Source organism: Aquarana catesbeiana, linkage group LG01 (assembly GCF_042186555.1).
Source record: "Aquarana catesbeiana isolate 2022-GZ linkage group LG01, ASM4218655v1, whole genome shotgun sequence".
Classification (NCBI taxonomy): Eukaryota; Metazoa; Chordata; class Amphibia; order Anura; family Ranidae; genus Aquarana; species Aquarana catesbeiana.
The window spans coordinates 413,820,975-413,893,063 of record NC_133324.1 but is presented as its reverse complement, the minus strand read 5'-3'; positions in this window follow the sequence as shown (position 1 = coordinate 413,893,063).

Genomic DNA, 72,089 nt, shown 5'->3' with positions numbered 1-72,089 from the left:
AAAAGTGTATCTTCTGACTGCTAATAAAAAGACACTCACCTGTCCCACAATCCAGCGACGTGGCCACCCAAACTCTCCCTTCTTTCCCTTGCCTGTCCATGGCGCTGGCAATACTGCTGTGGGCATCCAGCTGTGACAGCTTGTAGCTTCACAGCCGAGTGCGCATGTCTCACTGTGCTGTCCTGCATAGCTGGGCAATCTTCTGGAACCTGTGATGTGTCCCAGAATATTGCAGGGAGGAAGGGCCAAGCAGAAATGGGAGCTCGTCGGTAATCCTGATGCATCACGGAATCGAATCGAATTGTTGACCAGATAATCGTAATGAATCAAATCATGAGACCAGTGAAGATGCGCACCTCTAGTGTCTAGGTTATGTTATTTTTATTATCTTGTTATTTAATAACAGCTGTGGCCATAATGCTCCATCAAAAATAATCTGTTTCATATTATATTATTTATAATGGTCGATACCTTCCCGGGGATGCACAGAACCTGATGCTGCTGATGCCAGTCTAAATACACCTATGGAGTCCATTTAGCCTTATCTGTTTGGAATAGATATAGGGGAATTCGTTAAACTTGTTGCTAAGGGGACATTTACGTGTCCAGGAGGACAAATATTTAGGTCCCTGATATTGTGAACTTAATTTAGCTGAAAAGGTTCTATTTTTACCTTGTCCTTCCTCTTTCCCCTCTTCTGTTTCCGGTATCTATGGTTTACCCTCGGGTAAGTGTTATCAGCCTAATATATGGTTGCTAGCATTGGCAAAATTCGCCCCCCTATCTACATGTTGCTACTTTGATGATCATTTGGGAGATCTCCATGTGGGGATAATCTTTTGCTGACAAGTTACCTGTTACTTTCAACTCCCCCAAGTGTGTCCTGATAAAGCAAAATAGCAAAACGCATTGATGCACAAGGGCTCACTGCTGTCTATTTGGTGTCAATTTTTTGTGTGCATCATATACTTACAGCCATCATTTGTTTATTGTATGTTTTTAATCCTTTTTCTACTTGACTTGTCTGCTATGATTCATTGTTAATAAAGTATTCATTTTACTATACTCTCATCCATTTTGCCTATAAAGTCCGATCTAGAGCCATCTTGGCTCTCAACCAATTTTTCCTAACTGTGTTATTTATAATGTTTAATGTGTTTATTTTTTATGTTCAATTTCACTCTGCCCTCTCAGCTCTACCCCAGTCAGGGAGGCCCTGAGTACATCTGAGAAAGGGCACATGATATGGTGCACTGAAAGGCAGCAGAAGGGTTAAGAATGGGTGGAGAATGGTTTAAGGATCTGAGGTAGGGAGCAGGGAGGAGGTGGTCATAGCTGTGTGGGGAGCAATTTGGGCCACCCACCCTCTTGGTAGATGTGTGAATATAGATATTATTAGCTGTGCATAAGTTTAGGGAATGTTGTACATTTGTCACAGCATTGGCAGGTCCTTGATGGTACAAAAAAGTAAGATCATTGGTAATGTTTGGGTGGCTGGTTTAACCTTAATGGTCACAATTATGTATGATTGTTGTTGTTGATGTAGTGTTCATGAATGAAGTACTTACTAAGGTTTATTCCAGGTGAATAATAGTAAAAAAATTACTAATGTGTGTACCCACCGAGCTGGTTGTAAATGGCTGGTGGCTCGTATGGGTTTTCAGCGGAACATGACATTTGTTGGGACTGTCAATTATATTATTATTATTGTTATTATTATTATTATTATTATTATTATTATCTTGTTACAGTGCCTTGAAAAAGTATTCATGCCCCTTGAAATTTTCCACATTTTGTCACGTTACAACCAAAAACGTAAATGTATTTTAGTGGGTTTTTATGTGATAGACAACACAAAGTGGCACATAATTGTGAAGTGGAAGGAAAATGATAAATGGTTCTCCACATTTTTTTCAAATAAATATGTGAAAAGTGTGATGTGCATTTGTATTCAGCCCCCTTTACTCTAATACCACTAACTAAAATCTAGTGGAAGTAATTGCCCTTTAGAAGTAACCTAATTAGTAAATAGAGTCCACCTGTGTGTAATTTAATCTCTGTATAAATACAGCTGTTCTGTGGAGCCTCCAGAGGTTTTGTTAGAGAACCTTGGTGAACAAACAGCATTATGAAGGCCAAGGAACACACCAAACAGGTCAGTGATGAAGTTGTAGCAAAAGAGGGGATTTCAACATGTCAGAAAAGTGTGTTGTTGCCACATCCCTGTTATATAGAAAAAATGACGACCCCCCCTTCATTGGGACTTTGTAGGCAACAACTACACATGAATAGATTCAGGAATATATTTAATGTAGTGCATAAAATCGTTTGATCATTCAAACATGAAATGATCATTAAAAGAACATATCAAAAAACACATATTTCGAAAAAAAAAAGGAAAGACAGAGAACATGACAGATTATATAATTTGTATGATGTATTATTAAAAGAAATACTCTCCGGTACAAAGTACATTTGTGCGTGCGTTTCTGGTTCAAGCACCTTCGTCAGGGGTATTGGTAAGAGTATGTGCAGTCATAAATTTGTCTTACTAGAAGATAATAGAAAAAACATATCATAGCAACAAAACATGGATACTTGACATCCATAGGAGTCTAATGGACAACGAATGCTGTATGTGACACCTACCATGCAAAATGTTCTACTATGCAGCTTGAAAGAACGAAGCACTACCAATTGTGGTGTCGACAGATGCCCACCAAGATCATCCAATGTCGTAAGATGTTTTCCAAAGAGGAAAGCTCAATAATGTAATTTGCCTGGTGGTCACAGGGGATCATATGTAACGAAAAAATTGCAGACTACTGTATAAACAGAAGAAAAGAAAAAAAATGAATAACAAGAAAAAAAAGGAAAATAAATAGGGGATAGGGGGTAAAGAAGGGGGCCAGAAAAAAAGAGAAAAAGGAGAAATAAAGAGGGAGAAAAGGGAGGAAAAGGAAAAAGGAACAAGAGAAAAAGGAGAAAGATAAGGGCCAAAATCAAAAAAAAAAAAAAAAAAAAAAGATGAATAATCCAAAAAAAAATATATATATATACACATGAAAAGATTTATAAAAATAAAAAAATAAAAATATATATCTATACTATTCCAATAATATCAGATCCAATAAGATTTAGACGCAGTATATTTCAAGAAGAAAAGAGAGATATTTACCAATGTCTGTGGACTGCAGAGTGCAGCTATCCGAATCCTCAATATGGCTTTTTATCCATGTATAGCATACTCTAAGTCATTTGGCAATAGCTCTTCCTAAGAAAGATCATTGCAAAGGAAAAACTTAGATATCTTCCAGAACAGCCATCTATCAATGTCTATAAACAAAAGGATCAAAGAAAAAATGGAATGCTTAAAAAGCTCAGCGTGTTGACAGAGGATCTTCTATCTAGCGTCCACCCCGCTCTGCAGTGCTCATAAGACTGCATAGCACAGGGATCTATTTAAGTAATGGCGCTGGATGCTCGCTCACTACGCTTGCAAGTGTGCGGTCACGCAAGTGCGGTAAGCACTGTCAGCAGTACAAAGTGGAATGCAAGGTGCAGCCCCTGTATCTAAAGAGGGCGACACCATGCGCTCCAAACCCAATAGGTCAGTGGGCATAGCTCCGTCCAATGGGAGAAGCATGGATGGAGCCAAATACAGGGCAATCTTAGAAGAAAACCTGTTAGAGTCTGCAAAAGACTTGAGACTAGGGCGGAGATCACCTTCCAGCAGGACAACAACCCTAAACATACAGCCAGAGCTACAGTGGAATGGTTTAGATCAAAGCATAGTCATGTGTTAGAAGTCAAAGTCCAGACCTAAATCCAATTGAGTATCTGTGGCAAGACTTGAAAATTGCTGTTCACAGATGCTCTCCATCCAATCTGACAGAGCTTGAGCTATTTTGCAAAGAAGAATGGGCAAAAATTTCACTTTCTAGATGTGTAAAGCTGGTAGACATCCCCAAAAAGACTTGTAGCTGTAATTGCAGTGAAAGGGGGTTTACAAATTATTAACTCAGGAGGGTTGAATACAAATGCATGCCACACTCTCACATATTTATTTGTAAAAAATGTTGAAAACCATTTGTCATTTTCCTTCCACTTCACAATTATGTGCCACTTTGTGTTGGTCTATCACATAAAATTCCTATAAAATATTTACGTTTTTTGTTGTACTTGACAAAATGTGGAAAATGTTAAGGGGTGTGAATACTTTTTCAAGGCACTGTATTTAAGCTGTGGCCATAATACTCCAACAAAAATAATTTGTGTCAAAATTTATTGATGTTTAATGTGTTTGGTTTTGATGTTCAATATCACTCTGCCCTCTTAGCTCTACCCAGGTCATGCAATGAGAAAGAGATAGAAATGTTCAGGGCACATGCAAATTTCCCACTTGACAAAAAATTGCTGATGTATGACCTTGTAGGCTGAAGAAAACATTTACCAGACTGATGAATGCATAGTGACCAGAGTGGGTACTGCTTGCTTTTCTAGTGTATTGACTGGAAGAGTTTAGTATGACAGATTTCATTGTTATCCTAAAACATGTAAAACTATGATATAAAAGGAGCAAGGAAAATGGGATTATTACAGTGCCATGAATGGATTAGAACACGTTTTTATAAAATTATATTTTTATTAGTATATAAATCTAAAAAGTATACATAATTAATACATATACATTCTGAACAGTTGAATTCAATCATGTACAATCAATGATTATAATATTGACCGACACCAGAAAGGTAGTCGATAGTCAATTCATCCCAACTAGTTTTGCCAATACATTGGCTTCATCAGGGGAATAAACAGTTAATACAGACGAATAAAAATGACACTAGGAAAAAAAGAAAACAAAAGCAAAGGCCAATGTTGATAGTAAGGTGCACAATGCACTTGGGTCCAACCGTCAAAGAAACTAGACAAGGGAACCCCTCAAAGAAAGCCAAGCCTCCAGATGGATCCAAGGGACATTATTATCTAGATACAAATTCATTGTATTTCTAATCAATACACAGGTTACCAGATACCATGAGGCTGAAAAAGGGCTCATTTCTATATTTATAACAGAGTTAGACTTACCTTGATGGAACACAACCAAACAGCGCATACCCAACAGCAAGTGAATGAAAGGATGAGCCCCCCACCCGATCAGCATAGGCAATTATCCAATCAGGAGCGGACAAAAAATGGCCCGGGCGCATGCGCAGTGACCAGATCCTAGAGCCTACAATGCCCAGGGTGCCGTGCTCTGATCACATCACATGGTATGCTACCACGGATGGTGATCAGAGAAGCGCAGTACAGGCATCGGCCCTGACAGTGAATGGGAGGAGGGAGACACTCCGCCCATTCAAAGAGGAAGGAAAAAGAGGCGGATGTAATGACGAATCGGATACACTACGAGGGCCCCGGCCGAAGGGGCGGGCTGACGAATAGGTCAGCCCTTGGGTGTCCATGCAGCCAAAGGATGTGGTTGGACAGAGTCCCCAGTTAGCAAGACAGCGCAACCCCAAAAGAACCGGGGTTGGCAGGGCAGACCAGAGATGGGAACAACAGATGGGGGGGGAGAAACAGAAGGCGCAGGGTGGACAAACAATGCAGCGGCTGAATGTTAGTTCAACCGCCAGAGGGCGATTGCAGGAACATGACGCTCACGAAGGGACAAGAAGGTGTAAAGTAGAAAGAAACAAACAATGTAACAATAAATAGTATGACATCTTGCTTCAAAATCCTTCCAGATCTATATATGAATAACACATATTTTGATGGGAATATTGCATTCAATAATATTATATATAGAATATCAACAGCAGCATTAAAAAACTTGACAAAATTAATAATAAAAAGACACTACATCCTAAATTCATATGGCATACATCCATTAGTTAAAGAGACAGGACAGCAGTGGTAACTGAATGGAGGCAAAGGGTGAGGACAAGATGATAACCAAGTTGAGAGCCTGAATAACAAAAGACAGTCAGACAATTATAGAGGCAAAAGATAGGCACACTAGTAGAGACGCAGAAGAGTCAAAACAATATGTGTATTTCAAACTCCAATTCATAGAAAGGATTTGAAACTGATGTATTCATTTAATTTAGGAAATTTTACAGCGTCTAACAAGTGTATCCATCTTGTCTCCATTTGGAGCAAGGAGGTATCAATATTGCCCCCTCGAGCATGTAAAGGTACATGCTCAAGAGCTGCAAAGCGAGGGGGCGTTGTGACCGGACTCCAAGATGGTAGCTTAATCTAGGAACTCCGCTCGTCCACCGGAGATAATCCGAAGCCATCAGAGCACACCGGTGCCATCTAAGACCCCAAACACTACCAACCAGCCGGCGAAACCTAGGCGATCGAAACAAGATGCCCAGAAACCGCAAGAACCCGCAGCAGCCACAGAAAACGACCAGCTACTATGCCGCGCAGCAAAATGGCGGTGGCGCTCGGGAGAACAGGCCAGAGCATGGAGCCTGCAGTGGCATCAAAGGGCTCTCGTCTGCCTCCACCAACGCACCTGACCCACCCAGCGAATCATCCTCGGGCACATCTAGCACCTCAACGAGGAATCCGGCGAAATATAAACAGCTGAGGCACTCTCCACCCAGGCCGCCGGCAGATCCTGTAATGGAGGTAAGCGGGCCTCACTGCACCACCACAACACAGAACACTCAGGACCGGGATCCCATCACAGACTTCCCCACAGCAGACAGGCCAGTGTCAGACACCATGATGAAGGACATGCTGCTGTCCCTGAGATCGTCCCTGCAAGCTGGCACGATCAGAGGGATAAATGACTGCAAGAGGGAGGTGCAAGCCTTAGGCAACAGAGTACATCAGGTAGAGCACAAAATGGAGGAATACACCCCATCCTATAATGTAATGGTGGAGGCCAACACAGCTCAGGGGGAAGACATTGCGTGGATAAAGGACAAGCTGGCAGACCTCGAGGACAGGTCCAGGAGGAACAACCTCAAACTGAGGGGGATACCTGAAGCAGTTCCCCCCTATTGCTATTGCTATTGCAATTCGCCCAGACCCTATTCTCCACTTTAGTGCCAACAGCAACTGCACAAGATCTTCTTGTGGATAGGATACACAGGGTCCCCAAACCATCCTTTCTCCCTGCTGACAAACCCAGGGATGTACTGCTGAGAGTACATTATTATCACATAAAAGGATCAAATATTGCAAGCCTCACGTAAACCAGAAAACATTTCACAACAATATGTGCACATCAGGTTGCTCCCTGACCTGTCCAGGCACACCCTACAATGCCGCCGCAACCTGATGACAATCATAAAGGCACTGAGGAACCATAAAATCCTTCACAAATGGAAATACCCAGCAACACTTTCCATTACCCACAATGGGGCCACCATTACAGTATCCACATTAGAAGAGGGACTTGCTGCCCTGCGGAGTTGGAATATACTCCCTGATCAAGTCACCCCTCATACACTCCCTGCAGGGCTGCCTATCATACAAAATGAATGGTAAATTGTAACCCACAAGCGCTCTTCAAAGAAGAACATCGGTGAAAGCTCATAGCAATGACCCGTAAGCACAACACTCTATCTCCGGAGAAGAGCTTCTCTATTGAACACTCTTCAACACCCCTACACCATCTTTAGCAGTTACGTCTGCACTAGGATCATTTTTTTTCTGATCCATTTATTATGATACCTTTGTTGACTTTTCTTGTTTTTTTTTTCTTGTTATTCTTCTTTTTATTGTTTGCCTTGAAATACGCAGTTCAGTTCACCTCAACCTCTCTACTGACATGGAAGATCCATATCTGCTCTCTCCCAGACGCACATCAGCTGTATCCTACCAAATACGTGGTCACAATGAGTATCCACACCACAATGCCTTACCAAACATACTACGTTCCTTACAATGACGATTAAATGCTTGTCGATTAACGCCCGTGGTCTAAACCACCCGGCAAAAAGATTTTCTCTATGGAAGGAAACTAACAAACAAAAGGCGGACATTCTCTGTGTCCAAGAAACGCACTTTCAAACCGATAACAACCCATACTGTAAGCATAAGGATTATCCGTTCATATACCTGGCCTGCACATCAAACCATAAGAAAGGAGATGTCATGCTAGCCATTAAAAACTCCCTCTCCTACCAACCCAAGAATATTGTTCTTGATGACGGGGGCAGATACATCATTGTAACTGGGGATATAAATTCTAAACCATATACCATAGTCATGATATATGCACGGAACTCACACCAAATTCGGTTCATAAAGAAGATTATCCACAAAGTGAACTCAATGAAATATGGCAATGTCCTGATCTGCGGAGATTTCAATGTGACGTCTGATCCAGTACTGGACACCTCATCAGGTAAACCCAAGGGTACCCCACCACTTCAAACGCTTCTTCATAAGGAGGAACTGTTCGACGCATGGAGATGCCTCCATGCCAATGAAAAAGACTACACCTTTTTGTCCAATGGGTATTGTTCATTTTCCCGTATAGATATGTTCTTGATGGACAAGTGGCTTCTACAAAATGTGGAGACCACAAATATACATGACATAACGTGGTCAGACCACGCTGCCATATCTATGTCTATAATAGAACGAGGAGTCTCCTCACCCCCCATCTGGCACTGTAACATTAGACTACTCCAGGAATCACACGCTTCTAAGTCAATCTCCCAGCACCTACACAATTTTTTTTCAGACAATGTAGGCTAAGTAAACGATCCATACATTTTATGGAACTCCCATAAGGCCTACATGAGAGGCATTCTCATACAGTTAGGGGCTAATGAAAAAAAAAGGCGGACTCAGCAGCTTAATGACATTCTAAAATCAATTCATGATTTAGAATCCAAAAACAAGATAGCACCTTCATTGCCACTATCTGACACTCTGAATGGCCTCAGAGAGAAACTCAGAGAATTACTGTCACAACAATACCATAAACATCTTAGGCGCCTACGACTAACCCACTACCCAAACGCCAACAGAGCAGGCAAATACCTAGCAAACAGACTTAAGGCGATCAGTTCAAAGACAAGGATTACATACCTTAAACACCCTACGTTATCCCACAAAATTACAAATACACAAGATATAGCAAATCAATTTGCTGATTACTACAGTTCATTATATAACCTAAATAATGACCCCAAAACACCCCAACCGACCACAGGACAAATCCAAACATTCTTGCAGAACATAAACCTACCTATTCTCACCGAGCACCAACTTGAAGCCTTAAATGCACCAATTACATCCCAGGAAATAGAACTAACTATTAACACACTTCCAAATGGGAAATCTCCTGGACCTGATGGGTTTTCTAATGAATATTTCAAACTATTTAAATGCACCCTCTCTCCACATCTATCCACAGTAGGGATGAGCTTCGAGTTTGAGTCGAACTCATGTTCGACTCGAACATCGGCTGTTCGCAAGTTCGCCGAACAGCGAACAATTTGGGGTGTTTGCGGCAAATTCGAATGCCGCGGAACACCCTTTAAAAGTCTATGGGAGAAATCAAAAGTGCTAATTTTAAAGGCTTATATGCAAATTATTGTCATAAAAAGTGTTTGGGGACCTGGGTCCTGCCTCAGGGGACATGGATCAATGCAAAAAAAAGTTTTAAAAACGGCTGTTTTTTCAGAAGCAGTGATTTTAATAATGCTTAAAGTCAAACAATAAAAGTGTAATATCCCTTTAAATTTCGTAGCTGGGGGGTGTCTATGGTATGCCTGTAAAGGGGCGCATGTTTCCCATGTTTGGAACAGTCTGACAGCAAAATGACATTTCAAAGGAAAAAAGTCATTAAAAACTACTCACAGCTATTGCATTGCCGGTCCGACAATACACATTAAAGTTCATTGATAAAAACGGCATGGGAATTCCCCACAGGGGAACCCCGAACCAAAATTAAAAAAAAAAAATGACGTGGGGGTCCCCCTAAATTTCATACCAGACCCTTCAGGTCTGGTATGAATTTTAAGGGGAACCCCGCGCCAAAATTAAAAAAAAAAACGGCGTGGGGTCCCCCCAAAAATCCATACCAGACCCTTATCCGAGCACGCAACCTGGCAGGCCGCAGGAAAAGAGGGGGGACGAGAGAGCACCCCCCCTCCTGAACCGTACCAGACCACATGCCCTCAACATTGGGAGGGTGCATTGGGGTAGCCCCCCAAAACACCTTGTCCCCATGTTGATGAGGACAAGGGCCTCATCCCCACAACCCTGGCCGGTGGTTGTGGGGGTCTGCGGGCTGGGTGCTTATCGGAATCTGGAAGGGGACCCCCAGATTCCGGGCCCCCCCTTGTGTGAAATGGTAAGGGGGTAAAAAAGTACCCCTACCATTTCACTAAAAAAGTGTCAAAAATGTTAAAAATGACAAGAGACAGTTTTTGACAATTCCTTTATTTAAATGCTTCTTCTTTCTTCTTTCTTCTATCTTCCTTCATCTTCTTCTTCTGGTTCTTCTGGCTCTTCTGGTTCTTCCTCTGGTGTTCTCGTCCAGCATCTCCTCTGCGGCGTCTTCTATCTTCTTCTCCTTGGGCCGCTCCGCACCCATGGAATGGGGGGAGGCTCCTGTTCTTCTCTTCATCTTTTTCTCTTCTTCTCTTCTTCATCTTCTTCTCCGGCCCGTTCCGCATCCATGCTGGCATGGAGGGAGGCTCCCGCTGTGTGACGTGTCTCCTCTTCTGATGGTTCTTAAATAACTGGGGGCGGGGCCACCCGGTGACCCCGCCCCCCTCTGATGCACAGTGACTTGACGAGACTTCCCTGTGACATCACGGGGAATGCCACAGGGAAGTCCCGTCATGGCCTGTGCGTCAGAGGGGGGCGGGGTCAACCATCGGCCAGGGTTGTGGGGATGAGGCCCTTGTCCTCATCAACATGGGGACAAGGTGTTTTGGGGGGCTACCCCAAAGCACCCTCCCAATGTTGAGGGCATGTGGCCTGGTACGGTTCAGGAGGTGGGGCGCTCTCTCGCCCCCCCTCTTTTTCTGCAGCCTGCCAGGTTGCGTGCTCAGATAAGGGTCTGGTATGGATTTTTGGAGGGACCCCACGCCGTTTTTTTTTTTTAATTTTGGCGCGGGGTTCCCCTTAAAATCCATACAAGACCTGAAGGGCCTGGTATGGAATTTAGGGGGACCCCCACGTCATTTTTTTTTTACATTTTGGTTCGGGGTTCCCCTGTGGGGAATTCCCATGCCGTTTTTATCAATGAACTTTAATGTTTATTGTCGGACCGGCAATGCAATAGCCGCGAGTAGTTTTAAATGACTTTTTTCCTTTGAAATGTCATTTTGCTGTCAGACTGTTCTAAACATGGGAAACATGCACCCCTTTACAGGCATACTATAGACACCCCCCAGCTATGAAATTTAAAGGGATATTACACTTTTATTGTTTGACTTTCAGCATTATTAAAATCACTGCTCCTGAAAAAACGTCCGTTTTTAAAACTTTTTTTTGCATTGATCCATGTCCCCTGGGGTAGGACCCAGGTCCCCAAACAGTTTTTATGACAATAACTTGCATATAAGCCTTTAAAATTAGCACTTTTGATTATTCATGTTCGTGTCCCATAGACTTTAACGGTGTTCGCGTGTTCGAACGAACTTTTTTCCTGTTCGCATGTTCTGGTGTGAACCGAACAGGAGGGTGTTCGGCTCATCCCTAATCCACAGTATATAGCAAAGCTGTTGAGTCTGCCACCTTACCTCAAGAAATGCTGAAGGAACACATAGTCACAATACCGAAACCAGGCAAAGAATCCAACACGCCGGCCAACTTTAGACCCATTTCCCTTCTCAACTCAGGTACCAAAATTTATGCCAAACTCTTAGCCAAAAGGCTAACAAATATTATTCCCACAATTATACAGCACGACCAGATGGGTTTTGTGAGGGGGAGACAAACCTCTGATGCAACCAGGAGAATTGTTAATGTGATACATTGTGCTGAGAAAACTTGAACACCTTCTCTGCTGCTATCTATTGACGCAGAGAAGGCGTTCGACAAATTCCACTGGACCTACATGAAAATGACCCTGAACAAATTTGGCTTCAGAGGCCCCATATTACAGGCCATTATGGCCCTATATTCCTGTCCCTCAGCACAGGTTTACTCAGCTGGCTTTCTATCTACACCATTCAATATTACCAATGGTACTAGACAGGGGTGCCCCCTATCTCCGACCATATTCAACCTAATGAGTGAACCCTTAGCAGAAGCGATAAGAACACACTCCTCGATTACAGGTTTCCAGCTTGATACTAGCACACATATCAATAATCTTTTTGCGGACGATGTAATCCTACTTCTGACCAATCCGCTCACGTACTTAAAACAAACCCACAAAATACTGACTTTGGGAACATTTCTTATTATAAGATTATTTTTCTAAATCACTGATACTGGATGTAGGTATAACACCCTCAACACGTGCTGCTCTACAGTCACAGCAACCCTATACATGGAGCAAAGGCAGTATTACGTATTTAGGAATCATTATCACAAGTAAAACTTCGGCACTTGTCAAAGCTAATGTAGTTCCGCTGATAACCAAGCTGGAAACACAACTCAGGGATATGTCAAAGACTGAAATAACATGGTTGGGCAGAATAGCAGCCTATAAAATGCTCATATTACCGCAAATATTATATTTGTTTCGCTCTTTACCCATACACATACCTCACCACCACATTAACAACATAGCAACCCTCGGCTGGAAGTACATATGGAACAGTAAAAAAGCCGGATGTTCTAGAAATAACCTCACCCTCCATAAAAAGGCAGGGGGGGCGGGACTGGCAGACATATTTTACTATTATTGGGCAGTACGCTTGGACCAACTCAAACACTGGTTCCAAAAACCTGATGCACCATTGTGGGTGGACATAGAAACAACATTAGCACCGACCAACAATCTGACATGCCTAACTATGAGCTACAGGTGGATACCTTGGGATACAAAACAAATGTCACCCCCTATGCAGATATCCTTAAAAGCCTGGAGATTTCTACTAGAACACGACCACACAGACAAGATTGACACAAAACATGACCTACCTTTAACTCTACTAAACTCTATGATACCCATGATGAACGTCAAAGACCTAGTGCATAAAGGTATAACACATATCTCTGACTTCTACACAGGAACCAAAATCAAGTCTGTAGAACAAGTTATGACACAATTCAACCTTTCTAACAATAGCCTATTCACATGCTTAAGAATAATACACTTCCTAAAATCACACTCTCACCCGACAATTTCCCTTCCATACAAAATATGGCAATTCTACTCTAAGAGCAAACAAGACACGAAAGGAATATCTTTCTTCTACAACATCATTAAAGACAAACATACATTTACTAAAAATACAGCTATGACAAAATGGGAAAAAGATCTAAACACTACCTTCACGGAAGAACAATGGCAACGCACATTTAAAAAAACGTATAAAGCGTCTCACTGTGTTAAACACTGGGAACTAACAATTAAATTAGCAAACAGATGGCATTACACGCCATACAGAATCTCAAACTACTTCCCAGGGTCATCACCACACTGCTGGAGGGCTTGTGGTCAAATTGGAAACCTTCTTCATATGCTTTGGCATTGCCCTACAATTAAAAGTCTATGGAACCAGGTATTCCAATTGATATCATCCTTAACAGGAATACTTATGGTCCCAGATCCAGCTATAGCAATTCTTCACTTAAATATAGACAAATTCCACGTAAATTTCAGACCAGTCATAACCCACATACTATTAGAGACGAGATTACTAATACTACGCAACTGGAAGTCCACAACGGCCATAAACCTATCAGACATTAACAAAAATGTGCACAGAAACTACACCTTTGAATGCCTTATTGCAATAAATTCCCTACACTGCACAACATTCGACAACTATTGGTCCATATGGCTCAAATGATCTTGACGAAACTAGAGGTTACCTCACTAGGTTAAGTTACTTCTTTAAGTTGACTTTAACTATTCCTAATTATTGAGTTTTGTTTAACTAAGATTATAATGAACCACTTATTGCTTTTTCTACTGTATCTCAGATGACTGTGTATACTGTATTACCCCCTTTTTCCTTTGTTTTGTAACATGTTTATTTCTGCAAAACTTAATAAAACATATTGAAAGAGAAGAGCTGCATGCGAACAACATCAGGATCGTAATTATTTTCTCTAGCAATATGTCTATTCAAAGCCATAGTGGTTAGATGTTTGTATAGGGGTACAATATGGTCCTTAATGCATTTAAAAAACGGACTCTTGGTTTTTCCCACATAAAAACAACCACATGAACATAGGGCCAAATATACTACTCCAATTGTCTTGCAGGTAACTCTATGTCTGGCAAGATGAACATTACCATTGGGAAGAACAATATCTCTAGAGTTGAGGATAAAGGGACAAATGTCACAGAACCCACATGGAAAAGTGCCAACACTGGAAAAATCCACCGGGCGTCGAACCATGTGGTGACTGTGAACCAAACGATCCCTCATAGATGGAGCACGTCTGTAAGTGATTTCTGGATATGGTTTCAAGAATTTTTTAATGGTATTATCGGCCATCAGGAGTGGCCAATATTATTTGAAAAATACCTCTCATTTGACTGTGTTGTTTTGAAAACTGGGTGATAATTCTCACTGAGGAATTCGACTTCACAGGTTTAGTAGAATGGATAAGATCATATCTATTTCGTTTAATGACCCTGTTGAAGGCCCTCTTCAGCAAGGAACGGCTGTATCCCTGCTGGAGAAGTCTTCCAAATAAATCATCAGCTGCCAGGTGAAAATCCAAATCCAGAGTACAGTTTCTCCTAAGTCTTAAAAATTGACTATAGGGTATGCTATATCCAATAGGGGCTGGGGATGTGCACTAGTGGCATGTAGAATTGTGTTGCCAGCAGAGGACTTACGGTACAGGGATGAGTGCAATAGGCCATCTTCGCCCACATGTATTTGCAAATCCAAAAGGCTTATTTTGAATTGGCTACATTCCATTGTAAAGCTTAAGTTATAAATATTTGGGGCCAGTGAGTCTATCAGCCGGGAGAGCTCATCTCGACTACCCGACCATAGAATGAAGACATCATCAATGTACCTATACCAGGCTACTATATGTTTAAGCAGTTCCGATAGGGACTATTGAGAAAATAGGTCCCTATCCCACCCCCCCCCAGGTACAGGTTGGCATATGAGGGGGCACACTTGATCCCCATAGCCACACCCTGCACCTGGAAGAAGTGGGAGGAACCAAACATGAAAATATTTCTAGTCAAGATGAACTCCAATAGCCAAAGGACAAACTGGCTGTAACTATCAAAAGAAGGTCCCCGTTCTTGAAGATGAGTGCGGATAACTTCAATACCCTTTGTGTGTGGGATAGAATTATATAGACTTTCAACGTCTAAGGCAACCAACCATGTATTGGGAGGCACCTGTTTCCCGTCTATATGACGAAGTAAATCAATTGTATCCTGAACGTAGGAAAAGAGGGCAGTTACGTGAGGTGTCAAATACTTGTCTACAAGAGCAATCGCATTTTCTGTTAAGCTTTGACAGCCAGAGACGATTGGTCATCCAGGTGGCTTTTGCAATGACTTGTGCACTTTTGGTAAGGAATAAAACGTTGGAATTTTTGGATCCTTTACATTTAAATAGCTCCATGTACTAGAGTCAATGGTACCAGGTTGGTAAGCTTCAAAGATTAAGCTGTAATATTCATTATTGAAGTTTGTTATCAATGTTTTCGAGATAGGGCGGTACCAACCATAATTGCCAAGGAAGTCCAAGCACATGCATTCATATGTGAGGACGTCCATGACAACTACATTGCCGCCCTTATAGCCCAGACAGTCCTTTATCTACCCCACTTCAAATCATACTACGAGGGGGCCAATTTAATAGGAAAAGACCAAACGTTAATGATGGGGTACTCAACCATCACCAACGAATATGGGGATTAGTCCAGAAAAAACTTAAAATAGGGAGCATTCACTCTCACACTCCATTATGGGCTAACAACCAACTAGCGGAGCTTAAAAAAATACCAGACCCTAATCTATGGGCCAGATATGGAATTATTTACCTGCACCAGGTAATGGCGGGTGCTAGGCCTAAAGCATTTCAAACCCTCAAGGAAGAATACTCTATACCACAACAATTAATGTTCAAATACATGCAACTCAGACATGCCCTGCGTTCTCAATTCAGGAACGATAACTGCATCCTGGAACATCCCCAAATTTTGGACATAGTAATGGGAGCCGATTCACAAAAATTGATATCTAATCTCTACTACTCCATAAGATTACCCAGAATCAAAGAAGTGACGCAAAAAGCCAAAACAAGATGGGAAAGAGACGTAGGTGCAGTTAGTGATTCGGATTGGGAGGAAATTTTAGAAAACGTAAAGGTGGCATCTCCAAAACTGTCTGATAGGCTAACACAGATATACATCATTCATCAAGCGTATCTAACACCTAACATAATAAGGAAGTTTCAACCTACACATAATATAGCATGTCCTCACTGTCAGGCAGAGATGAGTAGTTTTTTTCACTTAATTTGGGAATGCTCTATTCTTCAAACATACTGGAGTCAAGTGATTAAGTTCTTACACGACCAGATGGGCTCCCCTGTGGTATTAGATCCAAAACTTTGTATATTAGGTCTTCTCCCAGATGTGGACATTGATAAATACATTGCCGCCTTTATCTGCAGGTTTGATGACCAGGCCAGGATGGCATTGTAATTCTCGAAGAGCTTTTCGGTGTCGAGAAGATAACTTTTGTGTGTGGACTCTTGACAGGTCCATGTCTTCAATCTCAAAAGTTGTTTGTTGGACAAATGCCCAAATATTGGGATTCATTTGAAGTGACGGAAAAGTGCGAGATTTAGGTTTGAAGGACATAGGTGGAGGGAAATGGAGGGAAAGAAACACCAGGGACGACTAAACCACTGAAGGAAAGAGGTGGTTCATCATCATCAGTGTGTCCCTCCTCCCAGAGTTGCATAAGATCCTCCAGGGCCTGGAGTTCAGGCCCTGAGTGTACAGGGAGAACAGGTTCTATAGATCTAGAAGAGGGCGTTTTATCATAAATCACCTTAAATGAAAGATGTCTAGCAAATAAATGTACGTCTTTTTTGAGTTGAAAACGATCCAGATCGATAGAGGGACAGAAAGTGAGACCCAATTTTAATCTGATCGTCTGTAAGATTTACAGACGAAAGATTAACAATTTCCAGTCCTGAAGAGCCCCGATTTAAAGGGGATGGGATGAGTTTGTTAAGTCTGGTGTCTTTCCTAAAAAAATAGGTGCCATTTTGGGGTCAGAGGGGTGAGTATTGATGGGAAAAAGTGAAGACAAAGTGGGTTCACTGGCTCGACGGCCACTGACCGACAGGACCGAGGTAGAAGATGTAGGGGTGGTGGTGCGTAGGGGAAGGTGTGATGGTATGTTGGAAGATACAGATGTAGAAGAAGGTCTACCAATGGACGGAAATGGGGTAGACGGTAGTGCTTGAGAAGAGAGTGTACGAACCGTGGAGGGTTGACGTGTAGAAATAGGACCGGATTTCCAGTGAAGAGGGGCAGTAGAAGTGGTAGTGGTGCAATCCCCTTTTCTTTTTTTGGGTAATCTTTCTTGAGAAAGTTCGTGATAAGTAGTGGAAGAGCTAGGAGCGAAAGTCACAGATTTCACGTTAGATACTACATTATCTGGTTTGGGAACTTCAGTGGTATGAGGTTTAGAAAAAGGCTTATTATTATTAGTTTGGCTCCATTTATAGGCGAAGCCATTTTCGTGTGCGGATTTGTCACGAAGAAATTTGCCCTCTTTGATGTTTATAATCCCTAAGGTGTATTCTTCCAGATGTATCCGTAAATCTTTGTCACGTTTTATAAATCTGGGAGAGGGTGTCACCAGGCAATGTTCATCATACCAATTACCAATCTGAATATCCAATTGACTGAGTTCGGATTCATATTGTTTACATAGTATTGAGATCATTTCGAAGGAGCACATTTGGAGATTGTGCTCCCATGATTGTTTAAGGGAATCATTGATTTTCCTAAGGTTAGGGAAAATTTGGATCCTCAAACCCCAAGGAACTATACTATTCTGAGAATATTTTTTAAAATAGGCCTTTTGCCAATAAGTGCGTACCTTTTTTTCAAGGAGACGCTGCAGTCTCATAAACGCACGGTCAAGGTCATCATCGGAAATGTTGGCCTCCGTCTTGGATGACCACATTTTTGTCATCAGGTCCTCAAAAGCCTCACCACAAAAGCCTGCCATCCTGTCCCACTGCTAATGGGTAGAAATCCAATATATAAAAATGTATTTTAGTTTCTCTCAACAATAAAGAAGAAAAAAAGAAAAAAAAAAAGGGAAAAACGAGAAAAATCCTAGAAAGATCAAGTAATCTTATATATGCAAAATAAACAAATATTAATTCATTAGTAACTAGAGGGACATGCCACCCGAATAATGGTGTATTCAAACACCTGATCAAAAATAGTAAGTGGTGGGTGGTATGTCCTAATAGATACGGCACCTCATCCCTAAATAGTATTATATAAAAGGAGCAAAGAAAATGGGATTATTACGGTGCCATGAATGGATTAGAACACGTTTTTATAAAATTATATTTTTATTAGTGTATAAATCTAAAAAGTATACATAATTAATACATATACATTCTGAACAATTGAATTCAATTAATGATTATAATATTGACCGACACCAGAGATGATAAAAGGTAGTCGATAGTCAATTCATCCGAACTAGTTTCGCCAAAAAAAAGGAAAAAAAGAAAAAGAAAAAAAAAGGTTAAATATGATGACAAGTTTCAAGTGAGCGTCATGTTACGGAAAATCACACTATTGTCCAACCTGGACCCCCAGCCCCCAGGTCCCAGGTCAAAGACATACCGTGCCAAGCTCCCGGGACCCAGAAAAAGCAACACCAAGCAAGCGGGGACAATAGTCGAACCCAACCCTGTCTTTGATCTAGGACCTGGGGGCTGGGGGTCCAGGTTGGACAATAGTGTGATTTTCCGTAACATGACGCTCACTTGAAACTTGTCATCATATTTAACCTTTTTTTTTCTTTTTTTTCCTAGTGTCATTTTTATTCGTCTGTATTAACTGTTTATTCCCCTGATGAAGCCAATGTATTGGCGAAACTAGTTGGGATGAATTGACTATCGACTACCTTTTATCATCTCTGGTGTCGGTCAATATTATAATCATTAATTGTACATGATTGAATTCAACTGTTCAGAATGTATATGTATTAATTATGTATACTTTTTAGATTTATATACTAATAAAAATATAATTTTATAAAAATGTGTTCTAATCCATTCATGGCACCGTAATAATCCCATTTTCCTTGCTCCTTTTATATAATACTATTTAGGGATGAGGTGCCGTATCTATTAGGACATACCACCTACCACTTACTATGTAAAACTATGAATTTCAAGTGGGTAAACTTTTGCCAAAATGAATTAATGATACAATAATAACAGTTTTAGTCAACTTTCCCTGGTAGAACTAAATAGGGATAACTTTAAGCATCTTTAAAAGTTAATTTTTTAAATGTTTGATAGAGTGGGGAAGGATTAGAACCTCGGTCATGTTATAATACAGTCTGTTTCCCCATTGGGGAAATTCACCCACTTCATTTGTCCTGATGACCTTTGTTACTAGAACAGAAAATTGAAATTCATAACAGGAATGGAGGGGAAATTTTTAAATAGGCACACGTATTCTGGTGACAACAGTCTAATGCTCTGTACACACAATCGGACATTGATCGGACATTCCGACAACAAAATCCATGGATTTTTTCCGACGGATGTTGGCTCAAACTTGTTTTGCGTACACACAGTCGCACAAAGTTGTCAGAATTTCCGATCGCCAAGAACGCGGTGACATACACCATATACGACGAGACTAGAAAAGGCCAGTTCAGAACCAAGCGCGACACCCTTTGGGCTCCTTTTGATAATCTAGGGTTAGTAAAAGTTTGGTGAGAGACGATTCGCGCTTTTTCAGACTCGTGGTTTTCAGATCATTTTCTGCTGTTCAGTTTGTGCTTGTGGGTTTGTATCTGCTCTTCAGTGCATGCAGGGAGTACCATTGACTCTTGTCATTGTGTTCTTGTTCGTTCGTTACTGTTTTTCAGGTCGCTCTTCACAGGCCTTGCTGTTCTTCAGTGTGTTCTGTTACTTTGTTCTGAGCAGCCGACCGTTTTCTAGCCATGTTGCATATACGTACTCCTCGTAGAGTTCATGCTGTGTGGGGGCTTGGTGTTGGGGTCCTGACCTTGACACAAGTCCAGTCCATGAACAGGGTGGGGAGGAGTTCATGGGCCAAGAATTGGTTGCTCCAGCGTGACCAGTTCTGTCATATGCCTTTGCTCTGTGAGATCCGTGAGAATAATCCTGATGATTTCAGGAACTTTCTCCGGATGACGGACCCCATATTTCACCGTTTGTTGGCTTTGCTGACCCCCTATATCAGCAGGCAGGATACCTGCATGAGGCAAGCCATCACTCCGGAGCAGAGGCTCGTCGCCACCCTGTGGTACTTGGCGACAGGGAGAAGCCTGCAGGACTTGAAGTTCTCAACAGGCATCTCCCCCCAGGCTCTGGGGATCATTATCCCAGAGACCTGTTCTGCCATCATTCAGGTCCTGCAGAAGGAGTATATTAAGGTAAGATTTGTATCCTTTAATATCACATTTTATTGAATTTAATGTTTGATAATATATTTTATTTCTTTCCACATTCCCTAATTACCATGTTTGTATTATGCTGTGAATGTCCCCTTTGTCCTCATGCATGCTGGATTGTTATGTAATTTTTTTTGTCCTTCATACATATTTGCCTTCACTTACCTCCCCAGCATGGTCTCCTGGCCCTATATTCACCTCATGTAGTCACTTAACAATGTATTTTATCAGCTCCATAGTAGTGCTTTACCCCAAACACCCCCTAAAATGTTTTAAAATGTGATTTGTGCTTTAAATTCAGGCAGAGTGCCAGAGGCTTTTTTGGGGGGTCCCCAAATCATTTTGAACCCTCCCTCCCACCAACTGCTAAGTCAGCTGATAACAATTCTCTATCTATCCTCAATCATCTATCTGCTGACTTTGCCAAACCCATACACACTATAGCCATCTCTTTTGTGGTCATATTTATGGATGAATTCCCCAAAGCATGTAGTGCAAGGGCTTGCCTGTATACTTTCAAATGGTACTGTTTAAAGTTTTTGTATCCTATTATTATCTTGATAGGTAATAGCAGAATGTCCAAATGTGCTTAAATGTGTACAATGTATATTTATATCTTTGTATTATGACACTTCTTACCTGTCCAGTGGGCTGCCAATAGTGTAAGTAAGGAGGGGCTGGCCAAAGTAATACCCATTATTTAGGCATTCATCTCTCAATGAAGTGGAGAGGGTTACCTGTCCAAGAGCTCCCCCCCTAAAATGTTAGAAATGGCCCATGAGAGGGGGTGGGGGAGGGGGAATCTGATAGGTGTACCTTATACTTTGGTCTTTAAAAACTCCCTCAAATAAATGTTATCTTGATGTTGGCCAAGAATGTTTGTGTCTAATCCCTGTTTATGTGCAAAATGACTAATTTCTTTTTCTTGTTTGACTCCACAGTTTCCTTCCACGCCACAGGAATGGCAGACTGTGGCCTTCCACTTTGCCCAGCGGTGGGACTTTCCTAACTGCGGAGGGGCAATTGATGGGAAACACGTCCACATCGTCCCACCACCCAACTCGGGGTCATACTATTTCAACTATAAGGGGTTCAATAGTATTGTGATGTTGGCGGTGGTGTCGGCTACTTACGAGTTCCTGTATGTGGACGTGGGGAAGAGTGGCCGGATGTCCGATGGTGGAGTCATCGCCCAAACGGAGTTCTACAGGCATCTCCAGAATGGCAGCTTTGACTTGCCACCTCCAGAAGGCAATGTGGAAGGACTCCCATTCGTCTTCATTGCAGATGAAGTGTTTGCGCTGGGGGACTATCTTATGCGGCCATTCCCGATGAAGATCCTCACCCCAGACCAGAGGGTTTTTAATTACCTATTTCTTACACCCATACACATGGCGGAGTACAAACTGAATCATATTATCCTGGCGTGCTGTGTTCTACACAACTTTTTACAGCAACATTCTGCCAACTATGCTGGCTCAGTTGGGCCTGAGGCTGGAATTCAAAATGAACCAACCCTGACGGCGCTTGAAAGTGGCCATCCTGGCTTGCCCCCCCTGAGTGCCCGTCATGTCCGGCTAAGATACCTTGAATACTTTGCGGGTAGGGGGTCTATCAATATGCCAGACAATGTCTGAAACCTTTTTCAAATAAAAAAAAATTAACTACTAAAATCTTTGGTGACATTTACTGCTTGTGTTTCTTTTAGCTGACCCTGACAGAAATGTGGTGAGTCCTGAAAATGGCGTGATTGTGTAACATTACAAAGCCCTGTTGGGTGTTATTTACTAAAGGCAAAGACACTTTGCACTACAAGTGCAGTTGAAACCAGAGGTGGGGGGTCTGTGGTCTCCTCAGATGAGGGGTGTCCTCCGAGTCTTTTCTCCCCTATGTAAAAAAAAAATAGGTATACTTAGCACACAGATATTTGATGGCAGAACTATAAATATGAAACATTGCTTGGAAGTGGGGTACAATAGTCTATTTTGGCTGAGTTCCAAGATGTAGAATTTTTATTGTCCTTTGTCAAGCTTCAATACTTTACCTGTTTTGTACAAGCTTCACAAATGGAGACACCCCTATAGTATACACTGGAGCACCTGTTTGGGACCCCCTAATAAAAAGGGTGTTCTGGTGTCTCACACTAGTGCTCCAGAGTCCAGATGTGAAAACTGCTGAGTGTCCTCTCCTTACACAGAATCTAGTATTTCATTCTAGTTACAAACCCATATACACAACCAAATTAATTTCAGACAAGTAGGCCCTAAAAAATGTGGGCAAATGCATATGGCCAAAACAATGGTGTTTTCTAGGCCGAACGAACAATGTTTTCTACGAACGAATAATGTGCCCATGAACATGAAAGTTGCCATTTTAAACTGGATAGCAGTTAAGAAAAGCACATGGAGCAGCACGAACGTAAGAAACATAAAGAATAGGAACATAGCACAACTACTTACTTTTTTGCAGGACTCTCCAGATCCTTCTGTACTGCTAGTGCTCTCTTAATTTGAGGTCCGACCACTGCTTCCTGAGCTGATCTTTCGATCGTTGTACCCCGAAATTCCGGTGCAGTCTCTTGACCACTTTCGCCATTATCTTGGCCTTTCTGACATTGGGGTTGGGGTAAGGTCCATACCTCCCATCATAGTCGGCCTTCTTCAGGATAACGACCATCTCCAACATCTCCCCAAAGAACATATTTGATGCCTTAAATTGTCTCCTTCTGGATTGTGATGTTTCTGGCTCCGGGCTTCGGGCTTTCCTCTTCCTCCTCCTCCTCGTTGCTGTAATTAGCACGCACCTGCTGTGTCTCCGCCATGTGCTCTTCCCCCACTGCACCGAACAAGAAGGGGCGGGAAATAGAATAGAAAGAATGTCAGAACGTCACGCATGCGCAGTGTGTATAAAGCGTAACACGCGTGCGTAGTACGTACGATCTGTGAGAGGAGGAAGGAGTATCGGAGGCGCTGATTGTGATAACGAAGGTAAGATCTGGGCCTAGACTGCTTCTAGATTGAGGCCTATATTGTAACAAGATTCGGAGAGTTTTGCCTGACATTAGGGTTTGTCTTGTGTTGTGTCTTGCAGATAAAATGGATGGCTTCAATGACCACAACTTCCTCCCCCTGACAAATACAGGGAGCTGCCCTGTCTGTGGCAGGTCAAACACCCCCAATACAATAATAAACAAAAGAGGCAGGCAGCGCTGGAGAAACTGCTGGAGTTGGTGAAGCCGGTGGTCCCAACGGCAACCATCCCTTATTTAAAAGCCAAAATTGGTGGCCTGAGGAGCACATATCTTAGGGAGCGCAAGAAGGTCACGAATTCCCAGAAATCAGGAGCAGGAGCAGATGACATTTATGTCCCCAGGCTGTGGTACTATGAGAGACTGCGATTTCTGTCAGACCAGACTGGAGTCGGGGAATCCCTCTCAACCCTTCCTTCCACTCTTCCTTCCACCCCAGCTGAGGCTTCAGATGTCCAACCTGGGACTACCAGCCAGGAAGAAGTTGAGGAGCCCAGCTTGAGCCAGGTATAGCATTCTTCAACAGATTTCTGATCAATAAATAAATGATGTTTACTAGATGTTATTATTGATCATTAATTGCTGATTTAATACAGTGTTTTACATATCAATAGACAGTAGTGGGCAAAAATAATTGGGACAAGAATGAAAAATGCTGGGCTCAGAATGATAGTCTTTTATATTTGTTAACATTCAATTTGAACAGTCATGAGATGAAAATTGTGTGTGATTGATGAATAAAAAACTAAAACTATGTCCCTTTTTCATACAAAGGAAGACCTCAGCCAGGATGAGGCTCTGGAATGTGTCACACAGGAGGAGGCTGTGGAATGTGGCAGCCAGGAGGAGGCAGGGGTTAGTGGCAGCCAGTAGGAGGCGGGGCTAAGTGGCAGCCAGGAGAAGCCTGGGACCAGTAGGAGCCTGACCGAATTGCAGGTCCCTCCCCTCCGCCTTCCAACCAAAAGACCCAGGAAGGGGAGTCACATGCAGGATTCAGCACTCAGGCTCATTCAGGAGGCTTCTGCGTCCCTCAGAGCCACTCCCACCCCTGAAGAGGCCTTTGCCTGCATGGCTACCAACAAACTGCAGGGCATGCAGGACGGCCAACACCAGCTGTGTGAGGATCTTCTTTATAAAGTCTTAACTAAGGGGATGAGGGGCGAAATCACACCCAATACCCACCTGAGTGAGTTGAAACATCCTCCTCCTCCCCCTTCTCCTCCTCCTGCCACAACTCCACCACCACAGCCACAGCGTGGAAGGAAGCATGGAAGGAAGACAAGAGAGTGAAGGCCCTGGGTTCAGTCTGTTCTGACAAAAGATGCAGGCTCTTGTATGACCACAGCCTGGGGACACAGATGCCATCTGCTGCTTTCAGGATCTCTGGGACTTCTGGACCAGACTGCACTCCCTTAGATATGGACTCCTCAGGCCACCAATTTTGCAGTAAAATAATTGATGTGTGCTCTGGGGGTCAAAGGCTTCACCAATTTCTGCTGTTTCTCCAGCGTTGCCTCCCTCTTTGTTTGGTTATGAGCCCTTAATAAAGGTTTTTTGGTTTCAATTATACTCGCCTATGTGTGTTTTCCTTCAAAAAGGACAGTTTGTTTGTAGCAGTCAGGTACATTTCAAAATCTCCTTGAGATTAAATAATACAAGATAATAATGGTGTTGTGGTAACTTGACACACAAAACACACACAAAAATATTCTGGATGTTAAATAACTAAAAAAAAAAAAAAAAAAAAACAACAACAAGATCAGCCTTGAAAAAAATACAAACCTAAAAAAAAATCACATCAGGCTTGAAAAAAACAAAAAAAACACAAAAAAATGATATAGATTTTTGGTCAGATGTGACAAATCATAATATATTGAGGGAATCACGATAAATAAGAAAGAAAGAAGTTTGTGAGAAGTCTGTGTGAATATGAGCAGCAAAACTACTTCGTTCTTCCTGCATTATAAAGAAGAAGAGAGTGCGCTGTATTAAACAATTTAAAACATTGCAGTGTGACAAAAGTGCTCTATCCATTCCGAACGCTAATTTTACCAGACCAAGCTGTTCCGTCTCGGAATTTCTTCTGAGCATGCGTGGCACTTTGTGCGTCGGAATTGTCCACACATGGTCGGAATTGACGCGATCGGATTTTGTTGTCGGAAAATTTTATAGCCTGCTTTTAAACTTTGTGTGTCGGAAAATCCAATGGAAAAAATCCGATGGAGCCCACACACGGTCGGAATTTCCGACAACATGCTCCCTTCACACCTTTTCCGTTGGAAAATCCGACCGTGTGTACAGGGCACAAGAGATTTTCCTAATTTCAGAGGAAACAGCTATTTCCCGTTGTGTCTATGGAACAAAAAGTGAAGGTAATTTTCTTGGATAAGACATAAATGACAAAAACTCTATCCAAAACAAAGCAAAAAAAGTGTTTTTAGATATAATTTAAAGTGAAATTATAGCACACAATTCATGTTTAGATTAAATAAATATAATCATACATATTGTTATATATTGGATATTTTCATAAAACATTGCAGAAATCTGTAGACTGAGAATGTTGGGGATCCTTTTGCCGCATACACATGATTAGATTTTCCGAGGGGAAATGTTGGATGTGAGCTTGTTGGCTGAAAGTCCAACCGTGTGTATGCTCCATTGGACATTTGTTGGCAGACTTTCCACCAACAAATGTTTGCTAGCAGGTTCTCAAATTTTCCATCAACAAAATGTTGTTGGCGGACTTTCCGATGGTGTGTACACAAGTCCGTCGCACAAAATTCATGCATGCTTGGAATCAAGTACGAGCTGGAAGCGCTCGGTCTTGTAAAACTAGCGTTCGTAATGGAGATATCACGTACGTCTTGTGGGTCACTACGTTCGTAATTGTTGGCCAACATTTGTGTGACCGTGTGTATGCAAGACAAATTGGAGCCAACACCCTTCAAACAAAAATCCACGGTTTTGTTGTCGGAAAGTCCGATCGTGTGTACGGGGCATAAAACTTACTTTCCTAGACATTAGAACCCTGCTTGATACCATTGTCCCCAATTGAAAGAATGTGCATATGACTACTCTACGGGCATTATTACGGTTTAGTTGAGCTGATACTGCCTTTGCCAGAATGGGAAGCATATATATGTTATCTCCCCACATTTTTGCTTTAAGTGATATCGTGCTCCATTCACTAAAGCATATCGCTTGACCTATTTAGTGATATGACTAACTGTTCCAAAATATCTCACGAGGTACTGAAAATGTCAATTCACTATCACCGCTCAGTAAATAGCTCATAAAATGGTTTGAGTCAATTAACTAAAGAAAGCATATCATTAAATGCATGAGTTAAGAAAGTAGTTGTCAAGGCATGTGGTATTAAAAGAATGTAAAAATATGATAGCCAATTTGGAGTAGTCTATACTTTTTTGGATCAGTTCTCTCAACAGTAATGTATAGAAACCTAAATATGGAAAAGCACAGAAACAGAAGGGTTGGTTTACTAAAGGCAAACAGACTGTGCACGTTGCAAGTTGCTGCAGCACATAGAAAATGAGGTAAAACTTCACTTTACAAATAATACCCAATCACATGCAAGGAAAAAAAAAACTACATTATTGCTTGCACATGATTGGATGATGGAAGTCAGCAGAACTTCCCCTCCTTTGACCCTATGCTTTTTAGTGCATTTTGCTTTTTGCAGATACTCACTTCAGTCTATTTACCATGGTTTCCTATAGTACACTTTCACATCAATACGTTTTTGAGGCGGAGCAATTTTGAGAGGGTCATCAGGGTTCCCAGCTGACAGCTGAATGTAAAAAATAAAAATTTGTGAAAAAAAACTACGCAAGGTCCCCCCAGATCAGGCCTGGTATGGATTTGGAGAGGATCCCCATGGCAAAATAAAATGGCATGGGGCCCCCCAAATTCATACCAGACCCTTATCTGAACATGCAGCCCGGCAGGTCAGGAAAGGGAGGGGACGAGCAAGCGCCCCCGCCCTCCTGAGCCATACCAGGCCCCATGCCCTCAACATGGGGGTTGCTTTTCAGCAGCGGGAGCTCTGCCCCCCTGCCTAAAAGCACCTTGTCTCCATGTTGATGGGGACAAGGGCCTCTCCCCTACAACCATGGGCTGTGGTTGTGGGGGTCTGTGGGAGGGGGGCTTATCAGCTTTTACAAGAGGGTCCCCAGATCCTGGCCCACTAGGCAAATGACTATGGGGTACATTGTACCCCTACTCATTCACCAAAAAAAGTGTGACTTAGAAAAAAAAAAACACAAATACAGTATTTGATAATTCCTTTATTAAAAATCCAAAAATAATGTCCCCCGATGTAGATCTATTGTCAATCATGCCGCCCACCCGACCCGAAAAAAAGCTCCGCACTTGTAAAAAGGCTAACTGCCAAATGCCTGCTCCTCCGTCTGAAGGTTCTTAAATAGGTAAGGGGCGGGGCCACCCTGTGACATCACCGGGTGCCCCCCCCTTGTGATATCACCACCCAGTGCATGCTGAGACGGTGACATCACCCAGGGCAGGGCCACCAGTTGACATCACCGGGTGGTCACTTACCTATTTAAGAACTGTCAGACAAAGGAGCGTGCAGTCAGCGGTTAGCTTTTAAAGAGTGCAGAGCTTTTTTTTTGGGTTCGACGATGGATCTACATCAGGGGACATTATTTTGGGATTTTAATAAAGGAATTGTCAAAAACTGTGTTTGTATTTTTTTTTTATAAATGACACTTTTTTGGTGAATGGGTAGGGGTACAATGTACCCCATACTCATTCAAATAAGGAGGGGGGCAGGATCTAGAGACCACCTTGGTAAAGGGGGCTTCAAGATTCTGATAAGCCCCCTACCCACAGACCCCCACAACCACAGCCCAGGGTTGTGGGGATGAGGCCCTTGTCCCCATCAACATTGGGACAAGGTTCTTTGGGGTGGAGGGGGCAGAGCCCCTCCACCCCAAAGCCCCCCTCCATGTTGAGGGCATGCAGCCTGGTATGTTTCGGGGGGGGGGGGGCGCTTGTCCCCTCCCTTTCCTGACTTGCTGGGCTGCATGCTTAAATAAGGGTTTGGTATGGATTTTGGGGGGACCCCACGCAATTTGTTTATTTTGGTGTGGGGTTCCCCTCCAAATCCATACTAGACCTGAATAGCCTGGTATGGATCTGGGGGGCCCTCATACCCTTTTTTTCACTATTTTATTTTGCTGGCAATTCTTTTTTTTTTTTACATTCAGATGCCAGCGGGTAAGGATGAGGCAAAAAAACACAAAACGCAAAATGCATGAAAACTGCATGCAAAAAAGCATCAAGAAGTTGCAAAACGTGCCTGAAAAACACATCAACCACAACTGCATAGATGTGAACCTAGCCTTACTAAGCTCTGGAACAACTGCACTTGCAAAGTGAACAGTTTTTTTGCCTTTAATAAATCCACTCCATTACATGAAGTCAAATATATCTATTTTCTCCTGTCATCTCAACAGATTTTCAGAGACTTTTTTGTGTATATACAAGAATATACATCATTTACTGTATAAACCTCCCAATCACACCCTTGTGAATGCATATCACAATGGTCTAATCCCTTGTTACAACATACAGTATGTCAAATGTAGTGGGAATACTTAACTTTTTCACAACTATTTTAGAGATATCTTTGGCGCACATAATCGCAAGACAGAATGGTATTAAGAATAGACAAGTATTCTTACAAAGGTGTTTAACATGAGCTGTTAGGAGAGGGGTGTCATGAATTTAAAGGTTTGACAGATGGATACCAGAATAACACTTTCAAGAACATCAGAGAATTATGGTAAAACATACATGTCCAAAGATATAGCAATGTATTTACCAAATATCACAGCAAAGATTACTTTAAAGTGCAACTAAAGACAAAACTTTTTTATTTTGGATAGAATAATAAAAGGTTAGAACCCTGGGCATTTTTTTTTTTGCGTCCCATTAGGGAGATTTCCCCACTAAAATGCTGCGTGCACACGGTCGGAATTTCCGACAACAAATATTTGATGGGAGCTTGTTGTCGGAAATTCCAACCATGTGTAGGCTCCATCGGACATTTTCCATCGGAATTTCCGACAAACAAAATTTGAGATCTGGATCTCAAATTTCCCGACAACAAAATCCGTTGTCAGAAATTACGATCGTGTGTACACAATTCTGACGCACAAAATTCCACGCATGCTCGAAATCAAGCAAGAAGAGCTGCATTGGCTATTGAACTTCAATTTTCTCAGCTCGTCGTACGTCACCGCGTTCAAAAAACATAAGACTCTCTTAAACTCATCTAAACTTTGTACAAAAATTCTCTATATGAGCGTTTTTTACTGCCAAGAGAAAATACTTTTTTTAAGCCCAGTGTGCATGGAGCCTCACTTTCAGTGATAAGGAGAAACAGTAACAATAGAGAGAATAAATCTCCCTAATGAGGGCACAGACAGCAATTAACCACTTGACGACCGCCTCACGCCGATGTACGTCGGCAAGGTGGCACGCACAGGCAGAATCACGTACATATACGTGATCTGCCTTCCGCGGGTGGGGGGTCCGATCGGACCCCCCCGGTGCCAGAGGCAGTCGCCATTTCTTCCTGGGCGATTAGAGGTGAGGGGGAGGCCATCCATTCGTGGCCACCCCCTCCCGATCGCTCCCGGCGAATGAAAATCCTTCCTGTGCCTCTGTAATGTAAACAGAGGCACAGGAAGTGATGTCATCCCTCCTCGAGCCGGTCTTTTCGATCCGGCACCGAGGAGAGAAGACATCCAAGTAAGTGCACCAACACAACACGTTCAGTAGAACACGTCAGGCACACTTTTCACCCCCCTTCGCCCCCTATCACTCCCCGATCACCCCCCTGTACCCTCTGTCACACTGACACCAATAGCAGTTTTTTTTTTTTGCATTGGTGTCAGTTTGTGACAGTTATAAGTGTTAGGGCAGTTAGGTTAGCCCCCTTTAGGTCTGGGGTACCCCCCTTTAGGTCCAGGGTACCCCCCTAACCCCCTAATAAAGGTTAACCCCTTGATCACCCCCCGTCGCCAGTGTCACTAAGCGATCGTTTTTCTGATCGCTGTATTAGTGATACAGGTGACGCTAGTTAGGGAAGTAAGTATATAGGTTCACTGTCAGTGTTTTATAGCGACAGGGACCCCCATATACTACCTACTAAAGGTTTTAACCCCCTGATTGCCCCCTAGTTAACCCTTTCACCAGCGATCACCGTATAAGTGTTACGGGTGACGCTGGTTAGTTAGTTTGTTTTTTATAGTTTTAGGGCACCCGCCGTTTATGACCTTATAAAGGTTTAACCCCCTAATTGCCCGGCGGTGATATAAGTTAAGTTTTTAGGGTCAGATAAGGTCTGTGTTGCCCCAGGCAGTGTCAGGTTAGCGCCAGTACCGCTAACACCCACACACGCAGCATACACCTCCCTTAGTGCTATAGTATCTGAGCGGATCGATATCTGATCCGATCAGATCTATAGTAGCATCCCCAGTAGTTTAGGGTTCCCATAAACGCAGTGTTAGCGGGATCAGCCCAGATACATGCTAGCACCTGCGTTTTGCCCCTCCGCCCAGTCCAGCCCAGCCCACCCAAGTGCAGTATCGATCGATCACTGACACTTACAAAACACTAAGCACACATAACTGCAGCGTTCGCAGAGTCAGGCCTGATCCCTGCGATCACTAACAGTTTTTTGGTAGCGTTTTGAATCAGTCGCTGACAGTCAGGTACTTTTTTGCCTGTGAGTCTCACTAGTGTACCCCTAAATTTAGAGCCCAAAATGGCAAATCGAAGGTACACTAGTGAAGAGGCCTACACGTTTCTGAGCATGACAGATAGTGAAGAGGAAGTCACTCCTCTGTCAGATTCAGGCTCAGAATACGATCCTGTAGAGGACAGCAGCTCCATGACAGATAGCTCTGATGACGGAGTTGTGGTCCCTGCTAAGGTCAGGCGTACCAGACCCCAATCTTCTTCTTCTGTCCTTGAAGTGCAAGAACCGCAGGGCTCTCGTATGGAGCAGAGAAGTACTAGTGCCGCTATTCCTTCTGGTGAACTGGCAAGCACCAGCGGCCTAGTACACCCTGGTTGTATATCCAGCACTGCAGTAACACTTGGTGACGTGGCGAGTCCCATAAGTGCAGTTCAAGCTGGCGAGGTGGCAAGCACAAGTAGTGTCCCGCTGCCACCAAGAAGACAAAGACAGGCCCATCATGCCCATAGTGCCCTTCCTGCTGCATTCGCCCATCTGAATTGGGAACCCATCACTTCTGCAGCACCCTTACTTCCCCCTTTCACTGGCCAACCCGGAATTCAGGTGGAAACAGTTGATTTTACGCCACTGGATATTTATTCGCTGTTTTTCACCGAAGATCTCTATAGATCTATTGTGGACCAAAGCAATTTATACGCTGGTCAATTCATCACCGCTAATCCCCAGTCCTCCCTTGCCAGAGATTGGAGACCAATTACGGTCTCCGAATTTAAGATCTTTCTGGGCCTTTCCCTCAACATGGGCATAAATAAAAAGGGTAAGTTGCGGTCATATTGGTCCACTGACCCAATTTACCATATGCCCGTGTTCTCTGCTTCCATGGCCAGGGCACGATACGAGCAGATTTTGCGGTTCATGCACTTCAACGACAATGAACTCTGTCGTCCTCGTGGAGACCCTGGATACGATCGGCTCTACAAAATTCGGCACCTCGTAAACCACTTCAACCAACGTTTTTCAGACTTGTTTACTCCCCATCAAGTTGTCTGCATTGATGAGTCCCTGATTACATTTTCTGGCCGCTTGTCATTCAAACAGTACCTTCCCAGCAAGTGTGCCAGATACGGGGTCAAGATGTATAAGCTCTGTGACAGGGCCACAGGCTATACATGTAGATTTATGGTTTACGAGGGCAAAGATAGTCACGTAGAGCCGACAAACTGCCCTGACTACATAGGAAGCGCTGGCAAGATAGTGTGGGACTTGGTGTCACCCTTATTCGGAAAGGGGTACCACTTGTACGTGGACAATTATTACACGAGCGTGCCACTTTTTAGTCACTTGTTTGATCAGCATATTGGAGCATGTGGCACCGTGCGACCTAATCACTGGGGCTTTCCCCAGCGGCTTGTAGATTCCCGTCTTAGGCTGGGGGAGAGAACCTGCTTGAAGTGTAATAATTTGCTCGCTATGAAGTGGAGGGATAAGAAGAATGTTTTCGTTCTCACCTCCCTTCATGCAGACACGACAGCCCAAATTACTACGGCGACTGGTGTTGTGGAGAAACCCCTCTGTTCCACGAATATAATCAAAATATGGGAGGGGTGGACCTCAACGACCAGTTGTTGGCGCCGTACCTAGTTGCCCGTAAGGCCAGAGGCTGGTACAAAAAAGTGTCTGTTTATTTATTTCAATTGGCTTTGCTGAACGCTCATGTGCTATACAGAGCTTCAGGATGGACTGGATCCTTCCTTAAATTCCAGGAAGAGATCGTCAGAGCCCTTCTGTATCCAGACGGTGCTCCACCTCACCATCACCAACCAAATACAGTAGGCCGGCTGCATGAGATGCATTTTCCTTATGCCCTCCCGAGTACCCCTACCCAACGAGCCCCCCAAAAAAGATGTCATGTCTGTAGCAAGCACGGATTTAGGCGTGACACCCGGTGTTATTGTCCCTCTTGTCCTGGCAATCCTGGTCTTTGCATGGGTGAATGTTTTGAACGCTACCATACACTAGTTGAGTATTAGCGTAGGGTACAGCACTGCACAGACTAGGACATACTTTCACAGGGTCTCCCAAGATGCCATCGCATTTTGAGAGACCCAAACCTGGTACCAGTTACAAAAGTTAAAGTTACTAAAAAAGTGTAAAAAAAAAAAAATAAAAACACAAAAAAAAAATAAAATAAAAAAACAAAAATAGTTGTTGTTTTGTTGTTCTCTCTCTCTATTCTCTCTCTATTGTTCTGCTCTTTTTTACTGTATTCTAATCTGCAATGTTTTATTGTTATTATGTTTTACCATGTTTGCTTTTCAGATATGCAATTTTTTTATACTTTACTGTTTACTGTGTTTTGTTGTTAACCATTTTATTGTTTTCAGGTACGCTATTCAGCTGCAGAGCGGATTTATTTATCTTGACAGCAACAGCGTTTGCTCCCACGATACATAAAGCCAGGACTCCAGCGCTGTCGGAGGTGATTTCACCACCACAGTTACATACTTCAGCATATATGCCGAAGCGTGGGGGCAGCAGTGGGTGGAGGAGCGATTTGCTCCTGTCTTTTGTGGGAGGATGCCCCCATGCTTCGGCATATATATTTTAGGCACAGGTTGCGTTAAATGTTTTATTTTTTACTATTTTTTTTGTATTTGCTTTGCAGGTATGGTAAGTCTTACTGTCATACTGTAATGTTACTTTGTTTTATTGTTAACCATCATTTGCTTAGCAGGTACGCCATTCAGTTGCAGTGCTGGATTTATTTATCTTGACAGCAACAGCATTTGCTCCCACGATATATAAAGCCGTGACTCCAGCGCTGTCGGAGGTGATTTCACCACCACAGTTACATACTTCAGCATATATGCCGAAGCGTGGGGGCAGCAGTGGGTGGAGGAGCGATTTGCTCCTGCCTTTTGCGGGAGGATGCCCCCATGCTTCGGCATATATATATTTTAGGTAGGCACAAGTTGCGTTAAATGTTTTATTTTTTACTATGTCTTTTGTTGTATTTGCTTAGCAGGTATGGTAAGTATTACTGTTATACTGTAATGTTACTTTGTTTTTTGGTTACCCATCATTTGCTTAGCAGGTACGCCATTCAGTTGCAGCGCGGATTTATTTATCTTGACAGCAACAGTGTTTGCTCCCACGATATATAAAGCCGTGACTCCAGCGCTGTCGGAGGTGATTTCACCACCACAGTTACATACTTCAGCATATATGCCGAAGCGTGGGGGCAGCAGTGGGTGGAGGAGCGATTTGCTCCTGCCTTTTGCGGGAGGATGCCCCCATGCTTCGGCATATATAAATGGTGCATGTATGCCCATCATTAGAAGTGGGTGGATGAAGGGAGGTATTCTAATGGTGGGCATACCCACCGATCAATATCTTTTTTTCGTTCAGCCCACAGGCTGCATGAAAAAAAAGTTTACAATATATGCCCAACAAGGACCAGCAACGTACTGGTATGTTGCTGGACTTTGAGTGGTTATACCAGAATGATGCCTGCAGTTTTAGGTATCATCTTGGTATAATTCTTTTCAGCCAACGGTCGGCTTTCATGTAAAAGCAATCCTAGCGGCTAATTAGCCTCTAGACTGCTTTTACAAGCAGTGGGAGGGAATACCCCCCCACCGTCTTCCATGTTTTTCTCTGGCTCTCCTGTCCCAACAGTGAAACTGAAAATGCAGCTGGTGATTCGGCCAGCTGACCATAGAGCTGATCAGAGACCAGAATGGCTCCAAACATCTCTATGGCCTAAGAAACCGGAAGCTACGAGCATTTCATGACTTAGATTTCCTCGGATGTAAACAGCTCCATTGGGAAATTGGAAAAGCATTTTATCACACCGATCTTGGTGTGGTCAGATGCTTTGAGGGCAGAGGAGAGATCTAGGGTCTAATAGACCCCAATTTTTTAAAAAAAGAGTACCTGTCACTACCTATTGCTATCATAGGGGATATTTACATTCCCTGAGATAACAATAAAAATGATTAAAAAACATAAAAATGAAAGGAACAGTTTAAAATTAAGATAAAAAAAAAAAAAAATAAAGAAAAAAAAAAAAAAAAAAAAGCACCCCTGTCCCCCCCTGCTCTCGCGCAAAGGCGAACACAAGCGTCGGTCTGGCGTCAAATGTAAACAGCAATTACACCATGCATGTGAGGTATCACCACGAAGGTCAGATCGAGGGCAGTAATTTTAGCAGTAGACCTCCTCTGTAAATCTAAAGTGGTAACCTGTAAAGGCTTTTAAAGGCTTTTAAAAATGTATTTAGTTTGTCGCCACTGCACGTTTGTGCGCAATTTTAAAGCAGGTCATGTTTGGTATCCATGTACTCAGCCTAAGATCATCTTTTTTATTTCATCAAACATTTGGGCAATATAGTGTGTTTTAGTGCATTAAAATTTAAAAAAGTGTGTTTTTTCCCCAAAAAATGCGTTTGAAAAATCGCTGAGCAATTACTGTGTGAAAAAAAAATGAAACACCTACCATTTTAATCTGTAGGGCATGTGCTTTAAAAAAATATATAATGTTTGGGGGTTCAAAGTAATTTTCTTGCAAAAAAAAATAATTTTTTCATGTAAACAAAAAGTGTCAGAAAGGGCTTTGTCTTCAAGTGGTTAGAAGAGTGGGTGATGTGTGACATAAGCTTCTAAATGTTGTGCATAAAATGCCAGGACAGTTCAAAACCCCCCAAATGACCCCATTTTGGAAAGTAGACACCCCAAGCTATTTGCTGAGAGGCATGTCGAGTCCATGGAATATTTTATATTGTGACACAAGTTGCGGGAAAAAGACAATTTTTTTTTTTAATGCACAAAGTTGTCACTAAATGATATATTGCTCAAACATGCCATGGGAATATGTGAAATTACACCCCAAAATAAATTCTGTTGCTTCTCCTGAGTACAGGGATACCACATGTGTGAGACTTTTTGGGAGCCTAGCCGCGTAAGGGACCCCGAAAACCAAGCACCGCCTTCAGGCTTTCTAAGGGCGTAAATTTTTGGTTTCACTCTTCACTGCCTATCACAGTTTCGGAGGCCATGGATTGCCCAGATGGCACAACCCCCCCCCAAATGACCCCATTTTGGAAAATAGACACCCCAAGCTATTTGCTGAGAGGTATAGTGAGTATTTTGCAGACCTCACTTTTTGTCACAAACTTTTGAAAATTGAAAAAAGAAAAAAAATACATTTTTCTTGTCTTTCTTCATTTTCAACATGTGGTCAACACATGTGGTATCCCCATACTCAGTAGAAGCAGCTAAATGTATTTTGGGGTGCAATTCCACATATGCCCGTGGCCTGTGTGAGCAATATATCATTTAGTGACAACTTTGTGCAAAAAAAAAAAAAATTGTCACTTTCCCGCAACTTGTGTCAAAAAATAAAATATTCCATGGACTCAACATGCCGCTCAGCAAATAGCTTGGGGTGTCTACTTTCCAAAATGGGGTCATTTGGGGGGGTTTTGTGCCATCTGGGCATTTTATGGCCTTCAAAACTGTGATAGGTAGTGAGGAATGAAATCAAAAATTTATACCCTTAGAAATCCTGAAGGCAGTGATTGGTGTTCGGGGCCCCGTACGTGGCTAGGCTCCCAAAAAGTCCCACACATGTGGTATCCCCGTACTCAGGAGAAGCGGCTGAATGTATTTTGGGGTGCAATTCCACATAGGCCCATGGCCTGTGTCAGCAATATATTATTTAGTGACAACTTTTTGTAAATATTTTTTTTTGTCATTATTCAATCACTTGGGACAAAAAAAATAAATATTCAATGGGTTCAACATGCTTCTCAGCAATTTCCTTGGGGTGTCTACTTTCCAAAATTGGGTCATTTGGGGGGGTTTGTACTGCCCTGCCATTTTAGCACCTCAAGAAATGACATAGGCAGTCATAAACTAAAAGCTGTGTAAATTCCAGAAAATGTGCCCTAGTTTATAGACGCTATAACTTTTGCGCAAACCAATAAATATACGCTTATTGACATTTTTTTTACCAAAGATATGTGGCCGAATACATTTTGGCCTAAATGTATGACTAAAATTGAGTTTGTTGGATTTTTTTTATAACAAACAGTAGAAAATATCATTTTTTTTTTCAAAATTTTCGGTCTTTTTCCGTTTATAGCGCAAAAAATAAAAATGGCAGAGGTGATCAAATACCATCAAAAGAAAGCTCTATTTGTGGGAAGAAAAGGACACAAATTTCGTTTGGGTACAGCATTGCATGACCGCGCAATTAGCAGTTAAAGCGACGCAGTGCCAAATTGGAAAAAGTCCTCTGGTCCTTAGGCAGCATAATGGTCCAGGGCTGAAGTGGTTAAAGTGGTCACATCATGAGACAAAATACAGAATGGTTTCATGAGATAAACACCTCACATTTCTATTAAATACCTCATGCCTTATTTTAGTAGAGTTTTTGGTGAATTGCAAAAAAAAAATCTTGAAAAATGCTGAGCTATTTTACCTCAGATTCTAAAGAGGAAAATAACTCTTCATGAATTGGTGCTTTTATATGTGTTAAAAAATACAGCTGCTTTTTTCACACAAGAACATACCACAATGCAAGTGAGTGCACTTCAAATGCATGTAAATGCAACTTAGTAAAAAGAAAAACTCATAAATAATGCTTAACCACTTGCTTACTGGGCACTTAAACCCTCTTCCTGCCAAGATCAATTTTCAGCTTTCAGCGCTGTCACACTTTAACCACTTCAATACCAGGCACTTGCAACCCTTCCCACCCAGGACAATTTTTAACTTTCAGTGCTATTGCAATTTGAATGACAATTGCACGGTCATGCTACACTGTACCCAAACAAAATTTTTATCATTTTGTTCCCACAAATAGAGCTTTCTTCCGTTGGTGTTTGATCACCTCTGCGTTTTTATTTTTTGTTAAACAAACTAAAAAAGACCGACATTTTTGAAAAAAAAAACATTTTTCGGTTATAACATTTTGTTTTCTCCTTCACTGATGGGCACTGATGAGGCGGCACTTATGGGCACTGATGAGGTGGCACTGATGGTTTGGCACTGATAAGGTGGCACTCATGGGCACTGATGAGGAGTTACTGATAAGCAGCACTGATGGGCACCAATGGGCGGCACTGATATACAGCACTGATAGGCACTGATAGGCAGCACTGATGGACACTGATTGACATTGATAGGTGGCACTGATGGGCACTGGCAGGCAGCTGTGATGGATACTGACTGGTGGCTGATAGGCACTGACTGGCGGCTATGGTGGGCACTGACAAGCGGTACTAATTGGCACTGATAGGCAGTACTGATTGGCACTGACAGGTGGCACTGATGAGGCAGCACTGATGGGCAGCACTGACGATGAGGTACTGATGAGGTACTGACAGGTTTTACTGCTGGGCACTGATTGGCACTGTGGGCACTGACTGGCACTGTGGTGGGCACTGATTGGCACTGATATGGGCACTGTTTGGCACTGATCTGGTCACTGTCATCTGTTTTTTATGGGGCACTGACTGGCAGCTGTGGTAGCACATCTGATGGGGCTGTGCTGATAATCAATGTGTTGATAATTAGCAAAGACCCCCCTCTGCCAGGGAGAGACGGCGATCGGCTCTCCCTATCAGCGCAAACTGAGGAATGTCGTTTACCAGCACTTTCTGGTTCACGCAATTATCAGCTGTGATTGGTCACAGCTGATCACGTGGTAAGAACCCCCTTGTCAGAGGCTTCTTACCATGATCGACACGCCGCACTTGCGATCACCGCACTGCACACCCGCAGGCGCGCGCCGGCATGTTATCCTGCTGGACATCATATGACGCCCAGTCAGGATTAGGGATGGGCTTTATGTTCGGGTCAAACATGAGTTCGACTCAAACATTGGCTGTTCGCCCGTTCACCGAACAGCGAACAATTTGGAGTGTTAGCGGCAAATTCGAAAGCCACGGAACACCCTTTAAAAGTCTATGGGAGAAATCAAAAGTGCTAATTTTAAAGGCTTATGCATGGTATTGTCATAAAAAGTCTTTGGGGACCTGGGTCCTGCTCCAGGGGAAATGTTCTAATGCAAAAAAAAGTTTTAAAAATGGCCGTTTTTTCGGGAGCAGCGATTTTAATAATGCTTAAAGTGAAACAATAAAAGTGTAAAATTCCTTTAAATTTCGTACCTTGGGGGTGTCTATAGTATTCCTGTAAAGTGGCGCATGTTTCCCGTGTCTGTCAGCAAAATGACATTTCTAAAGGAAAAAAAGTCATGTAAAACTACTATCACTAGCGCCGGCTATAATAAATTGTCGGTCCGGCAATACACATAAAAGTTCATAAAAACGGCATGGAATTTCCCCACAGTGGAACCCCGAACCAAAATTTTTAACAAAAATGCATTGAGGTCCCCCTAAATTCCATACCAGGCCCTTCAGGTCTGGTATGGATATTAAGGGGAACCCCGTGCCAAAATGTAAAAAAAATGGTGTGGGGTCCCCCCAAAAATCCATACCAGACCCTTATCTGAGCATGCAACCTGGCAGGCCGCAGGAAAAGAGGGGAGACAAGAGACAACGCCCCCCCTCCTGAACCATACCAGGCCACATGCCCTCAACATTGGAAGGGTGCTTTGGGGTAGCTCCCCAAAGCACCGTGTCCCCATGTTGATGGGGAGAAGGGCCTCATCCCCACAACCCTTGCCCGGTGGTTGTGAGGGTCTGCGGGCGGGGGGCTTAACAAGGGGACCCCCAGATCCCAGCCCCTCCATGTAAATTGGTAATGGGGTACAAATGTACCCCTACCATTTCACAAAAAAAGTGTCAAAAAGGTTAAAAAACAAAAGAGACGGTTTTTGACAAGTCCTTTATTAATTTCTTTCTTCTATTCTTTCTTCGATGTTCTTCTTCTTCCTCCATCTTCTTCTTCTCCATCTTCTTCTTCCTCCGCTCTTCTCGTCCCGCATCTTCCTCCGGCTTCTTCTCCGCTCTGTCCGCACGATCCACCTCAGTGGGAGTCCTCCACCGTGTGACACTTCGGTTCTTCTGACACTTCTTATTTAACGGAGGGTTGTCAGTGTGAGGAGAAAAAAAAAAAGATTACCGATCTTGTTTACATTATGTGATCAGCTGTCATTGGCTGACAGCTGATTACATGGTAAGGTCCGGGTTTGGCCCCTTACTCCAATCTTTGATCAGCCGAGTCTCATTGAAGCGCGGGGAACATGAAAAGGGAAGGACGTCATATGACGGCCTCCCAGCAAAGTAGGTCCGTGCTGTAGCCATCATTCGGTTATAGCGCAGACGCAAAGGAGTTAATATAATATTTAACAGGAACTGCACACTGAACGCTGGGATTGTTGTGTAAACAAGCCCTTAGACACATACTTAGATTTTATTTTCCTTATGAGATTACTATGCTAGGTTATGGTATTTAGTCTGCTTAAATGTTTACAAATTTGTACTTTCATGCCTCTACATCTTAATGTTTAACTGAAAAAATATCTGTTTTCTGGATTGGTTAAGTAAGCCCACACTTGTGAATCATTTTCTAAAACATTGTTATTTTTTTTAGAGAGTAGGAGAAAAAAAGAAACCATTTTTTAATTAAATTCTAGAAGATGGCTTAATTAGCAACATACAGTAAAGCATTCTGAGAAGAAGCTAATTACTTGATTGTAGAATGAAATAACAACAACTTTCCCTGCAGTGAAAGCTTTCCTGTTGTAATTAGGTTATGTCATCATTTGAATAGAATAATAAAAATTCAAAACCAGACAGTTTATTGACTAGATTCTTCAGTATAAAAGACTATTCTGGATATTTCTTGGACAAACTATTTGGAATGCAAACATGTTTAATGTCTTTTTGTTTATCAAAACTGAAATGGCAGTAGCAGTTCTGCTGCTAAAAATCAAGAGATACTTATAAATTACTGCAATGTGTACTGACACGTGCATCATGTTCCAGCAGAGATCACTGTACCCCAAATTTTCTCTGTCTCTTTATGTAGATTTCTTGTTGCTAGGAAACCAACTTAAAAGAGCAACAATGGTGGAACAGTGAAGAGGACATTTGCCACTGCTTAAGTTTTAAAGACAAAGTATAAGAGTTTGGGCTCAGTTTCATTCATTTTAGAAAATAAAAATGTAATGCATGACAAAGGATTCCCAAAGCATTATTGATTTCCTAAAGAAGTAACAGCTTGTAGTCACTCTATTTCTGGCTAAATATTCAGATGGAGGAACAGGAAAGGGGTAGTTAGGGAATGAGTCACTGCTCAGTCATTCACTTCTGTGTGTAACTTGCAACTTGTGCTATTTAGCTCTGTAAGCACCAATTTTCTTAAACCCTGCAAAGTAAAGGCATAATGGGCTAGTATGCATCACATACTAGCCCATTATGAAATACTTACCTTAGAACGAAGCCCTGCAGCGCTGCGCTGTCAGCTCTGACAAGCACTTCCATCTTCACCCTGTCCTCCTTCCGCATCCTCCGACCATCTGATTGGCCACGTCGCAATGATGTCACTTCAGTGCATGCGCATAGAAGTCAAGGACCGCGGCACAGAGCTCTGAAGGCACAGCACGGGTATACTGTCACTTCGGAGCTCATGCACCAGTGACATCACCTGCTACATAAAGTGTGAGTATCTCCTAAACTGTGCAGGTTTAGGAGATATTCATAGTACCTACAGCTAATCCTTATTATAGGCTTACCTGTAGGTACAAGTTTTTTTTTTAAATCAAATAATTTTTTTATTTCTTTGATATACAAACATCATAAACAACAATAACAACATACAACCCAGCACGTATAGAGAGGGAATAATAAAAAAAAAAGACAAAAAAAAACAAAAAAACCCAACCCTGGCCCTCATGTCCCCCCCCCTCTCCCCATCTCTCCCACATCTATCTGATCCCCTCTCATCATACATCCAGAATAACAAACCATCTTCTCCATATTTTTTCAAATTTCCCTAGACTGCCTCTATGTAAAAAGGTATATTTACCCTTAATTATGGTTTCCCTTACTTGCATTTTCCTTTCTGTTACTGTAGGTGCATATGGTGACAACCATTTTTGTGCTATAAGCTTACGAGCCTGAAATAAACTTCTATTTATTGATACCATGTATTCCCCGGAGTTCTTCGTTCATCCATGATACCCAGGAGACATCCCCCCGGTTCTATATATAGACATCATATTATTAATCATAGATACAACCCTGTGCCAATAGCGATGGAGTTTAGGGCATCTCCATATCATGTGTATTAGTTTGGCTGCCCTCACTTTACATCTAGGACATTGGTCTGTATCCCTCCATTTCGATTTAAATAATTTCTCGGGTGTATAATGTACCCTATGTAGGATGAATAGTTGTGTTAAATTTTGAGTTGGAGATAGAGACGCAAAAGGTATTGTCGACAGTACCAATGCCCACTGTTCATCAGAAATTGGCCCTATATCGGCAGCCCATGCTGATCTTGCAGGTATATTCACAGCACCTTTAGTTTTCTCATATAATATATCATATAATTGTGATAGCAAACCCTTTTTTCTTTCCATCTTATCGAGCAAGGCTATTACCACTGATTTATTAAACTTCAATTCATGCAATCGACCCTGTGCTTTTAATGCATGCCTAAGCTGTAAAAATTGAAAAAATCTTTCTTTTGGGATATTATATTAATTTCTTAATTCACTAAAGGTTTTCATCTCATCTTCTTGAAATAACTGTATCATGTACCTTAGTCCCTTCTGCCTCCAAATTTCAAACCCTTCCAGTTTCAACAGTTCCATATAGCTACTATTGTTTCATATTGGAGTATATGACATATATCCCTTTATTCCAGTAATTCTCCTCATCTCCTGCCATACCTTATCAAATAATATTCCCGTAAAAAATCCTTTATCAGACAATTGATTTCTTGACTCTAATAGGGAAATTAATGGGTAGTCTTCATAAACTGATAGTAACAGCCTCTGTATAGGATCAGAGTCTGATACTGTTGTCCAACCATAAAAATGTTGTAATTGGGAGGCTAGAAAATAATTTTTGGGATGGGGGATTGTCAGTCCACCTTCTTCTTTGGTTGGCATTAATGTAGTTAACTTTATACGTGGTTGCTTTTTCCACCAAATCAGCTCTCTAAATAGAGATTCTATTTTTCTAAACCAAGGTACTGTAATTCATATAGGTGAATTATTAAACACATAAAGTAGTTGTGGGGTCCAAATCATTTTGATAAGATTTGCTTTACCTATCACCGTCAGGGGTAACTTACACCAGCTTCGGCTTTTATCCTTACATTTTTTTAATAGAGGTTTCAAGTTCAAGTTAATATAGTCTTTTACATCCTGAGAGATCTCTATCCCCAGATATTTCACTGTATCCTTAATTTGAATTAGGTACAAGTTTACAGAAAGGGTTTACTTCCACTTTAAACAAATGTATTTAAATTCTGACTGTGATAAATGAAGATAATATAGAAAAAAATCACTATACCTTCCCTTTTAAAAGAAGCTGCATTGATTTTCCACTACAGTATCCTGAAAAATTATCATTAGTACAAAAAAAAGTCAATCCCCATAAATGCCACACATCTCAAAATAGCTCAAAATAATGTTTGAAAAATGATCTGGAAAAACTAACATTCATCTATGGTCAAGGGAATTATTTGATTTTTTTGTTAAAATGATTGTAAAGGCTCATTTTTTTTAAACATGTTATACTTACCTCCTCTGTGCAGTTGGTTTTGCACAGAACAGCCCAGATCCTCTTCTTCTTGGGTCCCTCTTTGCTGCTCCTAACCCCTTCCTCCTTTGAGTGCCCCCTCAGCCAGCAGCTTGCTACAAGCTGAGTCAGAGCTATGTGTATCCATTCAGACATGGAGCCCCGGCCTGACCCCACCCCCTCTCTCCCCTGATTTGCTGACTGTCTGATTGACAGCCGCGGGAGCCAATGGTGCCGCTGTTCTGTCTCAGTCGATTAGGAGGAGTGTACTGGATGGCTGAGGGGATTGTGGGCATCGCTGGAGAGAGAAGGAGCTCAGGTAGGTAACTGGGGGGTGCTGGGGGGGGCTGCTACACACAGACAGTTTTTTTTATCTTAATGCATAGAATGCATTAAGATAAAAAACCTTCTACCTTTACAACTCCTTTAAGGAAACCTTTTATAACAGATATATATGCTGCCACTAATGATCCCTACTTCTGTTCCACTATCCCTCTTGGTTCTGTTCTTATGTATTGACATAAAATAATTATGTATGCAAAGTTTCTGATCTTTCTGATCTGGATATTTGCTCCAGGTCAATCACGTGATAAATAATAAAGCCAGGAAGACAGGCAGGCAACTTGCATCTTTAGAAGGAGGTAAGCATTGGCAGACCCATGTTTTTTCATTACTGGTTTATTTAACTATGATTCCTAGACACTAAGATAACAACTTTTATATTCTTGTCATAGCAAAAAGAGTTGAAGCTAAAAACATGTACACATACTGTATAACTTAACTCATAGTATAGCATTTAAAACAATCACACTACAGGTTATTCAGAATGATTAAAAGGATTCTCATACTGTAGTTTTGTCTGTTTAACCACTGATCTTTAAGTGCCAAGCCTTGTGAAAAATGACAGTATCTAACCATTAAAGAAAACTGTGAACGGATAAACTTTCAACCAACTTCATGTTTTCATATATCATTTTCAAGCCTATAAAGAAAAGAATTGATTTTCTTGTGTCGTCCATCTAGAAGACATAAAACGTTATTTACCCCCAAAAAGGAGAATGCAGCTGATAACTTAATCTCATGTCCTTTCCTATTTTGATCTATAGAACAGTTCACTGAAGCTTGAACGATAAAATAGAAAATAACTCTTTTAATTTTTTCCGCTTTTTTCTATACTAGGTAAATGTTTTAAGTAATGTAAAGACTAAATTTAAGACACAGTTTTAGTCAATTCTTTGCAAATTATTATTTCACAAAATAAAGCGATATAATAAAAATAAAATGCTTAAAATAGGTCAGATACATTAACCATAAGAACAAAACTATAATCTGAATTTCTGGAAATAGTGCAGCAACTTAGATTCATTGAGTATAATAATGTGTTTTTCCCTTGTGTTGATGCCTAGTAGGGATAATCTCAAATGTTAGTGTAGTTGGTATGTATGAACTTGACCGCTTCTATCTGTCAATGGTTGCTAATGGAATACCCAGCAATTTAAGCAAATGGGAGGAGATCGTAGGGGTTACATCACTATCTAAATATGGCCACATGACCATATTTGGTCAATAACTTTGCCCAAATATGGCCATGGCCATATTTGGCCAATTATGTCACCAATATGCTTGCCCCTTCCCTTATACTGCAGATGATAGCTCAGGTAGCTGTCATTCGGTGAGTGGTGTTGTAGAGTTAGGGTCTTTGGGCTTTTCTTTTGGCAGGAATTGGGTATTGTGGATGTACTTTACATCATGGGCCTTTTTTTTTTACACTTTACTTTTTTGGGTAATTAGTAGAGGTACTATGTACTTCATACTCATTCACATTGGGGGGGGGGGTCTCTTGTTAATGGGGGCTTCCTCATTCCAATAAGCCCCCCACAACCACTGAGCCAGAGTTGTCGGGAGAGGCCACATGGAATCAACACGGGGGCTACCATGTTGATGAGGACAAGGGCCTCTTCCCCATAACCTTGGCCCAGTTGTTATGGGAGTCTGTGGGCAGGGGGCTTATCAGAACCTGGAAGCACCCTTTACCAATAAGGGGGCACCCAGATACTGGCCCCCGTGTGAATGAGTAATGTGTACATAGTACTCCTACTAATTCACAAAAAATATAAACAGTAAAAAAAAGCACAAACACAGTATTTGACAAATCCTTTAATTAAAAAAAACCTTGTCCACAATGTACAGCCCCTTTAAAACATGTAGTTTGATGATGTAGATCCATTTCAATCAAGATGTCCGATATCTGCCGGCCCAGTGAAAGAAGAAAATGCTGCCTTCCAAGACACATGAAGACCATTAGCTTGCCTTCCACTGAATGGCAGGGTGAGCAGATGACAAAGGATTTCAATAAGTCTCCTGTCCACAGACCCCCACAACCACATGGCCAGGGTTGTGGGGAAGAGGCCCTTGTCCTCAATAACATGGGGACAGGTTGCTTTATGAGGGGGGCACCCCTCAATGTTGGTGGGATGTGGCCTATCATGGTTCAAGAGGGGGGTGCATGTTTGTCTCCCTCTTTTCCTGAACAGCCAGGCTGCATGCCTGGACTAAGGGATAAAGCTGATATGGATTTTTAGGGGAACCTCACACTTTTTTTTGTTTTATTTTTTCATGGTATTAAAATACATGCAGGATTCTAAAGCCTCGTATACACGATCGGATTTTCCGACGGGAATTATGTGATGACAGGCTGTTGGCGGAAAATCCGACCGTTTGTACGCTCCATTGGACAATTTTTGTCGGACTTGAACACAAGTCTGTCAGACAAAAGTCCAAAGTACAAACGTACATGCTCAGAAGCAAAGATGATCCAGAAGCAGTCGGTCTTGTAAACTAGCATTCGTAAGGGACAATTAAGATTCGTGACGCGGCAAATTATGAAATCTCGAAATGCAGCACACATTTTCTTCTTCTTTAATGGGATAATAATGAAGCTGCTTTGCTGAGGATACTAATGAAGTTATTAAAAAACTAATTTTCAAAGGCTTTTTTTTCTAGTGATATCAAGAATAATATTATTATGCTTGTTACAGGCATACCTCACTTTTAAGTACACAATGGGGTTTATTTACTAAAGCTGGAAAGTGCAAAATCAGGCTCACTTCTGCATAGAAACCAATGAGCGTCTAACCTCAGCTTGTTAAGCTTTGGTAATAAAACCTGGAAGCTCATTGGTTTCTATGCAGAAGTGAGACTGATTTTGCACTTTCCAGCTTTAGTAAATAAACCCAATTGTGTACTTAAAAGTGGGGTATGCCTGTATTATTTTTTTTGATAAAGTTACCACAACACCATTATCCCATAGTTTTTAAGATCAAAGATACAACTATGTTGTTGTCCCTTGTTAATTTTACATTGTATTTTTTACAATTTAACTGCCTACACCCAAACTGTCATTTGAAGTAAAACACATACCCAAGTATTATTCTCCACTTTTTTTTATTGTGCATTAAAAAAGAAAACAAACAAAATTAGACATGCTCTCTGCCAATAGAACTTAGCCAAAAAGTGCATTCTACGCATCCAAAAATATAGAAAATATACCAAATCAAATCATTATTCAACCAAAAAATAAAATAAAAGCTTCATGCATGTGTCCTGCTTCTTAATATAGAGGGTAAACAATGCCAAGAGTTGGTGAAAGCAGGGGTCCATCATCCAGAGATAATTCCGAAAATAATCTGGATTTTTCTCCTGGAGCTCCTGCAGCAAAGGCAAATGACATAATTGGTCACGATTAATAAAGCAACCAATTTTTGGTCCAAGAAATCCTCCTCCTCCTGTTCCTGTGCTGGACTTGGGTGAAAGCAATAACTCCAAGGCCAATAATAAATAACACGTTATCTCCTCCGATTCCGCAACATGGCTGGTTGATGAACGGCCGTTCAGAAACTAACTGAAATGAAAACCGTGAAATGAAAAGTGTGAAATGAAAAGTGTGAATTAACACTCACCAAACTTCTACTAACACAAAATTAGCAGAAAAAGCCCAAAGGGTGGCGCTAAAGAACTGAAAAACCACGTAGTATGTCACTACGTTCATGTTTGTTGGCCGATGATTGTGTGCCGTTTGTATGCAAGACAAGTTTGGGGCCAATGCCCTTCAGACAAAAGTCTGAGGTTTTGTCTGCTTATTTATTTTAGTTTGTGCTATAATATAATTTAGGGCTACTACCCTTTTATACTACATTTGCCACAATAATGAGCATGTTACTGCAACACAGAATAATGCATGTTACACATGTTTGCACATGCAGCAAATACAGCTTCTGGATGCACTTGCAATGCAACACAGCACAATGCATGGAAATGTATTAACAGCACACTGTGCTGCTCTAATGCAATGCCAACTAATATGCAAACGTTTAAAACACTGCAGAGGACCAGGTTAATGTGAATGGAAAAAGGATCATGTTTCAATTATCAGTTGAACATTATCAGTTGAACAACAACCTATAATCAATACAGTTTGAATATCACTATCTACAGTATGTGTATAGTTGTTTTCAATATGTTGTGTTTCTGGAAGAGAGTGGGGGTCCAATTAAATCAATTTGAGTATTTTTTGTATTGATCCAGTTTGAAATGCATTATTTTGGATGTAAAATGAGGTTTCCACCAGCATTCATCGTGTTTGGAATTATTCAGTGATAGCCATATGGACTCTAAACACAGAGTTAATTTGTAGTGGAAACCCTGTATTGCCTGGCTTTTGGATAAGGTGAGTCCCTTTGACTGTAAACTAACAAAGATCCATATAGATATGCATAGAGGAGGATACCCCTGTACAGTGCCTTGAAAAAGTATTCATACCCCTTGACATTTTCCATATTTGTCATGTTACTACCAAAAACGTAAATGTATTTTATTGGGATTTTATGTGATAGACCAACACAATGTGGCACATAACTGTTATAGGGAAGGAAAATGAAAAATGGTTTTCCAAATTTTTTACAAATAAATATGTGAAAAGTTTGATGTGCATTTGTATTCAGCCCCCCCCCGACTCAATACTTTGTAGAACCACCTTTCACTGCAAGTCTTTTTGGGTATGTCTCTACCAGCTTTGCATATCTAGAAATTTGTGCCCATTCTTCTTTGCAAAATAGCTCAAGCTTTGTCAGATTGGATGGAGTGTATCTGTTAATAGCAAATTTCAAGTCTTGCCACAGATTCTCAATTGGATTTAGGTCTAAACTTTGACTGGGCCATTCCAACACATGAATATGGTTTGATCTAAACCATTCCATTATAGCTCTGCCTGTATGTTTAGGGTTGTTGTCCTGCTGGAAGGTGAACCTCCGCCCCAGTCTCAAGTCTTTTGCAGACTCTAACGGGTTTTCTTCTAAGATTGCCCTGTATCTTCTAGATTGTAAGCTCTAACAAGCATGGCCCTCTGATCCCTCCTGTATTGATTTGTATTGTAAGTGAGCTGTCTGCCCTTATGTTGTAAAGCGCTGTGCAAACTGTTGGCGCTATATAAATCCTGTATAATAATATTTGGCTCCATCCATCTTCCCATCAACTCTGACCAGCTTCCTGTCCCTGCTGAAGAAAAGCATCTCCACAACATGATGCTGCCACCACCATGTTTCATGGTGGGGATGGTGTGTTTAGGGTGATGTGTAGTGTTAGTTTTCCACCACACACAGCGTTTTGCTTTTAGGCCAAAAAGTTCCATTGCAGTGTCATCTGACTAGAGCACCTTCTTCCACATGTTTGTTGTGTCCCCCACATGGCTTCTCGCAAACTGCAAACTGAACTTCTTATGGCTTTCTTTCAACAATGGCTTTCTTCTTGCCACTCTTCCATAAAGGCCAGATTTGTGGAATTCCCGGCTAATAGTTGTCCTGTGGACAGATTCTCCCACCTAAGCTGTGGATCTATGCAGCTCCTCCAGAGTTACCATGGGCATTGTGGCTGCTTCTCTGATTAATGCTATCCTTGCCCGGCCAAACAGTTTAGGTGGATGGCTATGTCTTGATAGGTTTGCAGTTGTGCCATACTTTTTCTGATTTCAGATGATGGATTGAACAGTGCTCCATAGGGTGTTCGAAGCTTGGATATTTTTTTATAGCCTAACCCTACTTTAAACTTCTCCACAACTTTTTTCCTGACCTGTCTGGCGTGTTCCTTGGCCTTCATGATGCTGTTTGTTCACAAAGGTTCTCTAAAAAACCTCTGAGGGCTTCACAGAATAGCTGTATTTATACTGAAAATATAATAACAGTTCCCTGCCATAGAAGCCTGAATACTAACCTATGTGTGAAATGTTGAGTCCAGAATCTACTTTTTTCAAGTGCTACAGCCTTAAGAAAAAGTCTTTGGCATTCAACACTTCTTAATAGGTAAAATAGTGGGGGTTATGTACTAAAGCTGGAGAGGGCAAAATCTGGCGCAACTCTGCATAGAAGCCAATGAGCTTTCAGGTTGTATTGCCAAAAGTTAATTAAACAAGCTGAGGTTAGAAGCTAATTCGCTACCACAACAGCTGCACCAGATTCTGAGTGCATCAGTTTTAGTAAATCCACCCCATTGCGCTAATTTAATAAAGAAAATGAAGAAGAGTATGGATAAATCACTATGTTATGTTTAAGCTGCAGGCTTACATTACTGCATTGATAAACATGTACCTTGGGAGCATGATCTCAGAAACTACCTAGCAAATTGGAGAGTGATGGTTGGTTTGCATGGATAGGTTTTACGTGTGCATGTGTTTAATGATCATACACAGAATACTGCTTTTGTGTCTTGTTTTCTGAAAAGATGTACTAAGCAATGTGTGTGTAATATTTTTTTTACTTGAAAATGAATTGAAAAAAATGAAAAAAATAAATCAGCTGAATAAGCAGTGACATGTGCATGCACCAAGCAAAGCAGCAGAGCAAAAATAAAAAAAAAACTTTCACTGCACTGCTAATGCAAAATGACAGAACACTGTTGGAAGGCAACAGGTTTTAGTATCAGACATTTATGGATTTTTACTGGTTATCAAAGAGCCATCTGGCCATCTTGGAATAACAGGAGAATCTGTTTATTTAGCAGAGTGTGTATAACAGAAGAGTGCATATCAGAATTATTCATCCGGAAGGAGATACATGCATACCCCCTGGCGGTGGGGTATAGGAATAAAAGTCCTTATCTCAGGATTCATGGTCATGAGATTAAAGGGGTTGTAAAGGTTTATTTTTTTTTTAAATAACAAACATACCATACTTACCTCCACTGTGTAGTTCATTTTGCACAAAGTAGCCCCAATCCTCATCTTCTGGGGTCCCCCGGTGGCTGTCTTGGCTCCTCCCCGCAAGAGCTAACCCCCCCTCTGGGAAGCGCCCTCCCAAGGGTGTTAGTTTGCGGGCGCGCTCCCGTGTGATACACTCGGCGGCCATAGCCGCCGAGTGTATCACTTGGACCCACCCCCTGGTGCACTGCGTCATTGACTTGATTGACAGCAGCGGGAGCCAATGGCTGCACTGCTATCAATCATCCAATGAAGAGCCCCCAAGAGCTGGGGGAAAGCAACGCGGGATCGCGCCCATGGTGATTCGGGGCTCAGGTAAGTAAAACAGGGGCTCGGGGAGCCGGAGAGTGCAAGGTGTTTTTCACCTTAATGCATAGGATGCATTAAGGTGAAAAAACACGAAGCTTTACATCCCCTTTAAAATGACTGATTTACTGACCTGCAACAAAACCAGAGGGGCAAGATGTGGACTGGAATATTGACCTGGGTCAAGGCATTTGCTTGCAGTGTAAAATTGCCACCTGGTGGGGGACAGTACCTTAATTCCTGGAGGATATCCGTAATACCATATTTCCTGGTGCTTAGAAAAGACAGCCTCTTAACCACTTGCCGTCAAGCGCATAATGATGTACGTTGGCAGAATGGCATGGCTGTGCAAATAGGCGTATCCGTACGTCCCCTTTAAATCACGGGCTAGTGGGCATGCACCATGGGAGCATGCCCGCGGGTGCCGCAGACTTGATTTCCGCTGGTGGCCCACGATCGTGACACAGAGTGGCAGAACGGGAAGATGTAATCAAGGCATTTCCCTGTTCTGCCTAGCAACATGACAAGAATCTACTGCTCCCAGTGATTGGGAGCAGTGATCTCTGTCATGTTCTAGTGAGCCCAACCCCCCTACAGTTAAAACACACTCAAGGAACACACTTAACCCCTTGACCGCCCCCTAGTGTTTAACCCCTTCCCTGCTAGTGACATTTACACAGTAATCAGTGCAATTTTATAGCACTGATCGCTGTATAAATGTCAGTGGTCCCAAAATTGTGTCAAAAGTGTTCGATCTGTCTGCCACAATGTCGCAGTCATGATAAAAAAAATAATAAAAATGCCATAAATCTGTCCCCTATTTTGTAGACGCTATAACTTTTGCGCAAACTAATCAATATACGCTTATTGCGATTTTTTTACCAAAAATATGTAGAAGTATACATATTGGCCGAAACTGAGGAAGAAATTTTTTTTTTAGATTTTTGGGGGGTATTTATTATAGCAAAAAGTAAAAAATATTGCTTTTTTTCCCCAAAATTGCCGCTCTTTTTTTGTTCATAGCACAAAAAATAAAAACCGCAGAGGTGATCAAATACCATAAAAAGAAAGCTCTATTTGTGGAAAAAAATGACGTCAATTTTGTTTGGGTGCAACGTGGCATGACCGTGCAATTGTCAGTTAAAGCGACACAGTGCCATATCGCAAAAAATGCTCTGGTCAGGAAGGGGGCAAATCCTTCCGGGGCTGAAGTGGTTAAACAATAGTTTATGGATTGTTGCTCATTAGACAGAGGACTATACAGGGTGGGCACAAGGATGTCAGAATGGGTGGTGTTTGTGAGTGCTCGAAGAATGTGAGGGCCATTGATGAACTCCCTCTTTTTCCTTGAGATTTTTCCTTGAGATTGTATTGCTTATATTATTATATTATCACTATTAAAATTATCAGAGCTTTGATTGACTAGCTAATTTTATATAAAGATAGATATTACATATTTATTGTTTAAGTAAGGGGAATCCAAAAATCACCCCCTATTTATTTCTAGCACCGATGTATAAAATCATGCTGGGTATAGCCACCGTGGGCCAATCTGCCTATGTGCACTGTGATACCCTTTGTACAGCATGAATTATGGCTTTTTTACCTCTCACAGTTTTTTTTTACAGTCACTTTTTATGATATCAGTAAACATGTCATAAGATTGTGTTCCTTTATGACATGCACATGTAATGCCACGTACACACGAGCGGACTTTCCGGCATACTTGGTCCGGCAGACCAGAGTCCGCCGGACAATCCGACCGTGTGTAGGCTCCGGCGGACTTTTAGATTTGAAACATGTTTTAAATCTTTCCGTCGGACTCAGTTTCTGACGGAAAGCCCGTTCGTCTGTGTGCTGGTCCAACGGAAAGCCCACTCGTCTGTATGCTGGTCCAACGGACCAGAAATGACGCAAGGGCAGGGTATTGCATCTCGCGCTCGCTGCAATAGGAAAAACTAATTTTCCTATTGCGGCGAGCGTGGGGCATTCCAGGCCCTTAGATCTGGTATGGATTTTAAAGGGAACCCCCTACGTCGAAAAAAGGGCATGGGGTCCCCCCTAAAATCCATACCAGACCCCGATCCGAGCACGCAGCCCGGCCGGTCAGGAAAGGGGGTGGGGACGAGCGAGCGCCCCCCCTCCTGAACCGTACCAGGCCGCATGCCCTCAACATGGGGGGTGGGTGCTTTGGGGGAGGGGGCACCCTGTGGGGTCCCCCACCCCAAAGCACCTTGTCCCCATGTTGATGAGGACAAGGGCCTCTTCCCGACAACCCTGGCCATTGGTTGTCGGGGTCTGTGGGCAGGGGGCTTATCAGAATCCGGGAGCCCCCCTATAATAAGAGGGCCCCCAGATCCCGGCCCCCCACCCTTTGTGAATGAGTATGGGGTACATGGTACCCCTACCCATTCAGCTAGGGAAAAATTGTCAATAATAAAACACACTACACGGGTTTTTAAAATAATTTATTAAACAGCTCCGGGGAGGTTCCTTTGGCTTCGGGGGTCTTCCTCCGGCTTCGGGGGTCTTCTTCCGGCTTCGGGGGTCCCTCCGGTTCCTCTTTTCCTGGCGTCCGGTTGGTTCTTCTCTGCTCCCTCTGGCCTCTTCTCCCGGTGTTCCAGTTCTTCTGCCGGCTCCTCCGCTGTCTTCATGCCACTCTTTTGCCAGTGGAGGTCCGGACTTCTGGGCTTCTTGTCTTCTTCCCTCTTTTCTTCTCCAGATGTTGACACAATGCTCTCTCTGGCTGGACTGCTCTCTGAGCGCTCCGTTGTGACTTATATAGGCGGAGACCCCGCCCCCTTATGACGTCACAGTCCCTGGGCATGCTGGGACTGTGATGTTTTAGGGGGCGTGGTCAACATCCCCGGTGACCACGTCTCCTAAAACGTCACAGTCCCAGCATGCCCAGTGACTGTGATGTCATAAGACCTGTGTAGTGTGTATTATTATTGACACTTTTTCCCTAGGTGAATGGGTAGGGGTACCATGTACCCCATACTCATTCACATAGGGTGGGGGGCTGGGATCTGTGGGCCCTCTTATTATAGGGGGGCTCCCGGATTCCGATAAGCCCCCCGCCCGCAGACCCCGACAGCCAACAGCCAGGGTTGTTGGGAAGAGGCCCTTGTCCTCATCAACATGGGGACAAGGTGCTTTGGGGTGGGGGGCCCCGCAGGGCGCTCCCTCCCCCAAAGCACCCACTCCCCATGTTCAGGGCATGCAGCCTGGTATGGCTCAGGAGGGGGGGCGCTCACTCGTCCCCACCCCCTTTCCTGACCAGCCGGGCTGCATGCTCGGATCGGGGTCTGGTATGGATTTTAGGGGGACCCCATGCCGTTTTTTCAGCGTAGGGGGTTCCCTTTATAACCCATACCAGACCTAAGGGCCTGGTATGACCCGCGACGGGGCTCACAAGGTGTCAATCTCGCCGATAAAAGCGGCAAGATTGACTTCCTTTTCTAGTCCGGTCATACTTGAGTCACGTTCAAAATGAATGGACTTGTCCATATGTGGGCAAGTCCGTTCATTCTGAAAGTCCCCCGTAACTCCAGCGAAAGTCCGTCGGAAAGACGGGCGGACCTAGCCCACTGGAAAGTCTGGTCGTGTGTGGGCAAGTCCGTCCGTTTTAAAGTCCGGCGCACCTGGCGAACAAAGTCCATCGGAAAGTCTGCCAGATCAAGTATGCCAGAAAGTCCGATCGTGTGTACGCGGCATAATTCTCTAAAAGCAAAAACATACAGTAGTAGGGAGAATCACATTTTTATATTAAGGCCAGGTTCACACCTATGCATTTTTTAGTGTGTTTTCAGTTTTGCAGAAACACACTACAGTCCATTTAACATGGTTTCCAATGGATGTAGTTCACATCTGTGCATTTTATTGAAAGGGTCAGGGACTTTTTTCTGGTGTTTGGTTCCATAGACTTCAAAAGATCAAAAGCGTGTATTGAAAATTGCAAAATGCACCTGCAATATGCAAACTGAAACTTGCATAGGTGTGAATCAGGCCTAAATTTGGACCACAAACCAGATTTATTAGTATACTCAATAAAAGTGCGTTAAAGTCTGTGCACACATGTTCACACACATCACAGATGCATAGTAAATGCTATGAGGATATGATTTGCTGTTCCAAATGCTCCAGCATATGCATTTCATCTCCTGTAAATCAAGTCCTGTTGTGTGGTTTCATAGCAAAACCCAAGTTTAATGGTGAAAAGTAACTCATGATATCACCCTGATTATTTAGTGAACAAAATTATTCTAACCTTTTCCAACAATTTTAAAGTGTTCAAAATGCCCTAGTCTAAAAGACAGGAGGATAATAAGGATTCACGTTATACTGTTATACTACAATTTTTACAAATTATAGTGAACAGAGCATAAAATGACCTGTTATAGCTGTTTATATGCACACAAGTTAACAAAAGCTTGCACTCATTTGTGCAATTTTTGTACTAGTGTTGTTAATATATTTGTACATAAACTTTGTGCTTTCGCAACAAAAATTGCTGTTAAAGCATTTCTAAACCCTAAAATAAAAATGTTATATATTATAGTTTCCTCCTCTTGGTTGTTGCACTAGGCTGCTCTCTGATCTGAGCTTCAAACACGTCACCCTTTCCTTCAAACACCTCTCTCTTTCCTCATCTCTATTACATAGAAAGGAGGGGTTTCATAGTTGTAGAAGAATTCTGGGAAGGCCCAAAACTGTGTTTGGGATTTTGGTATAGGAGCAACATACATTTTTTGTACTTGCAGAAAATGTACTTAGCAGCATTGTATAACATTTTTCTTCTTGAGCTTAGGTATACTATAAGTAGTGTGATAGTGGCAAAAACCTGTTAATTATTCATTGTTGCAAACTTGCTTGACCTGCAACTAATAGATGAAACAGAAAAAAATGTTTTGCATAGCTTTGGTAATTGAGTATTAGAAAAACATGCTAAATCCTTTAGGTGCTTTATATGTTAATAAAACTTATATTACATGCTTTTACCTAACATAAAACTTCCACTTCACATTCAATATTGCTTACACAAGAAGGCAGAACTAATTGAAAGAAAGTTATCTATTAGTTCAGAAGCTATAAGACAAAATTACCCTTTTATGATAAGCATATTGCATAATAGCATGAAATGCAAAATAATTTACATCTCAGCATAAACTGGGATATTTTATGAATTCCTGTAACAGTTAACCCAGTTCTCAGTTAGTATTTGATTTTAAGACTATAAAATGCAAAGTGCTGTGACTTCATTTCCTTTGCTGCACTTCAGATTTGTTCTGTAAAAAAAAATTTAAAGAAGTGTATATTTTCATGATAAAAGAACCAAGTGTCCTCTAAATTTATAACATAGGACCTTGATTTTAGAAAAAAAAAGAACACTTGACAAGGGCCAAGGGCAGTAAGATGAGAAGGACTCACCAGGGCTTTCCTTGTATCTTACTGCTGGAGATAACTGAATTTCTTAGAATCTGCTAAACCAAAAATACTCATTTCTAGTGTCTTGTCCAAACCTCTGCATTGTTTTGCATATTTTTTTTCACTTACATCATGAGGCTAATATGTTATGGAGAATCAGTAAAAATTGTCTCTTATAAGTTCCCACACACTGCATCCTATTTGTTGTCCTCATTACATGTTCTAACTACTTAACAAGATAAAAATGGGTTTTTCTAAGGACATTGCCAATTTCTCTTTTCCCGGTGAACTAGAAACCCTGGACATATAAAATAATACAGATCTTCTTGCTTTTAAATACCATTTTAAGCTTCAACTTTAGCTAAGCACACAACAGAATGAATCTTTATGAATCATTCAGTACAGTTATGCTGAACTGTGAAATCGGGGTCAGTCCCATGATCTAGCCTACATATTGATTAGTTCCTTCGTTAGTAACTAATAGGGTTGGGCGAACGGTTTGGCCCAAGCATAAGTTCGGGCTGAACTTTGGTTGTTTGGATGTTCTGCGAACACCGGAACAATATGCGGTGTTCAGGGAAAATTCAAAACACCGTTAAAGTCTATGGGACACTAACATAAAAAATCAAAAGTGCTCATTTTAAAGGCTTATATGCAAGTTATTGTCATAAAAAGTGTTTGGGGACCTGGGTCCTGCCCCAGGGGACATGTAACATGTCTCGGCAATATGGATAAAACTCATTGAAAAAAAGAGCATGAGATACCCCCCAGTCCATTACCAGGCCCTTTGGGTCTGGTATGAATATTAAGGGAAACCCCGAACCAAAATGTAAAAAAAAAGTGCGTGGGGGTCCCCCTAAAATCCATACCAGGCCCTTCGGGTCTTATATGGAAATTAACCACTTGACGACGCAGTTTTACTGTGGCAGAATGGCACGGCTGGGCAAAATGACGTTATGTTACGTCACTTCGCCCTGTAGCCACTAGTTGCACTCGCTGCTCTCCCCCAGAGCCAAAGCGAGTGCCGGCAGTCATGATCACCGCCGAGCTCCCGGGATCGCTGCTGACACACCGAGAACCAGGATCTGTGTGTGTAGACACACAGTTTCCGGTTCTCTGATGGGAGAAGAGACAGATCGTCTGTTCATGATCTGTCATCTCCCCTACACAGTCCCCTCCCCCCCTCAGTTAGAACACACACTAGGGAACACAATTAACCCCTTGATCGCTCCCTAGTGTTAACCTCTTCCCTGCCAGTGACATTTTTACATTAATCATTGCATTTTTATAGCACTGATCACTGTAAAAATGCCAATGGTCCCAAAAATGTGTCAAAAGTGTCCGATGTGTCTGCCATAATGTAGTAGTCCCAATAAAAATCGCAGATCGCCGCCATTATTTGTTAAATAAAAATAATAATAAAAATTCCATAAAACTATCCCCTATTTTGTAGACGTTATAACACAAACCAATTAATATACGCTTATTGAGATTTTTTTAACCCAAAAATATGTAGAAGAATACATATCGGCCTAAACTGAGAAAAAAAAGTTTTTTTTTATATATTTTTGGGGATATTTATTATAGCAAAATTGTTTCTCTTTTTTTGTTTATAGCGCAAAAAATGAAAACTGCAGAGGTGATCAAATACCACCAAAAGAAAGCTCTATTTGTGGGAAAAAAAGGACATCAATTTTGTTTGGGTGCAATGTCGCACGACCGTGCAATTGTCAGTTAAAACGACGTAGTGATGAATCGCAAAAAGTGCTCTGGTCAGGAAGGGGGTAAAAAGCGGTTAAGAGGAACCCTGCACCAATTTTTTTAAAAAAATGGTGTAGGGGTCCCCCCAAAATCCATACCAGACCCTTATTCGAGCACGCAACCTGGCAGGCAGCAGGAAAAGAGGGGGCGAGAGAGCGCCCCCCTCCTGAACCGTACCAGGCCACATGCCCTTAACATGGGGAGGGTGCTTTGGGGTAGTCCCCCAAAGCACCTTGTCCCCATGTTGATGGGGACAAGGGCCTCATCCCCACAACCCTTGCCCAGTGGTTGTGGGGGTCTGCGGGTGGGGGGCTTATTGGAATCTGGAAGCTCCCTTTAACAAGGGGACCCCCAGATCCCAACCCCCCTGTGTGAAATGGTACACTTCATACTCTGTATGAACAGACGATCTGTCAGTTCTCCCCTCAGAGAACTGGAAACTGTGTGTTTACACACACAGTTCCCGGTTCTCCACGTGCCCCGAACGATCGAGACCACCGGGCATTCGCATCAGCTCGGGGGGTGAGTGGGGGGGTGCACCCCCTAGTGGCCATAGGGCGAAGCGATGTTACATAACGTCCTTTCGCCAAGCTGTGCCATTCTGCTGCAGTACAACTGGTTGGCATGTGGTTAAATTTTGGCCAAACTGTATTCTGCTACATTTCTTTGGTGAAACTAATACAAATCAGTGTTTATTATTAAGTCTGTAGCAAAGTTATAGAGTCCACAAATTATGGTATATATTTCTGAAAATGAATCAGTCGTGATGTACTGATGGCCTTTCTCATTTCTTGAGGCCCAAAAACCCAGGACAGTACAAATAACCCCCAAATGACCCCTTGTTGAAAAGTAGACAGTCCAAGGTATTTAGTAAGAGGCATGGCAAGTTTTTTTAAGTAACTTTTTGTCACAATGTTTTGAAATATGAAGAAATTACAAAAATTATGTTTTTTCATATATATATATTTTTTACATACTGTCGCCATTGCAGTACAGTAACATTATATAACTGCTGTGGCGGTGGTCAGGGACACTGACTGGTAACAGTATGTAAAAAATAAAATAAATAATAATATATATATTTTTGTTTATGATTTTTTTAACACACTGTGACCAAAACAATACAATGTTACCATTGTAACACTGTACTACTCTGGGAAAGTTAGCAGGATTTTTGTTTTTTTTTACTTATGATTGCTTATACCAGTGAATTTCACTGTTATAAGCAACCATTTTTATGGAATGAAAGTGTTTACTGGCCACATCTAATCATGTGGTACAGATGGGCTGTGATTGGCACTAACTGTACCATGTGATCACTGTGACCAATCACAGAAATCAACACAATGGTACACAAAGAATGCCATTCATTGTGTACCATTGCCATGTGATCTCCTGTGATTGGTCACAGCGATTACATGGTACTAGCAGCAGCCAGTATACTGATCAGTAATCCAGTGTGTCCAGTGGACATAGCGGGTGACAGATAATGCTGCAACACAGCCTGTGGGGCATGCGTGAGGTGGCATCCACATGGAACGATGAATGTCGGACGGGAACTGGTTAAACCTTCAGACAAAGAATAATTTTCCCCTTTTGCTGGCTATCAATGGTGAGTGACTCCTTTGATTGATGGTCATTGATGAGTGCCATCTTTAGTTAGCAGTTAGTGTTTCCTTTTGTTGGTGGGCAGTGTAGTGTGTTGTTTGTGCAAGTAGTTTTAGCTTGTTGATGGTCTGTTATTAGTGCCCCCTTTGTTAGTGATTAGTGAGAGTACAGTGAAATAGGTCATTGGTGTTTAGTGGTGACTTACCTAAAAGTGGGAAGCTCTACAGGTCCTGTGTCTCTGTCTAAAAACTTTGTCACTGAAGAGTGACATCAGTGTGGAAATGTATCATGCTGGCCTCCTCTCCCAGTCGATGCCTGTTTAGGAGAAACGTAGCGTTGGGTGGAGCCAGAGGACCTGATGTCACCACACTCTCAACTGATCGGCTTCAGCGTTGGCTGTGTTTTTTAACTGCAACAGTGTTTTACCCTGCCAATGCTTTGATGTCAGTTGTCCATTCATGGATTAAAGCATTTTAAACTACTGCACAATGAAGCACCTCTTTTTCTTTTAAAATATACCATTTCCTGCTACGAGTGGTCTTGCGGAGCAGCTAATAGAGGAGAGTGTTCCTGATTTCCGCCTCTGAAATTTCAACTACCAGGCGCGGAGGGAAGTCTGTCTCTACTCAAAGACCAGATGTTCTTGACCCCGAGAGGAGTTTTGTTCAGGCTTGCATGATCTCTGTGGTGGGGATCCATCAAATCTGGTAAGCAGCCCCCTCTTCCTATTTCTGCACTGTCTTAGAAGATCCATAGAAGATTTACTGAAGACTTAAAGAGGAATTACACCTCCGGTTTATGATGCCATCATTTTCCATATGAACTATAATTTTTTTCATTTCTTTAAAATCACATTACTATTTGGTTTTAATTTGAGTAGCGCACTGAACTTTTTTCTTTATAATGTATCATGCTGGACAGGAAAAATTTACGCTGCTTACATAAATAGGTGTGCTAGACCTGGTGTCTGGGCAGGAGATTTTGTACAAAACACCTTATTTATTCAAAACCATGGAAACTAAATTTTTTCAAACAGTGAGAATCAAAGGTATGCAAATCTGTACATTAATAACTTACACTAAGCCTTTACTACTTCCTCAAATAGGTGTCACTTTGAAAACAACATTCGCCAGTGGTGTACTGCATGGAATTGCATTAATGGCAAGACAAAACCCAATAATAAATGTAAAAGTGTTTGAATTTGCACCTACAGTATGCAGCCCTATTGGTGGATGTTCAAGCAGACATTATTGCTCCTGTGGATAGATATTATCCACCAAATGTTAGTAATTTTCAGATTGATCATTTTTTACCATGTCAGATTTTTAGTGCTACATGGAATCTTGGCTAATGCCTTTTCCCAACTTTTTTTATTGATAGGGTAAAACGTACTCCATTTTTGGTGTAGAGTTTGTCAAATTGACTGATCATTAACTGATCTTGTAAGTGATTAGCAACTCTGTATGGCACATCTATATTCCAAAATAAAGCTGTGTTGTGCTACAATGATTGATATTAAAAATACTGAAAATATTTATATATATAAATAAACAGTCCAGAAAAATCTGTTTCTCAAATGGACCACAGTGGTCAAATGGCAAACTCCATTATTCAACTGTGGATAAGGTTATCCAATCCCTTCACCAAGTGAACACACCACCACCACAGTTGGTTGGACTCTTACCAGAGAGCCTGAACCCTTTATTATGAAGGGTCAAACAGGCTTGATGTATATGTCCCGAAAGGGGTTAACAGCAGGGTATGTACAAAGGAACCATGTCAGGAACAGCTCCAGAGCATCCAGGGGACTCCACCCAAACGACCACTGTGTAGTTAGATCCAAATAAACATAAAACGCTGGATAGGGTAAAACCTATTAAGGGTTACATTTCATATAAAATATTACAATTACACATATCCATAGTAAAATCAGCATTGCATGGTAAAAAAGGGAGGCTGCCGCCACAGAACCTCTAAACATGTAAAATGGGCAATAACAGGAACATACAGCTCAGCCCGACCAGTTTCGTCGACAAAAGGACTTCTTGCGGGGCATCAATACATCTGTATTCTAATCGGCCATCACTGAACCCAATTTGCAGAACATTATCCCCTTTGATGTCTAATCATGCAGTAAGTTTCTGCAGTAATGTGACAGTTATCAGCAGTTATGTGTTAGATATACTAACAGCAGAACATCATGAATACATTGCTGCATATTGTGACTGCCTTTTGATTACAACAGTGGACATTATTATTTTTACTTATGATTTTTTCTTCTTTTCTTTTTCAATTTGTTAGTGTCAGTGTTTCTTTATATTGAAATGAGTAATATGGTGTACTTATGTACCCTGTTCTCATTCCCCTGGGTGTGTCAAGAAATCAGGGCCCCTCTTATTGTACTTTGTTACAGCACATCAATTTATAAGGCATCTCCATAACATATCATTTACATTTCTGCTATTTTTTCAAGTGAGAATCTGTAAGCTGCATGAAAAGACCCTCTTCTTGATGAATGAGATCTGTTGAAATAGTGAATATCTGTTGAAATAGTGAAATACTAGAAAAACAACAATACAATTATGCTTAATTTTATTTTAAGCCCAAAAAAATGGCTCTTGATCTTAACCAACCATGTTTGGCCCACACACACATTTGGATAACATGGGGACTTCCAATATCCATAGTAGACTCTAGATGAGCGAAGAACCACAAGTAGCACTGCATATGTGATGCCAGCTTCAAAACGCTGTGGTTGGTTTGTGTCAATGTATAACATGAGCTGATTTGAATCAATAAAGGGAGTTGGTTGTTGGGACTTTGTATGAGACCATGACCATCCAGTACACAGATCTCCATCCCTATTTATATGAAAAGGAGGGAAAATGGGGAAATTGGAGATAATGGGACTTTATATGAAACAACACACTAGGGTAAAATGAATCAATCAATATGATAATTATGATAAAATTTTAATGACACAGTTGAGCATAGTGCAATGTATGGTATTCATGATAAATAGAGATAATTGATAGCATATTATACATAGTAACACATGATGAATGATGGAACCAGCAGTATACCCAAAATACCCAAAATATGTCAAAACATGATAGGTAATAAAATAATTGATGATACAGACAAAATCAAACCCATATTTTGAGTAGCTTCAAGATCGCAGTAAAACTGTGTCAACTTAGAACAACCCATTGATTGTAATCTACCTATTGTATCTCTGCAGTGCCGACCCACTGTCAGAAGAACTTCTCCCCACAGCAGAGCTCAATGCAGAAGCAGTTGGTTGTGCTGCATGGCTACACAAACTACATTGGCTCCTGTGATCCATCCTCTCCCATCCATTCCTCCCATGTTTTATGTCACATATAATCACTCGGGATAGATGTGAGGTGTGGATTGGGGGAAGCAGAGTACCAGAACAGGCAAGTAAGTTACTGCAAGGACAAAACAATAATTTAAAAACAGGTGTATAAAAAAGGAGAAGTAAATGAAAGGGGGACACTGGCAGCTGGGCACAGGGCACATGTATGTACTTCTGACCTGTGAAATCTGCTCATTCAGATGGGCATCGAATCCTGTATCCACCTCAGAACTGAGGCAGGCAACCTATAAAAATGAATGGACACTCACAGCACCTGCATGGACTCAATCATATGTCAAACTTTCACATTCAGGCACTTATCAAGTGTATGCATCCGAAGGCAGACATTGTGCACTCGGATCTATGCACCCGCTCCTGTCCAAATGTCAAATTTTGACATGCAAATTATAAGATGAAACAATCAGCGCCACAAGTAAAAAAAAAAATTGTGATGTTCTACTGAGGAAGGCCTGTGATTGGCCGATACACGTCTAGAAGGGAGGAGCTGATAGTCACGTCCAGCCAGGCACTGTGTATGTGGACACGGCGGTGCTACTCGGGAGGTTTTTATGTGATTTTAAATGTTTTTATCTTGTAAGTGCAACTTGTCTGTTTGGGGGCTTTGAATAAATTTGTATACGGAGAACACTATGGTCTCTATACTTATTATTTACATGTCCTAAACTCATGGAATCTTGAGCCAAGCTGGGAGATGATCCCCTTCTTTGGATATTATTGAGCTGAGTTACCATTAAGAAAAGAGCCATCTGGATTACCCACCATTGATTGGGAAGAGGAAGTGAGAGCAAAGAGCTTGTGGGGAGATCTGCATATGAGTTTTGATACATCTGGGAGGTGAGCGCGCATTTTTACTGGTGGTGGTGTGCACTTCTTTTGAGGACGAACAATCACTGTGGTGGAATTGTGTGGATACACGGATCACAAGAAGAGTTTTTCATGTTTTATTTCTTCATTTTTTCAATTTATGAACTATTCATTTATATGTAGGATTTATTTATTTTAGAGATTTGCACTTTATATTTATAATTTTACACATAGCGCTACATTTATTTATTTACTATAAACTTTGACATGCAACTGTTGCAAATGTGTGCATCAATTAGAGTCTGGCTCTACTTCTAAAATGAACATTTGGAGAGAGAAAAAACATCAACCACATACAGATAAAGAGGGTCTAGTTGAGTATTTTGTGTAAAAGATATTAAAAAAGATATTTAGGAAACCTAAAAAAAAAAAAAAAAGCCAGGAAAAATACAGTTGTTCACACTACAACACTAATAACTACTTAAAGGCAGGAATAACGGTTAACAAGACAACTCAACTTGTTAAGTATGTTACTTTTAGGGATGAGCTTTGAGTTGGAGTCAAAGCCGTGTTCGACTCGAACATTGCATGTTCAACCATTTGTCGAATTATGAACGATATCGTGCCGAATTCGAGTGACGCGTGCACCTAAAGCTACATGAAGAAAAATGGTGGTGTTCTTCTGATCCTATTAGTACCGCAGGCAGCTGCAGTATTTACATTTAGTGCAGTGCGTCCTCTGCACAGTGTGCACCTAAAGCTACCTGAAGACAATTGGTGGTGTTCTTCTGATCCTATTAGTACTGCAGGCAGCTGCAGTATTTACAAGTTAATGTAGGGCGTCCTCTGCATAGTGTGCACCTAAAGCTACCTGAAGAAAATTGGTGGTGTTCTTCTGATCCTATTAGTACCTCAGGCAGCTGTAGTAATTACAAATTAGTGTAGTGCATCCTCTGTACAGTGTGCACCTAAAGCTACCTGAAGAAAATTGGTGGTGTTCTTCTGATCCTATTAGTATCGCAGGCAGCTGCAGTATTTACAGTTAGTGTAGTGCGTCCTCTGCACAGTGTGCACCTAAAGCTACCTGAAGACAATTGCTGTTGTTCTGCTCCTATTAATACCACAGGCAGGCAGCTACAGTATTTACAGTTAGTGTACTGTGTCCTCTGCACAGTGTGCACCTAAAGCTACCTGAAGACAATTGCTGTTGTTCTGCTCCTTTTAATACCACAGGCAGACAGCTACAGTATTTACAGTTAGTGTACTGTGTCCTCTGCACAGTGTGCACCTAAAGCTACCTGAAGAAAATTGGTGGTGTTCTTCTGATCCTATTAATACTACAGACAAGCAGCTACAGTATTTACAGTGATGCCCTTTACACACGATTGGACATTGATCAGACATTCCAACAACAAAATCCATGGATTTTTTCAGACGGATGTTGGCTCAAACTTGTTTTGCATACACACTGTCACACAAAATCTGATTGTTCTGAACGCGGTGACGTAAAACACGTACATCGGGACTATAAACGGGGCAGTAGCCAATAGCTTTCATCTCTTAATTTATTCTGAGCATGCGTGGCACTTTGTGCGTCGGAATTGTCCACACACGGTCGGAATTTACGCAAACGAATTTTGTTGTCGGAAAATTTTATAGCCTGCTCTCAAACTTTGTGTGTCGAAATTCCGATGGAAAAAGTCTGATGGATCCCACACACGGTCGGAATTTCCGACAACAAGCTCCGATCGCACATATTCCATCGGAAAGTCCGACCGTGTGTACAGGGCATCAGTGTACTGTGTCCTCTGCACAGTGTGCACCTAAAGCTACCTGAAGACAATTGCTGGTGTTCTCATACTAATAATACTACAGGCAGGCAGTTGATCCTGCTAGCTGCAGTATCAGTATATATATATACATCCCAGCTTTGTGCAGCTACATCTCACTGCAGGCCATTAGTATGTTTGGAAGGCCAACAAGGAGAAGCAGACAGTCATAAGCCAATAAAAGAGGGCAAGCAGGCTCTGTATCTAGAGGCAACAGTGCTGGTCATGGAGATGGTGCATCCTCATCAGCACGTGGCCGTGGGACATGTTTGTCCTTTTTTTTGGCAGCTGGCCGTGTTGAGCTGCAACATGCGGAAGACTTGGTAGAGTGGATGACCAAGCTGTCCTCATCCTCCTCATCCTCTCTCACCCAGGCTCAGGGTACTTTGTCTGGCAAAGCAGCTGCCAATGCGGCCTATTCCCTTGGCTCAATGGATTCAGTCACTCCTTCCCTAGCCCCACCATGTCCTCCTGAGGAGTCTCCCGAACTGTTTGACCACAGTGTTGGGTACATACTCCAGGAGGATGCCCAGCATTTTGAAGGCTCCGATGATGGTACCCAGCTAGAGGAAGGCAGTAACGTGAGCCCAGAGAGAGGGGGTGCCCAAGAAGGACAGCAATCTGGCAGTCATGTTTCCCCAGCTGCAGAATACTGCCTGCTTTGCTCCAGTGATGAGGAGCGAGGGGATGATGAGGTCACTGACTCCACGTGGGTGCCTGATAGGAGAGAGGAGGAGGAGGAGGCACATCACCAATGAGGCAGGATGCCCTCCAGTGCCCAGCTTAAGAGCAGCACACCAACTGCATCACACCGCAGAGTTCCGCATGTGCAGAGCGCTGCTGTCCAAAAGTTCAGTGCAGAGCGTTATTCCAAAAGTTCTTTGGTGTGGGCCTTTTTTAGACGGGTGCATCAGATCCCACCGCTGCTATTTGCAACATATGTCTCAAGCGTATCTCGCGTGGCCAAAACATCACGCGCTTGGGCACCACATGCTTGACAGACATATGTCGACCTGCCATGCAGTTCATTGGCAAGCGTACCTAAGAGACCCACACCAAAGAACAAAGAGGACCTCTCCTTGCTCCTCATCAGCTGGGATCTCCAACCCCACTATACCTTCAGTCCTCTCTGAGACCTGCACTGCGAAGAATGAAGGTGTAGAATTTAGGTGTGTCACAGTCAAATACTTGGGGGCAATCTGCTATCGGTACACCAACGTCAGATTGTACCAGGCAAATTTCCCTGCCCCAGCTGCTGCACCGCCGAAAGAAGTTCGCTCCCAGCCATCCACATGCCCAGCAGTTGAATGCTAGCTTGGCTAAATTGCTAGCACTGCTACCTTTTCAGTTGGTAGACTCTGCCCCCTTCCGTGAGTTTGTGGAATGTGCGGTTCCTCAGTGGCAGGTTCCCAAACACCACTTTTTCTCACGAAAGGCGATTCTGGCTCTCTACCGGCATGTGGAAGGCAATGTCGTGGCCTCGCTGGACAGGGCGGTCAGTGGTAAGGTGCATATTACCGCTGACTCATGGTCCAACAGGCATGGACAGGGACGTTACCTATCTTTCTCCGTGCACTGGGTGACTCTTCTGGCAGCTGGGAAGGATGCAGGACAGGGTGCAGTAGTGTTGGAGGTTGTTCCGGCAACACAACTCCAAAATTCTACTAGTGGTGATTCTGCCACACCTCTCTCCTCCACCCCCTCCTCTTCTTCTTCCTCCATGGCCTCTTCTTGTGCTGATTTGTTCTCAGAACCAGCGGTGCTCCATAGGTGTTCAAGGGGCTACGCAAGCACGCAGGCAAAAAGATGCCATGCGGTGCTTGAGCTGGTGTGCTTGGGGGACAGGAGCCACACTGGGGCAGAGATTCTGTTAGCTCTGCAGGGGCAGGTTCAGAGGTGGTTGATGCCACGTCAACTTAAGGTAGATATGGTGGTTTGCGACAATTGCACCAACCTCCTCTCCATCCTCCGACAGGGACAACTGATCCATGTGCCCTGTTTGGCTCACGTCCTTAACTTGGTGGTGCAGTGATTCTTGGGCAGGTACCCGGGCTTACAAGATGTCCTGAGGCAGGCCAGGAAAGTCTTGTGCATTTCCGCAGGTCATATAATGGCAGTGCTCGGCTGGCTGACCTCCAAAAGGAATTTAACCTGCCCAAGAACTGCCTAATCTGTGACATGCCCACCAGGTGGAACGCAACGTTGGCCATGCTGCAGTGGCTGCATACACAGCAGAGGGCCACCAATGAGTACCTATGCGACTATGGCACCAGGACAGGGTCAGGGGACCTTGGTTTTTTCCCCACACCAGTGGGCTATGATCAGGGATACATGCACTGTCCTGTCACCATTTGAGGAGGCCACAAGAATAGTGAGCAGTGACAATGCATGCATCAGTGACACTGTACCTCTTGTCCACCTGTTGGAGCACACGCTGCATGGGATATTGGACAGGGCACTTGAGGCAGAACAGAGGGAGGAAGAGAAGGACTTCCTTACCTCTCAAGGCCCCCTTTATCCAGACAGTGTTCCTGCGTGCCCGCCGATCACACAGGAAGACTTAGGAGGAGGAGGAGGATTGTGTCAGCATGGAGGTGGAGCCTGGCACTCAGCATCAGCAGCAGTCTTCAAGGGATCATTTACAGTCCGAAGAAACCCATGGACTTGTATATGGCTGAGAGGATGTGGCTGCGGATCATGTCGTCCTTAGTGACCCAGAGGTCTCCGGACTGAATGCCTCAGCAAACCTATGCTGCATGACCTCCCTGATCCTGCAAAGCCTGCGGAAGGATCCTTGTATTTGTGGTATCAAGGAGAGGGATCAATATTGGCTGGCAACCCTTCTTGATCCACGTTACAAGGGTAAGGTTGCGGACCTTATCTTGCCGTCGCAGAGGGAGCAGAGGATGAAACATCTTCGGGAGGCCTTGCAGAAAGGTCTGTGCAACGCGTTCCCAGAGACTGGGAAGTTACAAACTCCTGTTCCTGGACAACGTGTTGCTGAGGCTTCGGTCAGTCAAAGAAGGAGCGGTGGAGAAGGTGGCCGTCTGACCGATGCGCTCAGACAATTTTGTAGTCCGCAGCCCCAAGGTATGATCAGTTCCAGCAACCATCGCCAGCGTCTGTTTTACATGGTGCAGGAATACCTAGGGGCAAGATCTGACTTGGACACCTTTCCCACCGAAAATCCTCTGGGTTACTGGGTCTTGAGGATGGATCACTGGCCAGAGCTTGCACAGTATGCAATTGAGCTACTGGCCTGTCCTGCATCCAGCGTTCTTTCAGAACGCACATTCAGTGCTGCTGGAGGCTTTGTAACCGATCACAGGGTGCGCCTGTCCACTGACTCGGTCGATCGACTGACCTTCATAAAAATGAATCAGTTTTGGACCACCACCAGCTACCAGGCACCTGATGCTGATGTAACCGAACATTTTTTTTGAAATGTCAGATCCCATTAAGACTGCCTATGCTGAGTGACTATCCTGTTATGCTGAGTGATTATCCTCTTCCGCTTCAATGATCATGGTGATAGCTTGTAAGAACATTTTTGGTTCTGGGTGCCGCCACCAGTGGCTAACACCCAATTTTTTAGCCCCTGTTTAACAGGGGCGTCTAATTAAAATTTTTGATTCAATATTTTGCAGGAGTGTTTGTTGCTGCGCTCAACTAGAGTATCTGTGAGGTGTTGCAGTGTTGTGGCACCAGCACCAGTGCCTAAGGCCCAATTTTTCAGCCCCTGTTTATCAGGGGCGTGTAATTACAATTTTTGATGCAATATTTTGCAAGAGGGTTCGTTGTTGCGTTCAACTACAGTATCTGTGAGGGGTTCCAGTGTTGTGGTACCAGCACCAGTGCCTAAGGCCCAATTTTTCAGCCCCTGTTTAACAGGGGCATGTAATTACAATTTTTGATGCAATACTTTGCAGCAGGGCTTGTTCCTGCACTCAACAAGAGAATCTGTGAGGGGTTGTAGTGTTGTGGCACCAGCACCAGTGCACAAGGCCCAGTTTTTTTGCCCCTGTTCAGCAGGTGCATGTAATTACAATTCTTGATATAATATTTCACAGCAGGGCCCGTTCCAGCGCCCACCAAGAGTAACTGTGAGGACTTATAGTGTTGTGGCACCAGCACCACCACCACCACCAAAGGCCCAATTTTTCTGCCCCTTTTCAACAATGGCATGTAATTACAATTCTTGATCTAATATTTCACAGCAGGGCCCGTTCCTGCGCTCACCAAGAGTAAATGTGAGGGCTTACAGTGTTGTGGCAACACCAACACCTAAGGCCCCAATTTCTGCAGAGTATATAGGGCAGGCCCCGACTTTCAAACATCCAACTTACAAATGACTCCTACTTGCAAACGGAAGGAGACAACAGGAAGTGAGATGAAATCTACCCTTAGGAAGGGAAATTCTCTCCTGTAAGAGTTAATATGGGAAAAACATGTTTCCTCTCCACTGATGCTTTATCACCAATCCTTGTTTCACTAAAAACCCCAAATTGTCAAAAACCATTTGTCATTGGGACAGAAAGTGAGGTGAAATCTTCTGAAGATGTGCACAGACAGCAAAACAAATGTTACAGGGGTGATAACCCTTCCCTATGTTTTCCAAAAAGCTTAAAAATAGATTTTTTGGCTGGAGCTACACTTTAAAAATGTACCAGTTCAAAATTACAAACAGATTCTACTTAACAACAAACCTACAGTCCCTGTCTTGTTTGCACCGCCTGTATACTGCTGTTCAGAGTATATAGGGCCTGGGGGCTCCACGCCTTTCCTTTTTTTAATTTGGGTGTGGGGTTCCCCTTAATATAAATACAAGACCCAAAGGGCCTGGTAATGGACTGGGGGGGTACCCATGCCGTTTGTCTCACTGATTTTCATCTATATTGCCGGGACCCAACATTACATTAAAGCCGCAAGCAGTTTTAAATGACTTTTATTCCTTTAAAAATGTCATTTTGTGCAGGGACTGTTCTAAGCACGGGAAACATGCGCCACTTTACAGGCATAATATAGACACCTCCCAGGTACGATATTTAAAGGAATATTTCACTTTTTTTTTTCACTGTAAGCATCATTAAAATCACTGCTCCCAAAAAAACGGACGTTTTTAAAACTTTTTTTTGCATTGATACATGTCCCCTGGGGCCGGACCTGGGTCCCCAAACCTTTTTTAGGACAATACCATGCATATTAGCCTTTAAAATAAGCACTTTTGATTCTGAACATTTGAGTCCCATAGACTTTAATGGGGTTCTAAAGTTTGTGCGAACTTTCAGTCCGTTCGCAGGTTCAGGTGCCAACCAAACCGGGGGGTGTTCGGCTTATCCCTAGTTACTTTATAGTCAATAGCGATTTCTGCCATCATACTGTAGTTTTCAATAACAAATTGAAAGAAAGACTAGTTGA